The sequence below is a fragment of the Dipodomys ordii genome, unplaced genomic scaffold (genome assembly GCF_000151885.1).
Source record: "Dipodomys ordii isolate 6190 unplaced genomic scaffold, Dord_2.0 Scaffold20, whole genome shotgun sequence".
NCBI lineage: Eukaryota > Metazoa > Chordata > Mammalia > Rodentia > Heteromyidae > Dipodomys > Dipodomys ordii.
In genome coordinates, this window is record NW_012267236.1 from 20,701,724 (window position 1) to 20,773,125 (window position 71,402).

Consider the following 71,402-nt stretch of genomic DNA (forward strand, 5'->3'; position numbering starts at 1 on the left):
TGGAGATGGAGTCTTGAGGACTTTTCTGTCCAAATTTGGCTTTGAACCTTGATCCTCAGATCTCAGCCTCCTGAGTAGCTAGGATTACAGATGTGAGTCACTAGTGCCTGGCTTGCTTTTTGTTCTTTTTAGTAGAAAAGGAGGCAAGGTGAAATGTTTTTCTGAGTAAATTCTGTTTTGCAAATAAAACGTGTATGTAGAGAGCTCAGCAGGATCTTGCAGCCCCTTCCTATGGGAGAGGTTCACACTATAGAATATGGAGAAATGTGATTTGGAAGTCATTATCTTGGAGCAGTTTCATTTGCCCCCCCCCCCCCCCGCGGTGGGCATGCTCACTGAGCATGCTCAGGGCTTCTTGTTCTGAGGCTGCATAGCATTGAGGCTGCAGTTCCAAAGCACGTGATGACCAATCCGGCTCCTTCGGTGGTAATGGCAGAGAGTGTCCTCACTGTAGAGCTTGCTGCCTAATGCTTCTGCAGATGGGAAAACCCATTACTGAAAGAAGACGGGAGCTCAGGCTTTCCTGGATGGCCCATCTCTGAGGCTCTTCCTCATCTGCGCAGCTCATGAAAAAGCCCAAAGGAACAGACAACGCAAACGGGGACAAAGCAGAGAGAGACTCGCCTGGACTGTGGGAATTCTAATGATCAGCTAAGGCCAGGAGACGGTTTACAAGAGATAAAATAAATCCGGCAACATAGCAGTGTAATGCTAGTATCTACCCAGCCCTTCTGGGGCCCCGTGGCGCAGTGAGGTTCACGCTGAAGGCGCTGGAACCTGTAAGTTCCCACAGGACAATGGAAAAGAAAAACCCAAAAATGAAAAGACAGAAACTTGTTAGCTTTGCCAACAGAATGCTTCCATTCTCTGTACATTGCTATTGGCACCTTCCCCCACCCCTCTCTGTGTTGGTCCTGGAGCTTGAACCCAGGGCCTGGACACTGTCTCTGAGCCTCTTTTTTTTTGTACTGGTTTGGGACTTAAACTCAGGGCCTGGGTGCTGTCCTTGAGATTCTTTTGCTCAAGGCTAGCGTTCTACCACTTGAGCCACAGATCTACTTCCAGCTTAATTGGAGATAAGAGTCTCATAGACTTTCCCGTCTAGGCTGGCTTCCAATCACAATCCTCAAATCTCAGCCTCCAGCGTAGCTGGGATTGCAGGCGTAAGCCACCTGTGCTCAGTGATATTCAATTGATCATAGTCCTCATCTTGCTGAGCAGGAGTAGAGTAATTATAGCACTTCAACACAAAAAGTGGCTGAAGATTTACAATAAAGGCTGTTTTTACGTGCTTATTCCTGGCTGTAAGACGATGGTGGTGATGATGATGACAGTTTCAGTTTGTCAGACTTGCTTTGAACATTTGTTGGGGGGACGAGGCTGAGCATGGGGTGGATGGGGGTTGTCAGCTCTGAGGCCTACAATGCCAGCATCCTCAGGGCTGGCCGAGGTGATGAGAACTTCCACTCCCTCCCTGCTCTGGGCCTGTGCTCTTCGCTCTTCTTGGTGCTGTTCTTCCTTGTAGTTGCTGTTTTCTAGGGTCAGGCCAACACCAAGCTCACCATTCTGGAAATCCAGAGAGTGAGGGTTTATGTCCGGGGTGAGATGGACATCCATGTTCTCCAATGCATCTGCTTCTCTTCACAGAGCTGGGGTCTTCTGGGAGCTGCCTGACCCCCGAACCTCAGAGCCCTGCCTATGGGCCCAGATTTTCTCTCCCCAGTATTTTTTTAAAAAAATTTTTATTGTAAAGATACTATACAGAGGGTTACAGTTATATGAGCAACGTAATGAGTACACTTCCTATTGAGCATTGTTACCCCCTCCATTGTTTTCCCCCTACCATCCCTTCCCTCCCTACCTTCCCCGAGGTTCTTTTTTTTTTAATTGTGATTAAGTGATTACATAATTTCCCGAATTTCACAGTATTGTGGAATAATGATGCTCATTTAAAGTCACAAGTTCATTCTAACTTTCCTGGAGAAAATTGTCTATCACAGTCTATAACATGTAATTGTACACATATACACCATACATGTGATCAGCAGCATGGGGATATTTAGTAGTGGTTTGACCAGATTCTCCCCAGTATTGTGTCTGTCTGTGCTCTGCCCTGGGGACCACAGCTTTGCCGACATGACCTTTTAGAACAGCCTTGAAGCCCCTTTTCAATGCAGGCTCCCGAGTTGGCTGTCTTGTTGGAAGCAACCAGTTGGTCTATGTGTGTTGTGTGGGGAGAAGGGGTGAGGCAGAGAGACTGGGCAGGGGTGGGGGGAGTTGGAGTTACCTTTCTACCTTGCATCTGCCTTCTGGCTCCTCAATCGTGAAGTTCCACTCCTGCCTGACCCTCAGCTCCTGCTGGGGGCCTTGGAAGGGGAGCGGTGGGCTGACCTCTGCCTGTGAACTGCAGGCGGATGGAGAGGTGGTGTATTTGAGGCCAGGGGGCCGGCACTGGGCATGGGTAGGGTAGCAGCCTCTGGCCAGGAAGTCGGTGGGTGTCTCAGAAGCTCCCAGCTGCTCCCCTCTTTCCCCTGTCCTGCTCCGCCCTTCCCCTACCTGCAGGCCTCATGTAGCGCGCTGGGCCGTGGCAGGGGCTGGTGGGGAGGAGGTGGAGGTTTGCCATGGGAGTTCTGATAAAGCTGCGTGCAAAGGGAGACTCCATCCTTGCCCCTCTGCCTCCCTTGTGCCTGTGGGTCACGGAAGCCTCGCGTGGGGCGGTGAGGCGATGGGAAAGGAGCAGGGGACAGAGCGCGTGGCGTCCCGTGCCAGCCCTGGTACCGATCTGGGGTTTGAAATGGGCCTGAGCGCTGTCCTTGAACTTTATGGTTCTAGGTGAGTGCTCTACCACTTGAGCCACAGTGCCTCTTCCGACTCTTTGGAAGTTCATTGGAGATAAGAGTCTCACGGACTTTCCTGCCAGAGCTGGCTTTGAACCGCGATCCTCGGATCTCAGCACCCTGAGTAGCTAGGATTACAGATGTGAGCCGTTGGTGCCCAACATACCATCAGAGTTGTATGAGAGGAAAAGTGAACAGCATTTAGCCTGGAACCCTGTCGTTTGCCTTCTTCTGGGAGTGGGGGTCTGGAGCCCCCAGAGCTCCGTTTCTCCTGGGCTCTAGAACCACAGGGGCATCAGTGGGGAGGCAGGGGTTGTGGTTGTGACAAGAGAGCCGGGCCTGGTGTCCCTAGCGGGTGTCAGACAGGGGCTGTGGGTCGAGGGCCAAGGCTGCTGGCGCTGGTCCTCATGTGGTGGATGCCTGTCTTTCTAAACGGCGGGGTTCAGGCGGCTGGCCCCTCCCCTGCCTCCACCCCAGCCCCCAGCCTCTGCTTCCAGCCTCCACCCAGGCCCTGATGATCCTGTGGGTAATGTAATGATCCCTGCCTCCTGTGGAAGTCAACTGAGTCAGAGATTTCAATTACCATCGTCAAAACTTCCCGATGTACGTTTTTGAAGGAGGTGTGACAAGCGGTGTCATAGAAATAGAAAATGAACGTATGTCAAAGCTCGTATTTCACTCATCAAACAATGAAGGATACAGAAAAATGTTGTAACAGTTCAAAGGGAAATTCAGAGCCAAACCTATAGGTAGCTAGGGGGCCCTAGAAGGGGCTTCCAGTGGACCCCTCTGGCCTTCTCCTGGAAGGTGGAGAGGAGGATGGAGGATGGAGGACGGAGAGGAGCTTCCAGTGGACCCTTTTCCCCACTGGCATGAGGCTGGAGTCCATCATCTTTCTACACGGTAGAAGCCATGTGCATTCTGCTGAGGCAGCTGCCTGCCTGGCTGTGTTTTTATGGTTTACAGAGCTGTGGGTGGCTGGCTGGAGGGGAGGGCAGAGGCCAGGCAGGGAGGAATCGGGGTTAGTGAGGCCTGATTCACTAGAAGACCCCCACGGACCGTCTCTCAGTGTTTCATGCATTTGGTGTAGAGGACCAAATTGTGAAGAAATACCCTGTTGTTCTGCTCCTCCCTCCTAATAAACACTGACGTCTGAATTATGTCTTGTCATGTTGTTACTCCTCTGAATGTCATCAGTCCATCGCCAGAACATCTAGACAATTAAATTTTAGTAGTTTCAGTAAAATAAAAAACCACATACACATATATAAATGCTTCTATTTACTTTTGTCAGTAAGAAAGTATATTCATAAGGCACATGTTCATTTAGCAGTGTGTCAGATTAATTCATTCAATTAATTCTTCCTGAGATTTCTCTCACCCCTCTCCCTCCTTCCTTCCCTCCCTTCCTTCCTTTGTCCTCCATTCCTCTCTAGTTTTCCTCTCCTCCCTTCTTTCCTTTCCGTTTTCCTTTTTCTCCTCCTCCTTGCTTCCTTCTTTTCTCTCTCATCTTCCCTCCCTCCTTTCCCTTCTATCTCTTACCTTTCCTTGCGTTATTCTCTCCCCCCTCTTTCCTTCCCTCCTTCTCCCTCCCTCTCCCTCCCTCCTTCTCTCCATTCTCTTCTTTCCAACTTTTTTTCTACTCCCTTCTATTCCCTTCCTTTCCTTTCCAACTTTTTCCTCTATTACTTTGTTTTAGAAGATTTTGGGGGGGCTGGGAAGGTGGCTCAGTGGTAGAGTGCTTGCCTTGCATGCATGAGGCCCTGGGTTCGATTCCTCAGCACCACATAAGCAAACAGAAAGAGCTGGAAGTGGCGCTGTGGCTCAAGTGGTAGAGCACTAGCCTTGAGCTGAAGAGCTGAAGGACAGCGCCCAGGCCCAGAGTTCAGGCCCCACGACCAACAAAAAATAAAAAAAAAGAAGATTTTTGGTTGGCAGACAATAGCCGCACAAAGGGTTTCGTGGTGGTGTTTCCACACATGCGCACCCCGTACCCTGTGGGCTCTGCCCTCCATGCCTTTCTCTCATCTCCTCTTCCCTAACCAGACTTAACTGCTTCACATATCCGCAGGAAGCACTTCCGTCACGCCCACCCCAGCCCCACCCCACTCCCGGCGTGCTTTTAAAAATGTGCACTGATTGTGCTCACTGTTTTCATGTGCGGTTTCACACAATCAGGTTATATTTCAATCAGAAGACCTCTTCTATGGCCTCTCTCCTCCCCCCCCCCCCCCCCCCCCCGTTTTTCAACAGCTTTCAGTGAAATTCCTCAAGCCATTGTCAGGCACGGGCCGAGAGAGTTCTGACAGTGCTCACCCTCCTCCTCTCTCCCCTGCCTTTCTCTTCTGCACCGTACCAGGGTCACAATCGTGTGTGTGTGTGTGTGTGTGTGTGTGTGTGTGTGTGTGTTGTAGTTGTGTGTATATGTAGACGTATAAATCGATATAAAATTTGTGTATATGTACATCTTTTGAAGTCCAGATTTTGCATGGGAGTGAAATGTGGTATTTCTTGATATCCATCTTGAAATGGCATAATTTTATTTTTCTTTATGACTAATATTCCACAGTTGTATGTGACCATCTCTATCTACCTATCCATCCATCATCTATCATCTGTCTACCTATCATCCATCTATCATCTATCTATCCACCATCTATCCTTCATCTATCTATGTATCTATCTATGTATCTATCTATGTATGTATCTATGTATCTATCTATCTGTCATCTATCTCACAGCCTGCCCTCCAGCGGCCTCTGTGCGGTCCGTGGGTCCCTGGTGCCCAGGCCTCGCTCTCCTCACGTCTCTCCCAGTCTTTCCCGGTCCCTCAGCCCAGGTTCCACAAAGCACTGGGCCTGGGCTGGTTGTGACACATGAGCCACAGCGCTACTTCCGGCTCTTTTTGCTTATGTGGTGCTGAGGAATCGAACCCAGGGCTTCGTGCATGCGAGGCAAGCGCTCTACCACTGAGCCACCTGCCCAGCCCCTAGTTTCACAATTTAAAAAAAATTTTTTTTAACTAGGTAACCCTCCTAGGTCATTCGTTCTGGCAGTCTCCTAGCTGGTGATCTTGAAGGTGTTGGTTTCTTTGTTGCCATATGGGGATTTGAACTCAGGCCTTGTCTCCAAGTGTCCAGTGTGTGGCCCTCAGGTTCTGTGCCCTACCGCCTCACCGCGCTGCCAGGACCCTGGGACTTGGGAAGATGGGAACGGCGCAGGTCGTGGGAAGGTCAGGCTTGGGGACAAGAGGCTCGAAGCAGCAGAGCTGTAGCGGGAGTGACCTCTGTGCTGGACAGGCGGGAAGTGGGGAGTCCTGAGGCCATCCCAGGTAAGAAGTGCCCCAGCCCCATTTTCCTCCTTCCCTTCTCTCCCCTCTTCCCACGCAGTTCAGCGTGGGGCCGACAGGTGGCGCTGCGAAGCAGGCATCCGTGCCAGTGCAGGGGTCCCTGCTCAGGCAGGGAGTGTCACTGCCCACAGCGGGAGGCCGTGTCCCTGTGCAGCCTGGCCCGGGCGCTCAGAGCCCAGGTGGGGTGGGAGGCCATAACCCCAGCAGGTGGCCAGGCCCAAGCTGATGGAGCCAGAGGGGGATGGGGGGATGGGAGGCCCAGCCCAAGGCGGGTGAGCCAGGCATTTCCACAGAGGGAGGGGGAGGGCAGAAGCGGCCCTGCAGGGTGGGCTGGAAGGCAGCCAAGGCCAGGAGAGTGACCTGTGACCTGTGATCTCCGGCGAGCCGGGAGATCTCTAGCAGATCATTCTGGCAGGGTGGCGTGGGGGCACAGGGAAGGAAGGAAGGGCACCTGGAGGCAGAGCCAGGACAAGAGACCAACACACAGGGGACACTGGCCAATAAGAAGTGTGTGAGACAATGGGAGCCACATCTTCCCTGCTGAAGTGAGCTGTCATTACAGAAAGAGGAGGAGCGGGAGCCCTGTAGATCAAACGGCAGGGAAAGAAATAACTGCTACTTAGCTTGAGGCAGTCATTCCATAAAGAGTGTGTGTGTGTTTGTGTGTGTGTGTGTGTGTGTGTAAGACACACACATACTGAGTGCTGGTGGCTCACACCTGTAATCCTAGCTACTCAGGAAGCTGGGATCTGAGGATCACCGGTCAAAGCCAGCCTGGGCAGGAAAGACCATTGAGATTCCTGTCTCCAATGAACGAGCAAAAAGCTGGAAGCAGAGCTATGGCTTCAGCGGTAGAGTGCTAGCTCTCAGGGACAGGACCCAGGCCCCAGGAGCAGCACGCGCGTGTATGTGCACACACACGCACACACGCACACACACGCACACAGAGCACTTACTACCCAGGCCTGTGTGGGAGGGGCAAACCTTCAATAGGCTCTAGAATCCAGCTGTGACCCACAGGCTGGGCAGCGCTCTGGGGATGTGGGCTGGAGGCGGATTTCCTAGCGCTCCCCCCCACCCCGCCCTCTCTCGGTTGTTGGTTTTAAGTACCGGTCCACTGTGCAGACCGCAACATGGCTGGTATGTGGCTGGTGTGTTTTACTCCTTTGGAATGACTGGTCTGCCGGCTGCTCGGGCCATCTCATTCTCGCTGGGGCTGGGCTTCTGTGGAGTTAGCTCTGTTGGCTTTGATGCGTTCCCTGCCTTGGGCCCCAGGCGAGGTAGGGCTCTGCTTCGAGCTTCCTGGGCCACACTGGAGCTCAGCTGACCCCCAAGCAGCGCTGGCTTATCCGTATGCGACTCGGTATGTATGAGAACATGGCGGGGCGGGGCTTAGGACTTCTGGATTCTTCTTGGCTCTCGAGTTTGCTTAGTGGCTCAAGTGGACAAAATGTTGACCTACACAGGTCTGTTCAGCTTGAGCCACCTTCCTAGCCCCTGTTTGTTTGTTTGTTTGTTTTTTAAATCAAGTCCTACAGGCTTTTTGGCCCTTTCTGGCTTCTAAACATCAACTCTAATTTTCCAGATTGCAGCCCTCGGAGTGGCTGAGACACCGGCAGCTGGCTAGTCACATTTTCTTTTTTACTTTCCAGACCGTTTTCTAGCTTTGCTTTGTTTTTGCCCCTTTCTCCTACAGGTTTTAGATGCTGTATGACATGGGAAGCTCAGGTTTCTGTTTGAGACAGGATTTGCTGGAGCCCAGCACTGGTGCTCACGCCGGCCATCCTAGCCACTCAGGAAGCTGAGATCTGAGAACTGCAGTTCAAAGCCAGCCTGAGCAGGAAAGTCTATAAGACTCTTATGTTTAATTAACCACCAAAAGGCCAGAGTGGAGCTGTGGTAGCCACCCAAAGTGACTCAAGTGGTAGAATGTCAGCACTGAGCAAAAAAGCTCAGAGATAGCACCTAGGGTCCTGAGTTCAAGTCTTAGAACCAGCACATACACACACAAGGGCTTGGGGTGAGAGCATGTGTCTGGCCTGCAGTGCCCCTTCCTTGGGTCACGGTCAGACCATTCTCAGGGCACCCCAGGCTCTGACTGCACAGAATGGCTTTTTGTCCTGGGAGACCCCAAAATTTCTTTTCTTCCTTTTTAAAAAAATTTTCAAATGCTGGTACTAGGGTTTGAACTGAGGACCTTGACCTCTCTCTTAGCTTTATTGCTCAAGTGCTCTACCACTTGAGCCATACCTCCACTTCTGGCTTTTGGCTGGTTAGTTGGAGGTAAGAGTCTCATGGCTTCACACGGAGATCTTCAGATCTCAGCCTCTGGAACAGCTAGGATTAGAGGCATGAGCCACCAGCGCCCAGCTACCCCCAGAGAAATTTAGAATAAAAGCTGATAATCATCATCATCATCATTATCATCATCATCATCATCATCATCATCATCATCATCATCATCATCATGATTCTTTTCTTCACCCACAGAAAGTAGGATGTCCATGCTACCAGGATCTGTAGAAATCAGAGACCCAAGGGGAATAAAAACAGAAATTGGAAGGAAGAAGGGGGGGGCCACGAGGGCCCCAAAGCCTTAGTCTTCAGGTGCAGGAGAGAGCCAGGAAGGAGATGGGGAGACTCCAAGCCTTTCCCCAGAGGAGGAGGGCAGCCCTCCTGAGGCGGATTTTAGTTCTAAAGTTGGCTTTGAACAGACGGCCGTGCGCATGGACCAGTTTCCTCGGGAAACGGAGAAGGAGGCTGATAAATTTATATGTGTAGAACTAATGGCAAAAAAACCCAACCTCCCCGCAAACCACCATGTGGGGACCTTTCTAGGGGTGAGCACTCGTTTGGGATTCTATTTTTGTTTTTCAAAGAGGAGAAAATGTCTGTGTTTGCTCTTGAAGCGTCAAAAGCTTCTGTGTGCTTCTGCACGGGATGGAATTAATGGAACGCAGCCCTCTCCTGGGCGATGAGCTATTACCTGGGCACAAGCCAGCATCTCGGGCGGGCGCTGTGGCCGCCTCTGCCAGGCGCCGTGCACGGCCCGGGATCTAAGCGCTCTCTTCTTAAAGGCAGCAGCACACAGCCGCTCGGGATCGTCCTGAGTCCTGACACCGTGAGGGTTGGGGGGAAGCAGCAAAGCGGGAACCTTCTTAGCCCCCACGTCCCCAGCTCCAGGTCGGCAGAGCTCAGAGCCAGAATTCTTCCATGACTCCCTAGCTACCCCATGAACTTGATCTGGCCACGGCAGTGTCTGCCCCGTCCAACTCTGTCCCACCCTTGGGGGCAGCCACCAATCATGTCGCATCTTCTCTGTGACGTGAAAGCAAATGTGAAAGGGGCAGCTGCTGGTAGCCCCTAATCCCAGCCACTCAGGAGACTGGGGTCTGAGGACCACAGCTAGAAGCTACCACAGGCAGGAAAGCCCCTGAGCTTCTTATCTGGAATCACCAGCAAAAAGCTGGAAATGGAGCTATGGCTCAAGTGGTAGAGCACCAGCCCCGAGACAAAAAGCTAAGCAAGAGTATGGGGCCCTGAGTTCAAGCTCCAGTGTCAGCACCAGTGTACACATGCACACACACACACACACATGCACACACACACATGCACACACACACGCATGTACACACACATGCGCACGCACACACATACACACATACACACGCACACACACGCATACACACATGCACACACACATGCACACACACACGCGCATGCACACACATGCGCATGCACACGCATACACACATGCACACACACATGCGCACACACGCGCATGCACACACATGCGCATGCACACGCATACACACATGCACACACACATACACACGCACACACATGCACACACACGCACGCACACACACGCACGCACACACACACACGCAGTACACAAAGCTTAGTGTGTGGTGAGCACATACTTCATTGAGCTCCATGCCCCTCTATGGCCTGCTGAAATGCAATCTGTACTTTCCTGAGCAACAACCCTGCCACCCGCCTTGCCCGGAGCTCGGGAGCAGGCAGCAAAGACGGCCAGCCACATCTTATTGGCATAGCTGCACAGAAAGAAAAAGTGCTCTTTAGACTTACCAGCTTCCTGGCCGGGTGCGGCACTCACTCCTGTAATCCCAGCTATTTGGAAGGTAGAAATAGGGAGGACTGAGTTCCAGGCCAGCTCTTAAGCAAGCTGGGTGTGGTGCCTCAGGCCTGTGACCCCAGTCATGTGGGAGGCCAGTTCCAGGAAGAGGAATCATGTCAGAGCCGGGCCCTGGTAAAGACAGGAGAGCTGAAGCTCAAAACAAAGCAAGGAAGAAAGGGAGGAGGGAAGGAAGGAAGGAAGCAAGGAAGGAAAGAAGGGAGGGAGGGAGGGAGGGAGGAAGGAAGGAAGGAAGGAAGGAAGGAAGGAAGGAAGGAAGGAAGGAAGGAAGGAAGGAAATAACAAGATCCCAATGAGCTTTGTCTTCAGACATGTCAAGGTGAAATATCAGTATTACCAGGATGCAGTTTTCAAGCAGAAAACTCTGAGCCAGGCATGGTGGTTCACAGCTGTAATCCCAGCACTGGGGAGGGGGTTGAGCAGGGCTCAGTTATATAAGGAGCCCTTGTCTGAAGAAGCAAGATACAGAACAGGCAAAAGAATCCAAACCGAGCAACCCCCACACAAAGGAAAGCTGGTCAAACCCAGTCTACTGGAAGCTCCTTGGCTTCCGGTGAGTCGCTGCCTCACCCCACTGTGTATGTGAACCGGCTTCTCCACGGGGGCTGGGGAACCCCAGCTCCCTGGCTGCCTCCAGAGCCCCCCCCCATAGTACAATGCACAGCACCAACCCTTCTGGGGGTGGAGCTCACACCGCGGGGACACCAGGGCCTCCGGAGGGGTGTTAGACAGCCTGTCTCCCTAAACACACCCAGACCATGCGCCCCCACCTCCCCCGGGGCCCGCAGGTCCCAGCTCAGATTCAGGGTTCCCTGTGGAATAATGGCTCCACGATGACCAGGCCTCTAGGTCCAGGGCTCCCCGTTTCTCCTCCTCTCGCCTCCTGGCCTGGGCCCCCAGGGCCTTACCCCCTTCCCCCTTGGGCTTGGGGTGCACGCCCCCTTCGTGGGGAAGTGGAGAGGCCAGCACAGGCCTGGCTGGGCAGGACGGTGGATCTGGGGTCCTGCAGTGTGGTTGGGGAGCAGGAGCTCCGGCGTCCAGGGCAGATGGGAGCAGGTTGCGTCTAAGGAGTAAGTTGCCCCTGAGACTGGTTGGCACAGGAAGGGTTACACAGGACCCCCACTCAGGCGGACAACTGGGGGGACTTCAAAGGGGAATGGGACCCCTGGCCAGAGAACAGTGCCAGGGGTTATTTTTGCACACGTGCCCATATTGGGGCCTGAACTCAGGGCCTCGGCACCTGTCCCCGAGCGGCTTTCCTCAGGGCCGACCCTCTACCGCTCGAGCCACAGCTCCATTTCTGGCTTTTGGTGATTCATTAGAAATAAGTCTCACAGACTTTCCTGCCCGGGCTGGCTTTGAGCTGCGGTCCTCAGGCCTCATTCTCGGGTAGCTGGGATTACAGGCGTGAGCCGCTGGCACTGGCATTTTAGACATGCATAGGAACAGAGTGGTCTATCTGAATACGGAGGTGAGTGGAGATGGGGGCCCCCTCATCTTGTGAGCACCCCAGGAAGAATGGGACATGGCCCCCTCACCCCTTTACCACCCAGTGGGCAACTGGGCCTGTGTGTGCAGGGGTACGCACGTGTGCAGGCAGTACACACGTGTGCAGGCGGTATGCACATGTGCAGGCAGTACGCACGTGTGCAGGGGTACGCACGTGTGCAGGCGGTATGCATGTGTGCAGGGGTACGCACGTGTGCAGGCGGTATGCACGTGTGCAGGGGTACGCACGTGTGCAGGGGTATGCACGTGTGCAGGGGTATGCACGTGTGCAGAGGTACGCACATGTGCAGGGGTATGCAGGTGTGCAGGGGTACACATGTGTGCAGGGGTATGCACGTGTGCAGGGGTACACACGTGTGCAGGGGTACACACACGTGCAGGGGTATGCACGTGTGCAGGCGGTATGCACATGTGCAGGGGTACGCATGTGTGCACGGGTACGCACCTGTGCAGGGACAAGCACGTGTGCAGGCGGTACGCACGTGTGCAGGGGTACGCACGTGTGCAGGGATACGCACGTGTGCAGGCGGTACGCACGTGTGCAGGGGTATGCACTTGTGCAGGGGTACGCACGTGTGCAGGCTGTACGCACGTGTGCAGGGGTACGCACGTGTGCAGGGGAACGCATGTGTGCAGGGGTATACACGTATGCAGGGGTACGCACGTGTGCAGGGGTACACATGTGTGCAAGTGGTATGCACGTGTGCAGGCGGTATGCATGTGTGCAGGGGTACGCACGTGTGCAAGCGCTATGCACGTGTGCAGGGGTACACACGTGTGCAGGGGTACGCACGTGTGCAGGGGTATGCACGTGTGCAGGGGTATGCACGTGTGCAGGGGTATGCACGTGTGCAGGCGGTACGCACGTGTGCAGGGGTATACACGTGTGCAGGGGTACGCACGTGTGCAGGGGTGCGCATGTGTGCAGGGGTACGCACGTGTGCAGGGGTGCGCACGTGTGCAGGGGTACACACGTGTGCAGGCGCTATGCATGTGTGCACGGGTACACACGTGTGCAGGGTTACGCACGTGTGCAGGGGTACACACGTGTGCAGGGGTATGCACGTGTGCAGGGGTACACACGTGTGCAGGGGTACACACGTGTGCAGGGGTACGCACGTGTGCAGGGGTATGCACCAGCATCTCAACCGGGTGGTGCCTTCAAGTGAGAGCTGAAAATTTCATTTTTATTTGAAGCCTGACTTCTCTAAACTACCGGGGAACAAAGCAATGCCATCGCCGCCGGCACGGGGTCTTGGAGAGCCGTGTTTAGCAGAGGTGTGCAGCTCTGCGGCTCAGCGCGGTTACAAAGCTCTGCCAGCCCACTGCGTCGCTCCAAATACACGAACGCCAAGTCTGCCCCAGGGTATGAAGGGCAAACAGCACGGAAGTCTTTCCTGTTCTCGTTTTCATTTCTGTTATGTGACAGGCTTGTAGGAGTGTTTATTGGCGGTGAAGCCCCGGGAGGGAATGAAATGCGCGTTTTGAATAAGACTTTTCCACCAAATGAAATGAAATGGAATTTCCATCTGGGCTGCGGAGCGCCGCGGGCATGCTTATTGTTCTGGTGTTGTTCCCTGCCTCGCTGACGATCGTGCTTTTGGCATTTAAATTCCTCCTGTCTAGTGACTGAAATGGTACTGTGCCCTGGAGAGCGACAGGTGGGTCCTTATTCAAAGTCGATCTCTCCTTCCTTCTGGCCCATTCCTGTCTAGATATTCACTCTACCTCCATTTGGCTCAGGGAAGGTGACGTCTGGCCACTGAGGGCTCATTCTCTGTCTCTGATTGGTTAAGGTTTGGCATGAGCCTTATCTCTGGCCGGGGAGCAGTTGTTAAGGTAAGCCTGCCTTATGAAGTGTGATGTGACGGGTGGATATCAACAGTCATGTTGCAGCCATGAGGAGAGGTGGTTAAAAGATAAGTCTACCTGCCAAGCATGTCAGGGGGGGAAGGCAGAATGGACCAGGGCGTCTGAAGATGTGGTTGAGTTGCAGGTTCACTCATCAAGGGTCCGCCACATACAGAAGGTTTTCTTAGCCTGGAGAGCACATTCGTTTTCCTGTGCCTGATCCCTTCCTCTCCAATAGGGAGGTGTGGCGGTCCCCATACCGCCCACGGCCCTCTTTGTCCGGGGTGTCCAGGCACACAGCAGTGTCATGAGGTTTGAAGTGAGAAGGGACGGCCCGGCTGTCACACTCTGAGCTTGACTTACACTCTATATGCACACGGACACTTCATACCAGGCAGGCCCTCCTCCTCCTCCCTCCCCCTCCCCCTCCCGTCCCCCCCACCGGTGGCTCCTGCGGCCTCCGCTGTGGGCTGCTGCTAGGGTCTGAGCTCAGGCTTCCCGGTCGCTAGCCAGACACACTGTTCCTCGGGCCACGCCTCCAGCCTGTGGGTGCTGTTTAAGTGTGTGCACAGTGTGTCTGAGCGCAGGAGGTTGGGTAGTGTTCACATGCCGGGCAAAGCACTGAGGGCAGACCTGCCCCTCCCACGACTTAGTATCCAGCACCTGCACCTATGTTTTGGTTGTCTTTTCTGGTGCTGGTACTGAACTCAGGGCCCTGGTCCCTGAGCTTTTCCACTTAAGCTACTGCTCTACCACTGAGCCAAAGCTCTACTTCTGACTCTTTTTTTCTGTCAGTCCTGGGGCTTGAACTTAGGGCCTGGGTGCTGTCCCTGAGCTTCTTTTGCTCAAGCCTAGCGCGCTACCACTTGAGCCACAGCTCCACTTCCAGCTTTTTCTGTGTATGTGGTATTGAGGAATGGAACCCAGGGCTTCATGCATGCTAGGCAAGCACTCTACCACTGAGCCACCTGCCCAGCCCTATTTCTGACTTCTTGCTGGTTGACTGAAGAGTTTCATAGACTTTCCTGCCCAGGCTGGCTTTGAACTTCAGTCCTCAGCTTTCAGCCTCCTGAGTAGCTCAGATGACAGGCGTGAGCCACCGGTGTCTGGCTGGCATGTGTACTTTACTAGTTAAATACATGCCAGTGTCATTGGTCATGTGAACTGAGTGTGTTCACAGCCAAGTCTTGGCACTGGAAATGAGGAGTTTGGTGGCTACTGATGACTTCCTAATTTTATCTCCATTCCTTTCCTTCTGTCCACTAGCCACGCTGGTGGCTTCTTGTGTGGTGGCTACAACTTCCTGCTTCAGGACCTTGGCACAGGCTGCGACTTCTTCCTGGCCTCTCTTCTCCAGCCGGTTCACAAACCCATCTTTCAGGACTCAGATCCAATGCTTTTCTTTTCAATAATAACGGAGCAGTTGCAGAGTCTGGGTTCCGGGGCTGTGAATCTCCCTCTTACCCGCGGCTTACTTTAGATCTCTGGTGTTTTCCTTCGCTGAGTTCATTACAGTCCAAAATATCATATACGTATGATTGCTAAGTGATGCCCATAGGCCAGGCTGGACCATCGGATCCTTGGGGGCCATGCCGATTGCTGGGCGGCACGGATATCACACACTGCGCAGAAGCCGACAAGCAGGATCTGAGTGTGTTATTGGAGAGATTTGGTGGCAACCTCGTCCAGCACCGTGGGCATGACTTTCAGCAGGCATCTTTGCATGCAAGGCAAGCGCCACTGAGCCACCTTCCCAGCCCTCAGCAGGGATCTTTGTAGGTGAAGAAAACCCTCTAGGAACCGGACACTAGCAGTGCACACTGGTAATCCTAGCTACTCAGGAGGCTGAGATCCGTGGATCATGGTTAAAAGCCAAGCCAGGCAGGAAAGTCTGTGAGAGTCTCATCTCCATTTAACTACCCCAAATCTAGGAGGGGATGTGTGATTCAAGCGACAGAGTGCTTACCTTGACCAAAACAACAACAATACTAACAAAACTTCAGCGATAGCAGCCGGGCCCTGGGTTCAAGCCTCAGCATTGGCACAAAAAAGCCCCAAACCCTACCCAGGCACACGTGCACCACTGAAAGTCCTGAACGCACCTTTGTGATGCTTGGCCTAAAATCTCAGGGATTTGCATATTTTCAGTTTAAATTTCTTCCAGCTTTACTTGGTATTTTGACCTTAAAAAAAAAAAAAGCATCTGCACAATGGCAGCTTCGTTTGTGGGGTGGTGTGGGTGTTGGAGCTGCGGGAGGGCCTGTGTACCCTGCACCGGGAGGAGCCTGCTAGTTGGCTTTGTTGTGGGGTGGATTGTTCTAGAACCCGAGTTGGAGATGAACAGGTATTCCACAGAAAGCGTCACTGGCTTCTCCCTGCGCCGCTCCCTTTGTTGGGCTGGGCCGTGTGGGAAGAGACGCTCATGTTGTTTGCTTGAGTGAAGGCAGGCGGAGTTTCCAGGGAGCAGAAGCTGATTCTGAGGAATTGGGAGGTCAGGTATGGGAGGGGGAGAAATAAAACTTGTAACAGACAATTGCAGCTGACGTGGAGCTGCTTGTGGACTTCCCGGTGCAAAGCGCAGCCTTGCTTCACAGACGGAGCAGCTCAGGAAGCTGGCATCTCATCCTCCCCTCAGGGGCCTGTCCCACCCCCCGGGGCACCTGTCACCAGACCGAGAGCATCCTGGGACTTATGTAAGGGCCACGCCTCCTACAGGGACAGCTGGGCCCACGCCGCAACCCACACAGCGCCCAGTGCCCTGTTCCCTTCGGAAGCAGAAGTTACCCTGAGACAGAGCGGGACGGAGAGACGGACCCAACCCACAACCCACCGCGGCTGGAGCAGCTCCGTGAATACGTTTGGAATGAGGTGCCGCATCCGCTGGCTGACATGTCACTACTCCACACACGTCTGCATCACTATTCACGGACTACCTTCGCTGGGGATTTTCTTCTGTTTGTTCTCTGTCAGGCTGAGGCGTCAATATGACATTTGATACTTCATACAAAGTGTTAGGCTGTTTCTCCATCTTATCCTGCCTCGTGCTCTGGGAGAAAAAAATAATAATCCGTAGATGTCTCCCACCAGAAATCACACTGAGCCAGTGATGGTGGCTCACGCCTGCAGTCCCAGCTCCTCAGGAGGCTGAGATCTGAGGATCACAGTTGGAAGCCAGCCTGGGCAGAGAAGCCCAGGAGCCTCTTATCTCCAATTAACCAGAAAAAAGCCAAAAGTGGCGCTGTGGCTCAAGTCATGGAGCACCAGCCTTGAGCAAAAAAGCTCAGGGACAGTGTCCAAGCCCCAAGACCAGCAAAAAAAATAAAATAAGTAAATAAAAACAACAATAACAACCACCACACCCAGGAAGAAACGAAGAGTTGACTGAACTCTGAAACAAAACAGAAGAAGAAGACAAAGCTATCTCAGAGATGAAGAATAAGAATAAGCACCGGCTCTGGAGGGAGCATCTCAGAGGGGCGGGGAGGGAGGGTGCTGGAGGAGATGGAGACAGCTGCCATCAGACTTTCCAGAATCACATGCAGAGAAGGCCACCATAAAGTAGCACCCAACAACACATTTAAAATGGTGTAGGGCCAAGTGTGGTGGCTCACGCTTGTAATCCCAGCTACTCAGGAAGTAGAGGTAGGAAGATCCCAGTCTAAAGCCAACCAGGCAAAAACTCATGACCCTATCTAAATATTACCTCAAATATCAAGGGCCGGAGGTGTAGGTCAAGGGGTAGAGGGCCTGCCTGGCAGGTACAAGCACCTGAGTTCAATCTCCAATACATAGATGATGATGATGATGAAGGTGCAGAGTAAACCAGCTACAGAGACAACTTTCAACATACAAGGGCTAATACTATACCCACCATCCCTTCTAGAGAATTCTAGGTGAGACTGGCCAAGAGAAGGCTGAGAAAATACCAGCCGAGAGTCTTGGGCAGGAGGGTGAGCTTGTGTGTATGCAACTGCAGTTGGCACACGCTGTGAGCATGGGTCTGAGCCGGCAGAGCCGTGACCTTCCTCTCACGAGGTGTGTGACCTGAGCCCTTCCCACCTCTGCACGTGGTGCCCACACGAGGGGTGGCCCGAGTGGGCCTGGAGTCTCGGGGCTCCATGGAGGGGAAGAGGGAGGGTGGGAACGCAGTCCCCGGGGTCTCTGTTGCCACCTCCTGCCCGTGCCCGGCAGTGTGCCACCTGGCACACAGGCCGGGCCTTGCCCACGGGGGGCCCCACGCATCTCTGCAGGCCTGTCCCCAGGGCTGTCGGGACCTCAGCAGCCCGCCACTGGCCTGTGTGTCCTGGAGGCTAAGGAACACCGGGAAGCAGGCAATGAGAACCTGTGTGCGCATGCGTGTGCGTGGGTGCATGTGTGTGTGCATGAGTGTGTGTACTGGGGCAACCCCACTCTACACACCCCTGAGCCAGTGACAGGAAGCTCAGGCTCAATGCCCCCGTCCTAGAATTTAGCAGGAGGACCCAGGTGAATGGACATAAAGGCAAATGAGTGTCACAGCCCCGCGAGGCCCGGGAGCTCCAACAACCATCAAGACGGGATTGGGAAATACTGAACCCCGCAGATTCCCCTCCAGCTGGGGAGAGGAGCTAGCTTCTGCGCGGTGCGGGTGTGCTCGAGAGGCACACTCGAGGGGCAGGGGATTTGGAGGGAGAAGTCATCAGCCTGTGGTGGCTGGGCTGGGACGGTTATTTTGGTGGAGGTGGTGGTAGAGCTGATGGAGGAGGAGGAGGAGGAGCAGGAGGAGCAGGAGGAGGAGCAGGAGGAGCAGGAGGAGCAGGAGGAGGAGGAGGAGGTGGTGCTTAGGGACCCCAGACAGTTTAGCTGGAAAGGAAGAACGTCCCGTGTTGAAATAAGGGCAGAAGCAAAGTTCAGAGCCAGAACAGGATAGACAGCTTGTGTCTTGAGGAACTTTTTAGTGCTGTTTGGATCCAGGACTGGAGTCCTGAGCAGTTTGTCTAGGGTGGGTTTGGGTTTCAGGGAGGGGAGAGATCAACAATATGCGTGGTCCCTTTCTGTTCTAACATAGCACATAAGCTCTGTGTGTGTGTGTGTGTGTGTGTGTGTAACAGGGCTTGAACTCAGGTCCTGGGTACTAACCCTGAGTTTTTCTGCTGAAGGCTAGTGCTTTACCATTTGAACCACACCTCCACCTCTGACTTTTTGGTGGTTAATTGGAGATAAGAGTATGATGTGCTTTTTTGCCCCAGCTAGCTTTGAACCATGCTCTTCAGATCTCAGCCTCCTAGGTAGCTAGGATTCCTATGAACCACTGATGCCCAGCCATTAGTTGCTTTTGTACCAACTGCCACAAGACAATTGTAGCATTGCTTTGGGTCCACTGCAAACCCTCAGACAGGAAGCAAGGGATGAGCCTCTAGCTTTTGCCGGAGGCCCCCAACTGCAGGTTTTCTCCCCAATAAACCAGTGCTGGTGCTGATCCATCTCTTTGTCTATTCCTTTTCATCTTTTTTTGGACCTAACAATACCCTATTGGGACATGTGGGTAGCAGGAAAGGTAGAACTTTCCAGAACATGTTAGGTTTAGAAATAAGATGGTGAGCTGGGCACCAGTGGCCTGTAATCCTAGATACTTAGAAGTCTGGGATCTGAGGATCGTGGTTCAAAGCCTGCCCGGACAGGAAAGGCCATGAAACTCTAATTAATCACCAGAAAATGGAAAGTGGTGCTGTGGCTCAAGTGATAGAGTACTAGCCTGGAGCTGAAGAGCTGAGAGACAACGCCCAGGCCCAGAGTTCAAGCCCCATGACTGACTAACAATAACAACAAAAGAAGAAACGAGATGGTGAGCATCCCTCGATGGTAGGTTGATTATGGAAGGGAAGATTACAAACTCAAGCCCCGACTATTGAACGAATGTCCTTGTAGACATTATGGCAGAGGACCGGAACTACGGGCCGTCTCCAAAGGCCCAGGCCCTGGCAGAGGGCGGGACAAAGCCTTGTTAGGGGAACTGAGAGACTGCAATAACTGGTTTACTTTTTTGACATTTCTCATTCCATCCACATGTTCTGGACCTTTATTCTATAGATCTGGTAGGAATCTGGGAGAGAATGTAGTTCTTTGGCATTGCTCAGGCTTGGGCTGCAGAGCATGGCTGGAAGGCTGTGTCCATTCTGTTGAACTAGGGTGATCGGGTCTGTCTGGTGCCATCTTGGCCACACAGTAGATGGTAGGGTCTGGCATCTTGTCTTCACGGTGGGGGAAGATGAAGCCCTCTCCTCCCCCGAAGCAGGGCTGATCACCTGCCAGTCCAGTGTCTGGGACTGGGAGTTTCCTGTGACCCTGTCCCCTGACCTGACCTATGTAGGCCCGGACCAGCCCAGGCACCCTTACATGGTGTCATCTATCTTCATGTCTGTGTCCTGTCTCCTATTTCCTGGCTCTTCTCTGGTCACCATGGTGTCCCGCTTCGGCTCTCCATTGGGGTTGAATTGGTTTGTTGGTATGGTTTTTGTTCTTTCTTTCCTCTCTGGTCTTCATGGTTCTGTTTCTTAACAGTGTGAAGTGTATCTGCTGGTTGCTGGTCTCCGAGACAGGAGTGTGCCATGCACTCACCAGCCTTTTGATGAAGACTCCAAGATTCAACTTCTCAAAATGTGGCTTCTAGTCGGGTGTCGGTGGCTCACACCTGTAATCCTAGCTACTCTGGAGGCTGAGACTCTGGAGGCTGAGATCTGAGGATCACAGTTCAAAGCTAGCCCGGGCAGGAAAAGCCATGAAACTCTTATCTCCAATGAACCACCAGAAAACTGGAAGTGGTGCTGTGGCTCAAGTGGGAGAGCGCTAGCCTTGAGCTGAAGAGCTGAGGGACAGCGCCCAGGCCCAGAGTTCAAGCCCCACTACCAACAACAACAACCAAAAAGGTGGCTTATTTTCTCACCTTCCAACACTGTGTCAGTAGGGCAGGTTGTACTGCGCTGGTGGGCTAGAAATAAGAAAATAATTCATTTTTATCAGAGTACTGGGGCTTGAACTCAAGGCTTTGTGCTTTGAATTGGCTTTTTCATTCAAGCCTGGCACTCTACCCCTCGAGCCATACCTCCACTTCCCAATCAATTTTCTCATGACTAAAAGCATGTCTCACTTAACTTTCAAATGAGAGAGAGAGGAAAAGAGGGAGGATTTTTGTCCAATATTTTGACAGTCCCATTTTTCAAATCCAAGCATCCTATTAGCGTTAGTTCTTATCTGTTCAGTCATTAAAAGATGTTTTTCAGAGAGCCATCCACACCTCCCCGGCCTCTGGGCCGTGCCACGCCCTCTGCGTGGCTCTGGGAAGCAGATGGGGTCCGGCCCCCCCGGGGCTGGCACTCCTGGGGGGAGGGATACAAGCCAAGCAGGGAGATCCCACAATTCTACCCTGGAAGCGCTTCCTGGGGGAAACTCTGGACATGACAGCATGATTGAGTTCAGGTTCAAAATGTTGGGCTGAGAACTCATGTCCCCAAATCTCCACAGGAACCATACTCCCTGCTTTCTGCCACGTGTATCTCCAACCTGCACCGGGGGCTGGCCGTTAGGAATCAACTTCTCTCTTCTGCCTGAAAACCATGTGGTAGTTTTCTCTTTTTCGGTAACCTAATTAAAACCTAACATTTGGTAGCTAATTGGAGATTCGAGTCTCACAGACTTTTTTGCCTGGGCTAGTTTTTTTTTTTTTTTTTTTTTTGGCAGTCGTGGGGCCTGAACTCTGGGCCTGGGCACTGTCCCTCAGCTCTTCAGCTCAAGGCTAGCACTCTACCACTTGAGCCACAGAGCCACTTCTGGCTTTTTTTTTTCTTTTTTGCTGAGGAATCGAACCCAGAGCCTCATGCATGCAAGGCAAGCGCTCTACCATTGAGCCACCTTCCCAGCCCCAGCCTGGGCTGGTTTTGAACTGTGATCCTCAGATCTCAGCTTCCTGAGTAGCTGACAGGTGTGAGCACCGGTGCCCAGCATCAAGCTCCCACTTGAAATGATGGAGCACCAGTGCTGAATCTACATGTGTCCTTCAAATTTTTTGTACACATTACTTATAATGTCAAATACAGTGTAAATACCACAGACATAGTGAGGCAAGATCATCTAGGGGAAATGAGGCATGGGAAATGGCTGCTGGGAATTAAAAAACTCAAGCTTAAAGCTTGAGTCTATCAACTTCCCTTAGGATGAAGGGAACAAAGTCATTTTAGGGGCAATGAAGCTGGATAAATTAGGGACAATGAGGTACGGTCACCTAACAGCAAATACGGGAGATATTCCTTCATATACTTCCCGTAAGATGAAGGGACCAAAGTCATTTAGGGGAAAATGAAACAGGATAACCTGAGAAATGAGCTATTTAGAAACATAGAAGTGCCAGATTTACTTCAAAGAGAATCAACAGGATGCATCCCTCCCTGAGGGATGAATTCCTCCCCCAAGAATTAACTCTTGTCTGACAGGACATATGCCTTCCTGAGAAAAATGCTTCCCCAGACTTAAGCCACCTCCTGCCTCAAAGTCAGATAGTCGGGTGCTTCCTTAGCTCAAGGATAAGGATCTGTTTTTGTGGCAGGATGCATTCTTACCTGGAAACTCAGAAAGTAATACCAGATGTAATTAGAGCAAAGACAAAGCACCTATCTTTATGTAACTTTGAAGCCAGACCCCCTGCCTTTACCCTACAGATACCCCAACAGCCCAAGGAGGTATGTATCTCTCTTTCTCTCTTCATGAGAGCACCACACTCTTATTAGAGTGTACCTGCCTTTCTGTGTTTGCCTGCTTTTTTTGTTTGTCTGCTTGGTTGATTGTTAATAAAGCTTTGGCAATTTTCTTACCATCATGACGTGCCCAGAAATTCTTATTCTGCCTGTCGAAGTCAAGGACCTTAAGTGAAGGATTCCTACATTCCTAAAAGGAAGCTTCACTAAGCCTCACTTCTGTCTGGTGACAATAGATGTTATTCTTTATTCTGCAGAGAAAGGTAACAAAGATCAGGACTGTTAGGAAAATGGAGGAGAAAGGAAAGAAACGGGCTGACTCGATCTTCCACAGGCAAGGGCTGTTCCTTGAGATAGAGCAGCGAGGGACACAGCCTTCCCATGGGCTTGGAGACTGTGTGTCAGAGCTGTTGTAAAACAGCAGCTGGGTTTTGTGAAGCCTGAGCAAGGAGGCAGAAGTCAATGAAAAAGCGACCAGGTAAAGGGAGGTGGGGGTTTTTCAGATGGGCCCATGATAGAATGTTTAGATAGGCATGCTTATTAATTATCTTCTCTTGATCTCCTAGCTCTGGTTAATTTTGAAAGGCCTTGTGCACAGTGACTCTATTCAGGATCTGACACCATGCTCTCTTACCTGAGTAGTTCTTCCCACCCAGCTGCCTCTGTATGGTCTCGATTGTCAGGACTGTTCGGGTGGGTCTGGGAAGTCTCTTCTCCTTGCTGGCATGATATTTGGTGTTGCTGGGCTGACTTCTTCCATTTGGCTGAATCCCATGTCAGAGCCGGTAATAGAGCCTGTGCCCCTTTTGTTCCCAATTCAAACAACAAAGAGATCAATAGAAATAGTTTTGAAGCAGGGTTTACCAGAAACTTGTTCAGAATCAAAGTTAAATCTGACAAATTTATGAGTCACCTGTCTGTGAGTCTGGCTACATAGGATAAACCTATTATGACAAACACAGTAAGCATGAGAGTTTTACAACAGCAACTGATTAAACAATCTAGTTAGTTTTTAACTGAACATAGCACTAATTACTTGGGAAACAGACATTAAACAGGGGAAAATGGTACTTGAGTTAAAAGGTGTTCATTTGAAGGATCTTAACATAAACATTTAGGTGAACTTTGGTTTAGTTGTCATTTAGTTTTGTGTCACATCAGTGCATTAATCTTGACCGTATTTAAATAAAAGCCAACTTAATAACATACCAACTTTACTCATTTTACTTAAAAGCTCTATCTTTTTTTTTTTTTTTTTTTTTTGCGGTTGTGGGGCTTGAACTCTGGGCCTGGGCACTATGCCTCAGCTCTTCAGCTCAAGGCGAAAAGCTCTATCTTTTAAGACCTACTCATACCATCTGCTACATACTTGACCCTTCTGGGGTTTGTAATAAACATTTGAGACATTTTTTTCCAAATCCTTTCTTATCCAAAGGAATCCATTTTTCATTTCCTCAGTTTCCCTTTCTTTATTTTCTTCTTTGTTCACATTTCCTTATTTCCTTGCTGGTGTTCTTCATCCCAGCCAAGATGGTCTCCTTACTTTGATTACTACCTTTGATAAATGTTTCCTTTTAACAAGCACTCTTGATAATTAACTCCTTTGACATAAGATTTACAATTGCAGTCAAGGAACATAAATTTCAGTATCAAAAAATAGAAAAAGATTACCTTTTTAAACCATGATAACAGTTTTTTATGTATTACAATGAGATTATGTTGAACATGTTCACATACACATGTGTAGAAAAGTTTTAAGGTGTGCTTAGCTTAAAAAAATGAAAATCAGCTGTAGGTGTTTTGGAATTCCAGTGGCAAAATGGCAAAAGACTTTTTGCCCACTGCATGAGAGAACCACGTGGTCAATGCTAGAAAAATAGACAATATCAAACAAAATACAAGGCTAAGCTTAAGATTTAGACAATAACAAACAGAATCAAACAGAATCTCCATGCTTAAAAAACCTTGATAACAAAAACAGAAAACCTTTAAGTCAATTTTGGTAATGAGGCACATTAGTACATGAATTGATCTTTTAATACCTAGAAGAGTGAGGAGGAGGAAGATTGGTGGAAGAATACAGGAAGTGAAGAAAAACCAACCATGTGGCCTTTGTCTCTTCCAGGGGTTAGTCTCCAAGGCCTGTAGGGAGAATTGGAGGAGGGGGTGGCCAGCCAGGTTTCTAAGGAAAGGAGGCAGCACTGGTAACCAGTAGACATTTTTAAGGGAAGGATGCGGCACAATGAAACTGCTGAAAATGAATGCTTGAGCAACTGGATAGAGCTATCTGGTAAGGGAGAGATAATTGGGAAGGATTCCTCCTTCTACAGCCTTCTAGAGGAGTTTGCCTTAAGGGAGAAATTTGGTCTGTAGTTCATCAGAGAGGGGGGGGTGGGAGAGAGATTGAGAGAGAGAGAGGGAGAGGGAGAGGGGAAAGGGGAAGGGGGTGAGAGACATTGACTGCTACAAGATAAGGAGTTACTTTTCTAGAGGAGATGGTTGGGAGGCTTATGGCAGAGAAGAGCTTGGTGGGCAAGGCAGGAGAGCCGGAGGGGGTTTCAAGCAGAAATTAGATTAGGACTTGGTGGGCAGAATAGAACAAGTAGGAGCAGAGATAGAGGAAGGCTTGGGCAGAATAAGACAAGCAGGGGGAAGTCTCTGGAGTGGAGGTAGAGGAGGGCTTGGGTGTAGGGGACCTCGGACCACGTGCCGTTTCCTTAGAGAATTGTTTAAATCAGTAAGAGTAAAATTGAAGGTTTGGAATTCAGGCCAACAATGGCCATTGTTTACATGATAGTGAAGCCAGATTTTGGTGGACAAACAAACCAACTTTCAAACCAACCTGAGAGTCTTAAGATTAGACCACAGGCATGCCAATGGGTGTCTCTGGGAACAGACAATTTAGAGCCCACCTTGGAAAATTTGGTAGGGCTATGAGAGTGGTCGGTCCCTGGTGCTTTGGGAAGGCAAATGAACAAGTGCTCAATAATTAGGAGAGGGCATCTCCAAAGTCCTAATTAAAGGGTGTCAGGGAGTCAGCAAAGTATGAGAGACTCCGGAATCTCTGGGGACCCCACAGGGGTTCATGGGGGGACTTCCTGGAATCTCTGGGGACCCCCCAGGTCCATGGGGGACTTCCCAGAGTCCCCTAGTCTGTGGCGAGGTGCCTCTGCCACAGACTGGGCTGGTTACCTTGTCCTGAGGGTTTTTAGGTGTTGGGTAGAGTTGGTCAAATGGTGAAAAGCCTCCTGCCTGGAGATCAGAGTCCGGGGACCGAAGAGAGGGAAGAGGAAGAGGAAGATGGAGGAGGAAGAGCACAGGGGGCCCTGTGCTCCCGGAGGGGAGGAGCCTCAGAAAGAGAGTGAGGGTAAAAGGCTCGATGGAGGCCACCAGGAGCAGGTGGAAGGCACCCAGTTACTCCTGGCACTTCTCTTCTGGGTCTTGGGTACCATATGTTAGGAAAATGGAGGACAAAGGAAGGAAACAGGCCGGACTCAAGCTTCCACAGGTGAGGACTGTTTATTGAGATAGAGCAGCCTGGGACACAGCCTTCCTGCGTGGGCTTAGAGACTGTCAGAGCTGGGACAGGAGCTGGGTTTTATGAGGCCTGAGCAAGGAAAGAGGTGAATGAAAAAGCCACTAGGTGAAGGGAGGTGGGGGGGGCTTTTTGGCTGGGTACATGGTAGAATGTTTATAGCCAACCTTGGATAGATTGGCCTGCTGGAGTCGGGCAGTCTGCATTATCTTTGGTGGGTTGCCTGGTATCTATATGCACCTGGGAAAACAGAGTGGGAGTCAATCCTTCAAGATTCTGTTCACTATGTGTGTGTACACATGCTTTAATCCATAGTTGATTGGGTCTACAGATAGAGAGCCCTCAGACATGGTGGCTGGCTGCATTTCCCTTCTGTGAAAAGAAGTCCAGTTAGTCATAACACCTCTGGTTTCAGCAACATGGTTTTGATTACTAAGTAAATCTTCATTTCAAAAAAGATCTTAGTTGTGGGGATGGAGGGAAAAACTGAGAGAGCGAAGGGAGGGGTGACATTGTCCAAAAAGAAATCTTCTTCGTACCTGACTTATGTAACTGTCACCCCTCTGCTCATCACCTTTATCATCACAATATTTTTTTAAAAGATCAGAATTTTTCCTGCCCAGAAAGAAATTCTATTAATGTAATTGAGTCCATTAGCAGAGTAGAAGAACACAGTGATTTCAATAGATGCATTAAGAACATTTGATAAAGTTTAACATCTACTTATAATTTTTAAAAAGGAAGCTCAGCACATAGAATTACAAGAAAACTTTAAAAACGTAATAAAAACATCTGAAAAAGAAAACAGATATCAGCTTACTTGATGAGATATTTAAATAGATCCTATTAAAATGCAGGAAAAATTACAATGTAATTCAATGTAGTACAAAATGTTCTACCTAGAGAAATGCAAGTTTGGAAGATTGGAAAGAGGGAGAGTGAGAGATTGAAACAAACCAGGGGATTTGTTGATTTATTTGCTGTTGTTTTCAGATGAGAAAACCATTATCCAGAAAGCCCAAGAGACTAGGCCAGCTTTCAGAACTATAAGATATCAGATTCCTGAAGTAAAAACTGCATTTCTGTATACTGTATATCAAATGGATATAAAGTGTCATTTAAAATAAAATGCCATTAGCTACAGCACAAAGCAAACAAGCAAAAGTAAACTCAGCTCCATGGACTCTATGTATATATATATATGGATCTATCTTCTATCTAGTTGTCTGTCTATCTATCCTGTTTTTGTGGAGACAATGATGAAATTTATGAGTGATATTCAGGAAAATCCAGAGACCTGTCCTGTTCACGCCTAGAAAGTCTGAAAACCTTGAAAATGTAAATTCTATCAAAAGTGACTGTGTTTTCGTGTAATTCTTGTTTTCTTGCGGGGAGGTATTTCATATAATTCTTATTTTCTTTTTGTGCCACCGGGGCTTAAACCCAAGGTGCTGTCGCTTAGCTTTTTCACTCAGAGCTGTTACTCTATCCCTTCCTGGCTTTTTGGCAGTTAATGGAGATAAGAGCCTCATGAATTTGTCTGCCTGGGCTGGCTTTAAACTGTGATCTTCAGATCTCAGCTTCCTGAGTAGCTAGGATTATAGATGTGAGCCACTAGTGCTCAGATGACTGCTTAGTTTTTGAACCATGAAAATATGTGCTCTCTCTCTCTCTCCCACTCCTTTCCCCTCCCCCATCTTTCCCCTCCCTCCCTTCCTGGCACACATCCAAACATTCTGTGGATGGGAAAAAAATACAAAGCAGCCAGGCTCTTTGACACTCTGGCCTTTTGAAACTGAAGATGTGCGAGCCAGCCGAGCAGAGGAGGGACACACCCGCACAGCAGGCGTTTGCACCAAGGGCCGTTCAGATGGACAGGAGTCCCAAAGGAGGGGACAGCGTGTCCCGCCGTCCCGTGCTGACAGCTTATGGGAAAAGATGAGGTCAGAAACGTTTTCTGTTTTGTGGCCTGTGTTCTGGACACGTACCACCCCACCTGAGGCTGCTGCCTGAGCCTGGACTTGTGAGCATGTTTGTGGTCCCTGTGGTCTGTTCTAGAACCTTCTTCTCTGAAGCCAACTCATGGGGAAGAGGAGGAACAGAATCGTGGCACACCTGTTGGCAAAGCTTTGGGAAAAGGTTCTCTGTGGTTTATTGTGGTTGTTTGTTTTGATTCTCTCTCTCTGTCTCTCTGTCTGTCTGTCTGTCTGTCTGTCTGTCTGTCTGTCTGTCTGTCTCTCCTCTCTGCTGGTTTGAACTCAGGGCTTCACACTCTTGCTTGGCTTTGTTGCTCAAGGCTGGCGCTCTACCACTTGGGCCACAGTTCCACTTCTGGCTTGTTGGGGGTTCATTGGAGATAAGAGTCTCACAGCTTCAAATGGTGATCTTCAGCCCTCAGCCTCCGTGTGGCTAGGATTACAGGCACGAGTCACTGGTGCCCAGCAGGGAATGAGTGAGAGTTTGTGACTGAGGCTGAGGGCTGAGGCCGCTGGCCTCCTCCAGGCCCCCGGTGCTGCCCGTGAGTGGTACAGACGCCGCTGCTGTCCAAAGGGCAGCTGTCCTGTCACCCTGGGCGACGGTCTCCTGGATGGCAGGACAGCAGGAGGCTGGAGCCTAGAGCAGCTCTTCCCCTGGGGGCTTTCGCTCCGCCTTCCCCTTGAGCTTCATCAGCTGAAGGTTTTCAGAAGTTAAATTCAGTGTGGTTTTGAGTCACCTTTTTCCCCCCTTCTTTTTTCAATAGCGCCTCTTGAGTGAAAATTAGGCGGTTGTGTGGGTGGCTGTTAAGGGTGCCTCGCTTCCACATCGAGAGCTACCCACACAGCAGATTTTGGTGGCACTTGAAGTGGGGACCTGATTTTGCCTCTCAGCTGCTATATTAAAATAAAATGCCCTTCAGCTGATTATAAAGACATCAATTTACTGGTATAGATACCCTTTCCCTGAGGGAAGGGGTCTCTTCATCGATTCTGAGACCTCATGTCACCTCCTGTGCCCTGCAGGGCGCATGACACATTCAGCTTCTAGAATCTTCCAGCAGAGGACGGTCTAGGGCAGGTGTGGTGGTGCTGGATGGGGTCTTGGCTGTCCTGTACTGTCGACTTGCTGTGTGGCTTCAGGAAGTCACCTCTCTCGATGTCCCAGTCTCTGTCCATCCGCACTTGCTCGTTCCCCAGCTGAGGTGACTGAACTCTGTCCACACTGATCCCTGCCCCCTTCCTCGCCATGGCTGGGGGACAGCAGAGAAAACCACCGTGTGGAGACCCGTGCCCTGTGGGGTGAGATGGAGTGTGGAGTGTGCAGAGAAAGCCGCTGGCTGGTGCGCCCTGACTTCTAGCTGCTGTCCTGGGTTCCAGCCAAAAGCAGGAAAAACCCCACGCGGTGCCGACGCTGGTCCTTGCGCAGGGATGCTGGCCACAGCCGCGTCTGACCTTTGCCACGCCCTGCGTCCTCTCTGCCGCAGTGAATGAGCCCCTTGTTCTAGAGCTGAGCCCACTCCAAACTAACACATACTCCCCTACCAATTCATGCAGTGAGCTGGGGAGCTCCAGGACTCATTTGGGTCTGCCCCCCAGTTCCCCCTCTGTCTCTTGACCGTGATGTATCTAGAACAATCCTCCCAGGTGTCCAGGCTATCTGCAGGACAGGTCTGGCACCTGTACATTGGGATGTGACTCCAAGTTGTTATTTTGTTCCTGAGGAAGAATGGCGCACGGTCACCTCCCCCACGAAGCCTGTTGCAACAGCATCGGAAGTGACCTTGTTTCTCTTCTGAAAACATTATTTTATTGTTATTTGGGCTAGTCATGGTGCTTGAACTAGGGCTAGCCTAGAGCGTTTGTGCTCGAGGCTGGTGCTCTACCACTTGACCCACAGCTCCACTTACAGCTTTTTGGTAGTTTATTGGTGATAAGAGTCTTGTGCACTTTCCTGCCCAGGCTGCTTCTAAGCTGCGATCTTCAGATCTCAGCCTCCGGAGTAGCTAGGATGACAGGCACGAGCCACTGGCACCTGGCCTTTCTTGTTTCTCTTTATTCCTCTATCCAGGGAGTTGATGAGCACTGCCAGCACGCAGGTCTGGGGAGGTGGCCCCACGCCTAGAGTAAGATGAGCGTGGTCATCTTCAATCTGATGTCCCAGGCTCTCCTCGCACTTGCCCCCTGTCTGCATGCGTCCGCTCCCCTTCACTCCCTCTCCTCAAGGTAGCAGAGGTTCTCACACCTCAGGCTGGGTTGAGGGGCTTGGCCCCTCCAGCCCCTGGTATTCCTGAGGGAAGATCTAAATAACCCCCTCTGCTGTCACGTGCTCTGAGTTGATGTAAAGATCACTAGTTCTGCAGTTCGCACAGCTGGGTAACACACATTAGTTTCCCACCAGCTTTGCTGAAGAGGACACCTCTGCTAGGTGGGTTACCATAGCAGTTGCCTAGGTTTCTTTTGAGGAATCTAAGGGCTGCCATAGTAACAGTTGCTGAGGATACTCTTTGGGTGCCTGAAGGCTGCCATGGCAACAGTTGCCTAGGTTACTCTTTGAGACCCTGAAGGCTGCCATGGTAACGGTTGCCTAGGCTATTCTTTGGGAACCTGAAGCCTGCCTCTGCTGAAGATACTGCCTCTTTGCTTGGGCTACACATGTCCAGTGGGTGACTGTTCAGGATGAAAAGGCACAGATCTGCGTCTTCATAGTGCGCCTGTCTCTTTTGCTGCCTGAACCTTTGGCTTCCATTCTGCTCAGTTCTGCATGCAGACATGATTGCTGTAGGAGCTGGCATGTGTTTCCTTCTACCCCCACCCTAAAGCAGCCCAGACACCCAGAGCCTTTTCACCCCGCCGTCAGTCTCAGAACCAAGCCCAGGCCAGGTGTTCACACAGGGTGATGGTGCCAGCCGTTCAGTAACCTAGTGATTGCTGGGACAGGCGCACCAGCCAACCAGTCCATCCCTACGCAACAAGAAACTGTGCCCTGGCCAGTGGGAAATGGCCGACGTGTTGCTCACTCCAGCAAATCGACAAAAGCTTGCCTTTCTTTTTGAAAGCAGCCTGGTGTCTCTTGTATGGAAGGCACTGTCTCTCTTCTGCATTGTGCTCTGTGTTTGTAAAACTTGGCCCTGTCTTGTTTCTATAATTTCCCTGCCAAAAGACCCTGCCTTGGTGATGCCAGGCGCCGCGCTCCACTCACTGCCGGCCCTCTGCACAGCCTGGCCAACTCTGCTTTTCCACATGAGGCTGTGGGTAGGTGGGGTAGCTGGTGTGGCCCATTGTCTCCTGGCACTCAGGAGAGTCTGTGAGAAATGACTCCATTTCTGATCTGTCTCCTTCCGCCCAGTTCTTCTTCCGCCTAGCAGGCCAGCGCAGCAGGCCAGCTCCACAGGGACGGTCCGTGAGGGCCGGCGTCCTGGCTCCATTCCTTCCCCGAGACAGTGCTGTCTGGCTTGCTTAGTGCGGCTCCCCAGAAGCTGGCACCCCACCTCAGTGGGACAGTTCTCAGCGGCATCATGGAGCTTGTAGTTTGTCCTAAGGAAAGGCTTTGCTTCCGTCGGGTCTGGGCTTGTGCTCTGTGGATGAGTAGATGCCAGGGGCTTTGTGCAGGCAGCTCTGGGCTCTGCCTGTTTTCTGAGCGGGGCCACCTTCCCAGAGCCATGCTGTGCTGATCAAGAGTTTTCTTCTTGCTGCCTGGGGGAAACGTCCCTATTTCCAGTGCAGCGTTTTGATGTGTTCGACGGGCTTCCCTTTTCCCCTGGGATGGCAAAAGAGGCACAGTTTTCTGGTTTCTCCTGCCCGTGTGGGTGAGATAGAGTCATGGATGGAACACTGTAGCCCCAGGCTCTATGGGGGAACTGATGTTTGCGGCATGAACGAAAGAGGAGGAAAAGGACGGATGCTGGGGAGCAGAGGAAGCAGCAAGAAGCCAACCAGAGCGGAGGTGGCTTGGGGGTGGGGTGGGGTGGATTCCTTGCCACGCCCGCCTGCAATCTCCTCTGGATATTTCCCTCTGTCTGCGGGCTGTGGTGCGGACCCAGCCCAAGGCCCGACTGTGGATTCTCACCCATGTAGCTGCATCCTGCAGCCAGGGACCTCCTGCAAGTGGCTGCAGGAGGAGAGGCTGAGCTGGGTCTGTGTAAGGCGAGGGGTAGGTAGGGGAGGAGGGAGGAAGGAAGATTCCTGCACCATCTCCATGGAGACCAAAGCATACGCTGCCAATGGGGCCATTTGGACCCAGGTGGCACAGAGGGCATCAGGGGTGGGTTCTCCCAGGAAGGGACAAGCCTCGGTCTCCACGGTTCCCACCTCAGGGAGGTGAGCCCTGGAAGCAGGTGGAGGGGTCAGAGGTGGAGGAAGGGGAGGGACCAGAATGGGCCACGCCTCTTTTCTCTCCAGGTAGTGTGAGGACCACCCTGGGTGGGGAGCACAGGGAGGGAAGGGGGGAGGAGCCCGCTGCACAGGTCTGTGAGGAGCGCGGCGTGCGCTGGCAGCAGTGGCGCAGAGGGCACGCTGGCATCTGGATGAGTTCTGTCCGGAGTGGAGAGGAGAGCTGCGGGGCCCAGTGTAAGCTGGACACAGGTGGGAGTCCATCTTTCCCCTGGGCTTTTCTCATCACCTCATGCTGTTGTGATTTGCATGTTCGTGGAGGACTTGAGCCGCACAGCTTGCAGCAAACTGGAAAAGAAGTGAACCTAGACCATGATGCTCGCTGTCTCCATATTGCGCCTTTGAACGTGGAGACCCGAGCCTGCGCCACGCTCCATACCCCTCCCCAGAGGCTGTGTGCGCAGCCATCCTTCCCCGGCCCAGTTCTCACCCGGGTGAGTTCTGAGGGCTGGAAGGGCTCAACCTTCGCCAGGGCTGCACCGCAAGCAAAGGACAAAGCAGAGACTTCAAACCCAAAGTTCCATGCTCCAAAACCCAGCCCGCAGGGACCAGTGCGTACGAACATCTATGATGTGCCTGTTGTTTTCTTTTATCCAGTGAGATAAAAGAAATTCACATGCACTATTTGACCAGAAAGACATCAAGCTCCAAGCAGGCAAGTACTTCTCCTAAGAGCCCAGTGCTAGCATGCCCGAGGCCGAGGTGTATGCCTCTCCCCCAGTTACTCCCAGCTGCTCTGTACAGACTTGTGGGTTCCAGGAGCTATTCCCCGCTAGAAAGGCCCAGTCCCATTCTGTTGGAGAGGATCTCTGGGCATTGGGACTCAGCAGAAATACAGGCCTCTGACTGAGCTTGGGAGACTGCTCTCAGCCTTAGTTCTTGTCCCTGATCTGAATCCTTGGACAGAGAACCTGGGCCCAGTAGACAAAGCCTTTGGGCTTCCAGAAAGTGAACATGAAGCTGAGTGCAGTGGCACACATCTGTAATCCCAGCTCCTATGAAAAATCTTTTGAGACAGTGTTTGAAAGCAGCCTGGGATACAGTGAGATTGAACTCAAAAAAAGAAAGAAACAATAAATAAAAAGAAAAGGGAAATCTTAGGCCATGTGGGTGACGAGGTGTAGGGGTGGGTGGTTACCTCACACAACTCCTGGAGAGACGTGGGGAAGGCCTGAGCAAGGCTCACGGCAGCGTTGCATTCATTAAAGACAAATTCATCGCTGAAATCATACAATTATTATTAAATTATTAAACACTTATTATTAAAAATAAATGCTTCAGGGAGCTGGTGGCTCATGCCTATCATCCTAGGATCATGGTTCAAAGCCAGTCCGGGCAGGAAAGTCCATGAGATTCTTACCTCCAATGAACCAGCAAAAAGCTAGAAGTGGAGGTGTGACTTAAGTGGTAGTGCACTAACCTTGAGAAAAAAAATCAAGTGAGTGCATGAGACCCTGAGTTCAAGTCCCAATGTGTGCATGCGTGTGTGTGCGCGCACACACACACACACACACACACACACAGAGCTCAGGCTCTTGCTTTTTGAAGTCATGTCCAGTTCAAGGACATGGCAGCTGTGGCTGTGGGGCTGAGGCTGGTTTAGGCCTGGGCTGGGAATGGGGCTGGGGTGGGTTTAGGGCCCGGGTGTGCTGGCTGTGTGCCCTGGGCAGCTGATATGCAGACTCATGGACCCTGGTTCACTGGTTCTGGTTTTAATTACAAGACTTCTAGCAGAGAATTTGGCTTTTACAACGGGAGGCATGCCAGCTTCTCTCTGAAGTGCTACATTCCCAGCATGCAGCTGGGTCTCACCTCAGCGTCTGCTGATTCTTAAAGTCACCTCAGTCCTCCAAGTGGTAACTTTGTTTAAATCTACCCTTCAGTTCCCGGATATCACCTCTTCCCCTGCTTTGAATTTGTGTGTGTGCGTGCATGCATGCGCACCCACGTGTGAGCACATGTGTGAGTCTGGTTCTGGGGCTTGAACCCAGGGCCTAGGCACCGTCTCTGAGCTTTTTTGCTCAAGGTTTGTGTTCTACCACTTGAGCCACAGCTCCATTTCCAGTTGTTTTTTTGGGGGGGGGATGGCTAATTGTATTTAAGAATTGTACAGCTAGTTTTTCACCATGATCCTCAAATCTCAGCCTCCTGAGTAGCTGGGATCATGGGTGTGAGCCATTGGTGCCAGGACCTTATTTTACATTTTGAACAAAGCTGCAGCAAGTGATCCAAGCGGTCAGATCCATGTCCTAGTATCTGAGATGCTTTCACAATTTGGTTCAGATCTGTTCGGATCCCTTCTCTTCCCTTTCATCCAGAATATTCTGAGAAGTTCCAAAGAAGGGATGGAAGTTCAGGGCATGGGGAAGGGTGGCTGGAGGCTTCTTTCTTAACCACTGATTTCTGTCTTCTCTCTTCCCTCCTGGTACTTGGCTGAGTAAGGGTAGTGATGAAGAAAACCATTGATCTAGGAACCAAAACTTTTCAATTTACTAAGACCAGTGTGTGGGTGGGCACAGTGAGGTGGGGGGGGCTTCTCTTTCACAGCCTTGGGAGACACGAGCTTGGATATCGAAGACTTGTCGTTTGAACCTTTTATGGGTGTTTTGGCTTCTTTTCTTTCTGCAAAGATCATCATATTTCCTTCCAGATTTAAAGACATATGTTCAGATATTGAATGCATCCAGAATCTCTGTGTGGGGAGCCATCTTAATTTTTCCTAATGGATAGCTCCTCCTGACAATACCATTTGTTCATTCAGCTGTCTTCCCCAGAGATGTGAAATATCATCTCTATGGGATGCTAAATATATAATCTATAAGTCTGCTCCTGGAGTCTGTCTTCTGTCTCATTGGTTTCTCTATTGCTATGCCCTTATCCAATGTTTCCATTCTGATTGGAAACCTGGAGTTTCTGAGCCAGAATATTCATGAACACTACTAACTCACTTTTCTCTTTTACAAGAATAAATGGGTGGTTGCAGAATTCTTTGTTCCCACGAGCCATCTGCTAACCCCAACCCTTGGAAAAATAATGGGAAACAGTCAATTAGACTTCTATTTACTTATTTGAATAAATTATCATTGAGCACCTTTCTTAATAAGACAATCTCTTCAGTGTTTGAACTGAGGAGAGAGAAGGAGAATTCCAAATGTTTAATTTATGAGATGTTGATTCCAGGGAGACCGGTTTATTTTCAGAGCTGGGGAAACAAACCACAGTTGAGCAAATTTTTTGTTTGTCATTAAATCTGGCATTGGTAAGTGGCTTATGGGTGCCCCATGCCCTGCTGTTCGAAATTGCAGGAGGTGTCACATGGTAGATGGTGCTCTGTTCTTCCTTCCTGGACTTGAAAGCGCGCTCTCTGTCTCTCTGTCTCTGTCTCTCTGTCTCTCTTTCTGTCTGTCTGTCTGTCTCTCTGTCTCTCTCTCTCTCGTGCTGGACCTAAGCCTTGACCTCAGGGCCTGGGCACTGTTCCTGATCTTTTTCTCTCAAGGTTGGTGCTCTACCACTTGAGCCACAGCTCCATTTCTGGGTTTTTTTTGGTGTTTAATTGGAGATAAGAATCTCACGGACTTAGCTGCTGGGGCTGGATTGGAACTGTAGTCCTCAGACCTCAGCTTCTGGAGTAACTGGGATTGTAAGCATGAGCCACTGATGCCTAGTTTCTGCTTAGCTGTTTTGCTAATGGCTGGCACTCTACCACTTGAGCCATGCCTCTACTTCCAGTTTTTTGTGGATTTTGAACTTTGCTGCTCAGATCTCAGCCTCCTGAGTAGCTAGGATTACAAGCGTAATCACCAGCACCCAGCTTGAAGCCTCTCTCTGTCTGGAGAAGTGGTAGCTGGCAGCCACTGCCCAAGTCAAGGTTTACTGGAGGTGGGGAGGGGAGCTGTCCCAAACATCAGCTGTCCCCTGCAAATGTCTGAACGGCATATCTGCCAGCTAAGAACGATTCTGAAGTGTATTTAACTTCATGAGTTAAAGACTCCTTGTATTGAAGAGCGGGCCATGTCAGGGAGCAGGGAGGCATCTCCTTGGGGTACTTTCTTTGTGATTTGATTCTCAGGACCACAGAGCAGGTGGTGTTGGTGGCGGGGGGGGGGCAGGCGGCGGGAAGCTGAGGAGCAGAGTTTCTATCTCTTTCACAATCAGTGCAATCCCAAGGGGAAGGACCATGGGCTCATTGTTGCTATGTCACCATTGTCACCCATCACTGGTTCCCAGTTCTAACACTGCTTGGCTCGGGTCCCAAGTGCCCCACCGCAGACTGCGATCATAATGTGTCAGAGCCTCAGCCAACTTGAAGGCCAGCCCCGTGGTGGTTTCTGATCTTTTTTTTCTGCACTTGTTTTAAGGCGGTGGAAGGACTGTGGTGCGCATCCCGGGCCAGGAGGAGCTGCAGGAGCCGTGGGGCCAATGAGCTGCAAGACAGAGGAGCTCCTGAGGCAGCCGGCCTCTGTGTGTGCGCATGGGCTCAGAAGGGCAGCCGTGAGCACCAGGGAAACACTTCTTCCCAAGGCTTTGCAGCAACCGTGGTGGCACCCTCTCACAACCCATGGTGGATGGCGGCAGGAGACTAGCATGGGGTGCTTCACTTCTGGGGTGTCTGTGGCCTCTAGGTGGGGGTGGATGGGACAGAATAGACTCAGCATTAAGTGGAGCCATCCAAAGAGCATCCTCCATGGTTGCTCTTCATGGCCACGAAGCTGGTGGTTCCGGGACCTGCCCTGGAGTCGCATGGGTCTGAGTCTCATTTCTCTTGGACTTGAATTCCCCAGAATCTTCCTCCAGGATCCTTCTATCTTTGAACCCAGTAATATAGGTCCGCTGTTACCTCCATTGTGCAAGACTAGAGAGACAGAACACACACACACACACACACACACCCCATCACTGTCACTATTACCAAGTAACACAAAGAGAGTCAGCAAATGACACTGAAGCTCAGCAATCGAAGAGCAGCTACTCTAAGGCCCAGGACAGCTTTCTGTGGTGGACAGAGTCTCCTCTGCCCACCGAGAAACACAAAGCCTGCCTGAGCTTTGTCCATGGAGGTTTTACAGCCTGGGCTCGGGACATGCTAAGACACTGTGCTGCAGGACCTCCTGTTTCTTCTAGGGAGACTGACCAGTCCAGGCTGATCTCGCCTGTCATCCTTAGCCTCAGATGTTTCATTCCCAGCACATCTTACAGCCACTCGTGAGAACTGCAGGGGGAACAGGGAAGACCTGATCCATCCCAGGCCACCACCCAGAGAACCATCCCATAACCCCAGAGAAAGTGCATCACACTGCTCGTGGCTCATACCTGCAATGCTAGCTACTCCAGAGAGCGAGATCTGAGGATTCGGATTCAAAGCCAGCCCAGGAATACAATTCTGAGAGACTCTTAGCTCCAACTACATACAAAAAAATTAAAAGGGGCCAGAAGTGGAGCTGTGGCTCAAGTGATTGAGTGCTAGCCTTGAGCGATAATGCTAAGGAACAGTGTCCACACACACACACACACACACACACACACACACACACACACACACACACACACACACACAGTGGCCTTCTTGGGGGCAGATTGCATCTGGTCTTAGTATCCAGCCAGAGCATCAGAGCTGTGGCAGAGGAGGAGCTTCCCATCCCCCACCCCTGGGGCTCCAACATGCCTGTGGCCACCCACGAGCCCCGTTCTCCCGGTCAGCCACAGCCTCCTGCACTCGCTGTCAGCTGGGCTCCTTCGACTGCAATCTGGCCCTCGTTCATTGTTTCCCTTTGTGCCCTGGATGGACGCAGGGTGCATGTGCGTGTTCTAATGTGCAAGCTTGTGTTCTCACACACAGGCATGTGTTCTAGTGTGTGCTGCGTGTTCCAACATGCACGTGTGTGTTCAGACCTGCATGCGTGTGTTCTAACATGGGTGCCCACAATGGGCCCCTGCCACTTCCAGCCCTGCCCTTTGACCCCGCTACCATTCCCCCATCCTGGATTCCATCATGTGAAGCACACGCGTGTGAGGCTCTGCACCCCACTCTGTTGTACCTTCTTCCCTTTCCTGGAGTCAACCCCCATCCCCCAGATCTTGGGCCCCCTCCTCTGCTCTCTCTGGATGCCACTTCCTCCAGGAAGCCGGGCCTCCTCATAGCATGCTCAGACCACCCTAGCCTTCAGCAGGGGGCATTCTGGCCTTCTGATGCCACTGGGTGACACGGTCTCACTAGTCCCGTGGTGTAGGTAGCTGTCTGTCCGCTGTACGTCTGTGCTGCACAGTTCCTCTGTGTCCCACATTACGCCGTGGGTGTGGGCGGACGAGTGGAGGCATGCACCTGTAAAGCTGTCGCGGGACCCTCGGCAGGAAGCTGCAGGCGTGTGCCTCGTGGCCTCCTTCCGCCAGTGCCGTGCTGTGCACACCCGGCTTCCTAGTCACCTGTCTCTTGGAAGCACTGTTCAAAGCCAATGTGTGTCAGATCCTTCCAGAAGGCTTCCTGGCTGAAGGGGCTCAGGGACAGATCCGTGCCTCCCTCCAGCTTCTGGAATGAGAAACCTTCTTTCTTTCTCTCTTTCTCTCTTTCCTTCCTTCCTTCCTTCCTTCCTTCCTTCCTTCCTTCCTTCCTTCCTTCCTTCTTCCCTTCCTTCTTTTCTTCCTTCCTTCCTTTGTCATCTCTGCTATCAAATAAGACAAATGCAGAGCCTAAAAAGGAAGTGAGCCAGCTGAGCTTCAGCCTGGAAATGGTGTGAGTGGATCTGTGGGGGTGTGAAGAATGGGCAGAATTAGAACCCGCCACCTGCGTCTGCGCACCTGGCCACAGCTTCAGACTCCTCTGGACAAACCTGGGGAAGAAAAGATGGAACCCTCACAGGCTTTGAGGCCATTGTTTCCTGGCCGGGAGGAAGGAAGGATGGCTCATCAAGATGTTCCCAACCTCCTGGGAGGGGAGGAGTCGTGGGCAGAAGAATGCGTGTACAATAGGCCATTGTGCCCCCCACGGCTTCGTGGGACAGTCAGTGCTCAGAGAATATAAATATCTCCTTAGATACACAGTGACTAATTCAAAACATTAATTTTTACCAAATCTTAAAATTAAGCAGCAATAGGAAGTGTGCGTGCATACATACATGCTTAAATAGTACTTTTTTTTTTCTTTTCTGTCAGTTGTGGGGCTTGAACTCTGGGCCTGGGCGCTGTCCCTCAGCTCTTCAGCTCAAGACAAGCGCTCTACCACTTGAGCCACAGAGCCACTTCTGGTTTTCTGGGGGTTCATTGGAGATAAGAGTCTCATGGACTTTCCTGTCTGGGCTGGCTTTGAACGATGATCCTTAGATCTCAGCCTCCTGAGTAGCTAGGATAACAGGCATGAACCATCAGTGCCCCACGTTAATGTGACTTTAATTTTTGTGCATATTAATTCCTTAACCCTGGGCGTCTCCAGTAACCTGGGCATCTTGTTCATGCCAGAAGTCATGTTGTGCCTGGAGTTGTCTCATTGTAAGAACATCTGGCACCAGGCGCCGGTGGCTCACGCATGTCATCCTAGCTGCTCAGGAGGCTGAGATCTGAGGATCATGGTTCAAAGCCAGCCTGAGCGGGAAATCTGTGAGACTCTTATCTCCAATTAATCATCAGAAAACCAGAAGTGGCACTGTGACTTAAAGTGGTATAGTGCTAGCCTTGAGCAAAAGCAGTTCAGGGACAGCACCCAGGTCCTGAGTTCAAGCCCTGACTGGCACCCACATAAAAAGAGTTCATGTGAAAACTACCACAGTCCCCCACCCCACAAGTCTCTAGAGACATCTCTGGGGTTCATCTGGATACATTTTAGAGTATCTGGTCTTTGAAAATGTCTCCCTGTTAGGGCCAGACATGGTTTATTGTGTTGATTCTATTTCGAAGAAGCTAGCCTCTCTCTGACACTGAGATAAATACTGGCTATGTTTAGGAAGTTCCCTCTGATTTCACCGACTTCAAGTTATTTACCTCCTCCAAGCATCTGGAATCTATTTTGGGGGCTGGGTGTTAGATGTCGGTCTAAATTAATTTCCACCTTGCTCTGCAATTAACCTAACTTCATTGAATAAACAGCCTCTTCTCCTCTCCGTGTTTGCTGCCGTTGATGTTAGTGCCTATTAGTTTGTGTGTGTGTGTGTGTGTGTGTGTGTGTGTGTGTGTGCCCATGCACGTGCAAAGGAATCTATTACTGGAGCGGATGTAGTAAGTCATCCAACACTGCCATATAAGGACTTTGCTACAGGTCCAAGAGCGTCATCCTGTAATCTCAGACGTGAGTGACGGCAGCTTTGGTTAACTAATTCTCAGAGCACATCCTTGGCTGTCAAGGCAGGGCTGTGGATGTGTTTCTTTTGTCTTGGAGAATTTAGATGACTGGAGAAATCAAAGGCAGCGCCGACTCACACGCTGCATTGTAACCCGCGTCTTCTGCTGCGGCCGCAGCCCTACTTCTATCTATTCTTTGTGGCTGCAAGTTTTATGAGCTGCAGTTTTGGTGACAGACTCTGCTTATAAATTTTGCCTGAGAGTCTGTGAACCTTCTCTGCTCAGCCTTGGTTTGCTGGGTTTTCTCGCCAAGTTGGTCACTTTTGTTTCCTGAGGGTGACTCTTGATTGTCTTACGGAGTAACCACAGCTAGGCAGCCAGTGGCTCACAGCTGTAATCCTAGCTACTCAGCAGGCCAAGAGCTAAGCTAGCCTGAGCAGGAAGGTCCATGAGACTCTTAACTCCAATGAATCGTCAAAAAGCTGAAAGTGGAGCTAAGGCTCACGTGGCACACACAGTGGCATCTCTCATCCCTTGGAGAAGAATTGTCAGCAGGCCTCGCCCTCACCATCAAGCCGGTTGGCAGTGTAGGCACCTTGCTGAGTGGGTATTTTGGTGGCTGCCTGTCTACTCTGCTGATCCTGTGGGCTTTTGTTCCTGTACCTCAATCACATGTGTACTCTGGGTCCTCTGTTGTTTCCGTAGCAAGGTACACGTTCAGGGATTCTGCTTGGATGCATTACAAAGTACAGGTGTTGTCTCAAGGTTTTAAGAGGCTGATTCAGCCTGTAGTGGAGGTATCGGCAGGGCGCTCCCTCTGAAGGCTCTGGGACAGGTCCTCCCAGGCTCTCCCAGCTTCCGGTGACACTGACACTCCTCAGCACTCCTTGGCTTGTCGGTGCATCACTCCCATCTCCGCCTCTGTCTTCACACGCTCTCCTCATGACGTTGGCTTCTCTGTCCCTTGTCTTCTCAGTCTTCTTGGGTTGGGGGCCACCTTACTCCAGCATGACCTTTCACTAATCATGAGGGAGGGGCAAAAGGAGAAAGATTAGGTTGATAGGGAGAGATGGAGACCCGGAAGAGATGTCTTCTCCGATTCCCGTGACTCTGGGAGGCCAGTGTAGACAATGCCCCTTCCCTTCCCTGGAGATGCAGAGAAGCTCTGATGGAAGCAAAGCCCCTGACGACCCCCTGAACAGACCCACCCGGGGACAGGGGCCACTCCCTTCCGGGTGAGGTGGGCAGTGACACAACCAGATGCCAGAACATCTGCCAGTACTTAAGAGGCTTTCCTCAGTTTCCCTGGTATCTTACTCTCACTTTCAAGTGAACTTTACATCCTTGACCACTTCTCCTGCTTCATAATTCTTTATTGTGTGGAGAGAGAGGACCCCAGACCCCTAGACAGTACCAAGGAGATCATAGTCTCAGGTCTGCGGAGTTTAAGGTTCACATGGATCCTAGAGAGGGTAACTCCACCAGGGCCCCACCTCAGGGCCACCCCTAGCTTGAGGAAGCCAAGCGTCTGAGAGAGGAAGTCTGTGTGGCTGCAGGCTCCCACCCCTCCTCCTTTTAGAATCTTTTCCATCTTTTGGTATCTCTGGAACTCGAATGCCGGCCCTGGTGGTGTCATGAAGGCACAGCGCCCTTCCCCACCCCAGCAAGTCCCGGCTCTGTTCCACAGTGGCTGTCCACTTCCACCGGCTGGCCACGACCTTCCACTGACAGGCATGGAGCCGGAAGTGCTCTGTGCAGGTCAAAGGGCGATGCTCGGGTCACTGTTCCATCCCATAACCTGCTGGCCTTCACTCCAAGACTACCTCATTGTTCATGGTCGCTTTTGTTTTTGTGGTTTTTTTTTTTAATTTCTCTTTATGATTATTTTTAAACGCGGTTTGTTCTCTGATTCTCATGTGGCACCATATTAGCAGCTCCAAACTACCAGAAATTGATAGCCATGGCCATTGGACAGACACAGCTACTGCAGTGTGGAGAGCCCGAGGAAGGGCAGCTGTGAGTGCTACCAGACATTTTCCCAAGGAGACCAGAGACTGCGAGGCACTGAGTTTGCTAGGCTAGTTCTTTACTACTTGAGCCCAAACTCTACCTTTTTGTTGGTTATTTTGGAGACAGAGTCTCATGAACTTTTCTGCCCAGGCTGGCCTCTAATTGAGATCCTTCAGATCTCCGCCTCCAGAGTAGGTAGCTAGGATTACACATGTGAGCTACCAGCCTGGCCACTGTGACTTCTTCAGTGCTCAACAGATCATGTGTCTCTGTGTTTCTCCCCCTCACTGGGCCTGCAGTCCCTGGGAGGTGCAGCCTCTGCCCTCTCCCATTCCTCCCTCACTGATCTTGCTCCCCCAGTGTCTCTTCCTGTTGGTCATGAACCCACCCAGGCCCCCGTGGCCCATTTTCCAGTGATGAGTTCCACCAAGGAGGAGCTGACAAGGGACCAGCTCTGACTGCTTGAGTCAGAAGAAAGCTCTGGCTCTTCCTGATCATGTTTAGTCATGAAATTAATGAGCAAACCGACTGGGAACTGACTATTCCAAAAATAAGGTAGCATCAGCTTCTTTACTTTTTTTTTTAAAGCCTTTGAAGTCCTACACAAAGTCTCCGGATGAGAATAAAACAAGATCATTGCAATTTTAACTCTGTGTATGTGTGTGTGTGTGTGTGTGAGTGTGAAAGAGAGAGAGCGAGAGAGAGAGAGAGAGAGAGAGAGTTCTAGGGCTTGAACACAGGACCTCATGCTTTTGTTTAGCTTTTATGCTCTTGTTCAGCTTTTTTGCTAAAGGCTGAGGCTCCTCCACTTGAGACACAACTCTACTTCCAGCTTTTTGCTAGTTAATTAGATGCAAGAGTCTTGACAGTTTTTCTGTCTGGGCTGGTTTAGATCTCAGCCTCCTGAGTTGCTAGGACTTCAGGCATGAGACACCAGCACTCAACTTTGCTGCTGCTGCTTCCCCCTCCGGACCTCCCCCTTCTTCCTTCCTCTCCTCCTTCTCCTTCTCCTCCTCTCCTTCTTCCTCTTCTTCTTTTTGGTGCCAGTCCTAGGGCTTGAACTCAGGGCCTGGATGTCTCTGAGATTTTAAAATCAAGGCTAGTACCCTACCACTTGAGCTACATTTGCACTTCTGGGTTTTTTGTTTGTTTGTTTTTTGGTGCTTAATTGGAAGTAAGAGTCTTACAGATCTTCCTGCCCCGAGCTGGCTTTGAACCATGATCCTCAGATCTCAGCTTCCAGAATAGCTAGGGTGACACCAGCTTTGCAGTTTTAACTTCTGTGTCATTTTTATGACAAACACCAAAGGAAAGAAAACTACCAACAGGATCAAGGGAAATAAGGGAGCTGGCAGAGAGGGGGGAAGGAAAGATGCTATTTTGCTCATTTGTTAGCAGAGTGTCTGGAAAGATATGCTCAGCTCAGGAGACGCAGCCTAGGAGAGCAGAGCTGAGATGCTGGGCCATGAACAGGAAGGGCACACGCCCACTCAGTGCCAGGCAGAAAGGTCTAGAAGCTACTAATCTGCCAACTGGAGAGCCATGAGTCCCAGCTTGTCTGAATGGCTGTGGAAGAAATAACTAACTCTCAGGGTCTCCTCTCCTGGGCTGGGTTTTAATTTCAATCCTCAAATCCTGAAGCTCATAGAATTTTGAGCCAGATTTCTAGTTCACCCTCCAGATACCCACTTGGTTCTCCGATCCCGGTTTCTTCTTCTTCCTGTCAGGGGACGCAGGACAGTGTGGAGAGACAGGAGGGGTCGGAGAGAAGTGGGAGTGGCTGGGATGGAGGCCGCCTCTGGAGAAGCCAGGTGCCAGCTACAGGCTCAGCCTCCAGGTCGTGGCCTCCAGGAGGATGGGGCGGTGGGGCGTGCTCTGATGGAGCACATCAATCAGGTCCTGATGAAAGACAATCCAGTCATAAGGACAGATCAATCCTCTGACAGGGAACAAGGGCTCTCCCCTCCCCGTCCTCTCCTCCTCTCCTTTCTTCCTTCTTTCCTCCATCTCTTCATTTCTCTCCTTCCTCCCTTACTCCCGTTCCCTTTCCTTCTTCCCTTCATTCTTGTCTTCTCTCCCTCCTTTCTTCATTTCCTTCCTCGATCCCGCCTTCTTCCTTCATTCCTCTTCATTTTCCTTCCTTCCTTCCTTCCTTCCTTCCTTCCTTCCTTCCTTCCTTCCTTCCTTCCTTCCTTCCTTCCTTCCTTCTTTCTTTCCTTCCTCCTTCCCTCCCTCCCTCCTTCCTCCTTCCCTTTCCTCCTTCCCTCCCTCTCTTCCTTCCCTCTTTTCTTCTTCCTCCTTTCCTTCCTTTAATTCACCATCTACCACCTCCAAAAAGAGCAATTTTACAAATATGCAAATAATATCCTAAGATGGAGATGCAGAATCACAGAATAGAAATGCATGGGGACAAATGCAGGAACACGAGATGCAGCCAGGAGTTACGTCAGCCAGGATCTGGCCTGGGAGCCTCTGCCCCCGCTGTGGGTTCGGCATGGGTTGGGGCGTGGGGATGGGGGTACAACACCAGGCCCCAAGCCTTCTGGAGGCCAAGGGGGCCGTGAGCGCAATGATCACATGATCACACGATCACACGATCGGTGCTCTGCCTCTCAGTGTCGGTGTCGCAAAGGTAAAAATAAACCGTTGCCAAGGAAAAGGATGGCTCTGCTGGCTTTAGAGACAGGGCAGAGCTTTCCTGGGCGTCTCTGGAAGGCGAGGTTGGAGGTGCGGGGGTGGGGGGGCACTGGTGGGCTTCTGAGTCCTGGCTATTCTGTTGAGGAGAGGGGGCTCACAGGAAAGTGGGGTCACAGCCCCCATGAGGATCTTTGCTGTCATGGAGCTCCTCCCTAGAGGAGGGGGCAGACCTGAGACGCATCCCCAGAAGAATGAGGATACATGGGAGGACGATGGCTGCGGAGCTGTGCTCTACACGGAAGAGCCACTGAGGTTTCAGGCAGGGTGAGCGGCCGCCAGGACCCAAAGGAAAGAGGGAGCCACTGAGCAGCCATTAGACGAGAGCAGAACATTCTAGAGAAGGGGGCTGTGACCTTAATCACACTAGGTAGTAAACAGATATTAAGGAAAGCCCTCGAATGGTTAATCCCACACCAGGCAGTGGTAGCTCATGCCTGTAATCCTAGTAACTTTGGGAGGCTGAGATCTGAAGATTATGGTTCACAACCAGCCCACGAAGGACAGTCTGTAAGATTCTTATCTCGAATTCTCCATTAAACACACACACACACACACACACACACACACACACACACACCTTATCTGGACTGAGATGGCACCAAACAACCTACATCTTAGGAACCTGAGAGATGCACAATGTCCAGTCTGGTGATCCGATCGAGACCCCGATAATCGTGAGAGCCAAGGGCACACCCCACCCTGTCCTGTCACCACCCCTGCCTCGAGCTGTCACCCACTGCCACATTTATTAGCAAGAGGGGCTTTGCTAGGACCCCAGTGCCCCAGCGCTGCCCAGGGCACCAGCAGCAGCGAGTTCCACCTCCTGCCGCTCACTGCCACCCTGGAGGGCGTCAAGGGAGAGGTGACTTGTCCCCCATGCAGCTCCGGTCTTTCTACTGCATCTGACCCTGAGCAGCCCCCAGGCCTAGCCGGCCCCCTGAGGCCAGGGGGGACATTTTCCAGGTGACACCTCATGCTCCCTGAGAGATGCACGGGCCCCATCGTACTGTGCCTCACCACGCTCCAGGCTCCAGGCTCCAGGTGTTGTCTGAGCCGACCTTTGACTCAGCTTTGAAAGATGTTATTTTTCTCTGCCTGGGAAAGAGGCCGAGCAGGCGGCGGCGCTGGTGGGAAGGCGTCTCCAGGAGAGCCAGAGGGATCGGGGCTGGAAATAGAAAAGGGAATGAATGTGTGAAGTTGGTGAATGTGGAGGATTCAGCCAAAACAAAGGGGAGAGGGAGAGGCACAGCATCTCTACTCACATGACCCCGTGAAGGAGAGGTGGTCTTGGCACTGTCCCGGGCCTCGCCCAGGGCCTCTCCCCTGGGCCTCTCCCTGGCTTCATACTCGGGCCATGAGTGGAAGTGAAGCCTGGACCACGTAAGCAAGGTGTATGGCAATTAGAGTTGGGGCCATGCATGGCCTCGTGCCCTCCACTGCCAGCAAATCAGAATTGCCTGGGGAAGGGTTTGCACCCCCAAAGAAGGAGAGGGTCGGGGGGAGCACGGGGACTCGGGTGCCTGCTGGTGTAAGATTCTAGTCTGACAGGCCTGTAGCCCCTGCCCACCCTCCCGACAGACCACACGACGCGGTGGGAGACACTCCCTGGGGCTTTCCTTTCATGTGCCACCACTCGCAGGGGCCACCACCATCCCCAGAGTGCGTGGGCTGCGGGGATGGGAGTTGCTAGTTTGTGGTTCTCTTAGGGGTTGAACCTACCTGTCCAGGCTGGGGAGAGGAGCAGGAGGGAACAGGCTGCTCAGAAAACAAGGTGGGATAAGATAGATTATCAAGATATAAGAAAACAGGAAAATGGAGCTGGGCCTTGGAGGCTCAGGCCTGTCATCCTGAGCTGAGATCTGAGAATCATCATGTTAGAAGCCAACCCGGGCAGGCAAATCCTGGACACTCTAATCTCTAATGAACCAACAAAAGGACCAGAAGTGAACATATGGCTCGAGTAGAGCACCAGCCTTGAGCAAAAAGCCAAACTGGGGCCAGAAGGGAGAGGGCCTCAGGACAATACTGGAATATAAAGCATCTTTCCTCTTACTTTTTTTGTCGCTTGTGGGGCTTGAACTCAATGACTCTCACTCTTGTTCAGCCTTTTCTGCTCATGGCTGGTGCTCTACTACTTGAGCCATGATAGCAGCCCAGCTTTTTGCTCCTTATTTTCTGCCCAACATGTCTTCCCACTGTGAACCTCCAAACCTCAGCCTCTTGAGTAGCTAGGATTGCAAGCATGAGCCACTGTGCCTAGCTCTTTCTTACCAGCTTTTTTCTTCCTCTCATTTGTGAAATAAAGTATGCTACTCCAAGCTGACTGGCCCAAAAGAGGCCTCCAGAACTTTCCAGAAAGGACTTGGCTTGTAGAGCTCAGAAAACATTGAGAGGCCAGGAGAGGCAGAGCAGGGAGGGTCTGGAAGGTGGTGGATTGAGAGGTCGCAGAGCTGCCCACAGTAAGGGCTACTCAGCCCTGAGGGGGCTGCTGGTCCCCTCGTAAGTGTTGCAGCTGACCTCTGCACAGTGGGTCATTCATCCACCATGGAGCGAGTAAGCTCCTTCCAGAACTTTCTAGAGCTTTCTAGTATGAACGTGTCTATCAAGGAGGCAGCTTTCTGGTCTTTATTTTTCTTGTTTGCTTTCAGATAGCAGCACAAGTCAGCAGATGTACCAGGAAGACGAGGCCTCCCAGCTTTTTGCAAAATACTAGTGGCCCCAGATGTCTGCTGGACACATTCCAGTTGGTCAGCGGAGACTCGGCGCCTGGCTCTCCTGGGGCAGGAACTGGGGGTGCCGTCTCTTCTCTCTCCACCAGGTGACACTGAGGACAGCCAGCAGCCGCCTGCTCACCCCTGGCCTGATCACTCACCACGTCGATGGGACGATGGTGGGGTTGGAGTGGGGCTGGGTGCACACCAGCAAGGGGGGGCGGCTGCGGGGCCCCTGTACAAGAGCACCTCCCATGTGTTCTCCGGGCCTCACTCTCCAAGATCAAAGACACAGCCTCGTGTGAACACTGGGGGCCCACTCCAGAATGCATCCTCAGGGTCTTCGCCGCGCCAGCTCGGATCGGGGAGTGGTGCACGCCAGGTCTTCCCAGGCTCACTGTGCTCTTGCAGGTCCAGACAGCACAGGACCTTGGGGGCAGAGTGGGGTCCGTGCAGCTGCTCAGACCCCACAGGGATTCGTGGCATTCTGCTCCCTAGGACCCGATCTGGAGATGCAGGGATGCAGGTCAAACCCCAGCGCTCCCAAATCTGGGATCTTCTTCCCAGCCAGTAAGTCCACGCAGATAGGCAGGCTGGACTTAATGCCTGCCCCACCTCTGCACACCCACGCGGCTGGAGGGTCCCTCTCAGGGGAATGGGAGCTTCCTGCGGCCAGGGGTCTCACAGTGAGGGGCTTGGGGTGGGCAGAGGGGACAGCGCTGAAGGCCCCCAGCAGCAGAGCTGCTCTCCAGATGTGGAGGATGGGGCTAAGATGAAGGAACTGGCAGATGAGCCGAGAGAGAGTCATTGGGTGAGTAGAACGCGGCGGACTTGGGGTCCATGATGAGGGACTGTCTGGTCTTTGACCACACTGCTCCTGGCCACAGAGGCCGCTGGCCGCTGGCTGGATGATCTTGAAATCCTTGCTTCCCAGGAGCCCACAGGCTGCTACCCAAAATCTTGGCTGTGGGTGACAAAGAGCTAGGCGGTGTGTGTGGGGGGGGGGGGACAGAGGCCTGCCTGACCTCCGAAGGTCCCCAGAGGTGTCCTCTGGGCCAGCCTGCCATGGGGAGGGTCTGCCTCACCGAGGGACAAGCCCCCCAGGCGGTGCCCAGCACGCTGGTGCTCAGTGCTCTCAGTGGCTGCTTGCTTTCCTGTCAGCTATTCTGAGATGCTGGCTTTGGAGAAGTGGATCAGGCCCCCAGGACTGGCTTGTGCTGCTCTCCCTAGGTGGCTTCTCTATTTCAGGGGCAAGCCCCCTGTGGCCTTTTGACCTAGGAGTGCCCCTGAGCAGGGGAATGTGGGGAGGGGGGCGTCTTGCAGCCAGAGCTCCTGTGTTTCCGAGGCTGCTTTGGGTGGAGAGAGGGATGGGCCAGCCAGATGGCTTGGCTGGCAGCAGCTCTGGGATAAAGGCGGCTCTGGCTTCCGCCAGGCCTGGTCTTTCAGCGATGGAGATGATGTCCTGGCAGACCGTCCCTCCCGTCCCTGCCCTGCGTGAAGAAAACATCTCAGCCACCAGCTGGTGCTGCACAAACGTCACCCTGAGTGGGATGGGGATGTGGAGGAGCTGCAGCGGGGAGGAGCCAGCCCGGACCCTGGGCTGGCCTCGGGCCCACGGCACCCGTGTCCACACTGTGGAAAGAATAGATGGTCAGATTTGGAATCGGATCTGCGATGAGCCTTGTGGGGAGTCAGGTGTGGACAGCGGACTGGGCTCCTGAGAAGAGGAGGCGGGAGGGGGTCCCCACATCTGTCACATCTGGACATGATCGAACACCCTGATGGGTAAAGGGTACTCACCCAGGACAGTCTAGGTCAGTCTGGGTGCTGGGACTGAGTCCCTGCCTAGGAATCATGGGATTTCATTTATAAGCCAAGAAAAGGAGCCTGGGGTCTAGCAGGAGTTAGTATCTTCTCTACTTATTTGCCTAAGAGAAGACTATTTAAGAAAACCGTGACTGCTCATCACCATTTTAGGCTTGAGAAGGACACGAAGCAGCGATGACATTTTACAAAGCTGCTTCTTAAACCAGTGTACTTATTAATTTAATTTCTTTTTGGCACTCAGGAGCCATTCATCGCTGTGTTGAAAGCCAGGGTGACATTAACACCCCTCTGTCTGGAAGGGGAGCTAGCAGGAAGACAAGGGCGGGGGGCTGCTTTTCTGAGCCTGAGTTTAGTCTGTCAGCTTTGACCTTTCTGCTCCTACTCAATGCTAGTCAACAACAACAACAAAAAACCTTGACATTAAAAAAAAAGACAGCTCACCAGCCCACATCTTTATTTTATGGGCCCTGACCACTTTTCAGAGCCTTCTTTCTTCAGAGTAGCAGCCAGAAAAAAAAAAAAAAGTCGTTTGCTGTTTCTGCTGCTTCGGGTTGCTAGCTTTTAGAAGAGGGAAGGGAGTCAGGAGCTGGAAGAGGAAAGCGAGCAGCATGCTCTCCGCCGTCCACGGTCCTGGATTGGCTGGTAGGTGGGTGTGTCTGCACACAGCTCTTATTTTACTTTGAAAAGGGTAGGACTGCAGGTGTCAGGGAAGGAGCAGAGACAGGTGGAAACCCACTTCGGTGGCCTATTTTTAGCTCAGATTCTATTTCCGTGGAAGTGATAACTTCAAGGTAACTGGCAGGAGAAGTGAGTCTGTTTGCACAGTAATTGTTTTGCCCATAAAAGGAAGGAACAGCCTTAAGGTAATCCAAGGGCTGAGTGAAAAGAAAAAAATCAGATCCAGTGACTCAAAGAGGAACCTTTGCAGGGGGCCCTGAAGACACGACTGGAACTGGAAGATATACAGGTATGGATCCAGGACCTTGGAGGCCGGTGAAGGTCACGGTGGCATCTGTGCCAGTTTTTGGCGTTGGTAGAATGGTGTGATCTTCACTGAAAGGTAATTGTTCCCTTCCTGACTTCTGGCTTTATTTACTATGACTGATGTCCAGTTGAGCTGAGGTATGGTAGGATATTTGATTAGGAATAATTAATCAATCTATCTATGTATTGTATCTGTAGTGAGCCTTGAACTCAGGGCCTGGACACAGAGACGCCATCTGGATTCTGACAACTTCCCATTTCTTTCACAGGTCCGCCTGGTGAGCACATGGGGGAAAAGATCCCACTGTAATCAAGAGGGTCCGACCCCACCCACCCATCTCCAAGGCCGCAGAGGATTGGAGGTGAGAAGGGGGGGTAGAAGGGGTGACCTAGAGGAAAAGGACAAGGAGTTGGGGGTCTCCTCTGGTTCTGCAAATTGCACTCAACTCTCATTTCCATTTTTTTTCCCCTCAATAAAGCAAATGGTTGAGCTGGGTGGCAGGGCTTCATGCCTTTCATCCTAGCTACTCAGGAGGCTGAGATCCAAGGATCACGGAGACTCTTATCTCCAACTAATCACAGAAAAAGCTGCAAGTGGCACTGTGGTAGAGCACTAGCCTTGAGCAAAAGGAGCTCAGGGACAGGCGCCCAGGCCCAGAGTTTAAGCCCCAGGACTGGCAAAAACAAAGACAAAAACAAATGGTAGTATTGGGCCACCATGGAGGTTCTATTTTGCTCTGACACATCATGATTCAATTCCAATCAAGCTGAGGCATGGTAGGAAATTTTGCTAGGAATTGTTTATTTATTGACCTCAGGACCTGGACTCTGTGTCTTAGCTTTTTAACTCAAGGCTAGTGCTCTACCACTTGAATCATACTTCCAGTGGTTGTTTTTTGTTGTTGTTGTTGGTCGTGGGGCCTCAACTCTGGGCCTGGGCGCTGTCCTTCAGCTCTTCAGCACAAGGCAAGAGCTCCTACTGCTTGAACCATAGCGCCACTTCTGGCTTTTTTCTGCTTATGTGGTGCTGAAGAATCGAACCCAGGGCCTCATGCATGCAAGGCAAGCACTCTGCCACTGAGCCACCTTCCCAGCCCAACTTCTAGTTGTTTTGTTGGTTAGTTGGAGGTAAGAGTCTCACAGACTTCCCTTCCCAGGCTGGCTTTGAACCATGATCCTCAGATCTCAGCCTGCTGAGAAGGCATGAGCCACAGGCTCCTGGATTGCTAGGAATTTAAATATGCTGGCTCACTGACCTCTACCAGAAAGGAACCTTTCCAGGGTCCAAGGTGAAGGTCAATGAAAAGAGCATTTCTGTGACCGTCAGCCCTGTGCCCTGTGTTGTGGGAGGAGGTAGAAGGTCCATATTGGAGGAGCTCTTGAGTCGTGTCAAGCAAGATGCACCTGCTTGGGAGTTTCCTTCTGGTGGAAACAGATGTTCTCTCCACCCCTCATTTGCAAAAGAAGCCTTATAATAATAACACTGGAGATGCTAAGCCTGTCACAGACTTGTTGCAAGGATTAAGTGAGGTGATACACAAATAGTGTTGGAACAAGCCGGCCAGCCAGCTCAGCCCTGGGCGGACGGGGCCGCTCCCCCCCCCCCCCCCCCCCCCCCCCCCCCCCCCCCCCCCCTCCCCCCCCTGGCGCCCCCCCCCCCCCCCCCCCCCGCATCCTCCTCCCTGCCAGCTCACATTTCCATTTCCTACAGTCCTGATAATCATCACCCAGGGAGGGTCAGTTCCTACATTGGCTGCTACAAAGCTGCTTCCATTATTTTTGCTTTCAATTTCATTTAAAAATGATCTACTTCTTTTTCTTCCTCTATCTCTTCCTTTGGAGGAGGGGGGAAAAAGCCCTATTTTCTTTGAAAAAAATATTAAGCAAGTTAATGTGGGCTTGGAAGGCAGGCTTCATGTCAAGCAAACTGAAAGGAAGAAATAGTATTTGAAAATTATGGGAAATTGGCAGGTAAAAATGAGATTCAGCTCTGATTCATATTCAAAACAGATTTCCTATCTGGCAGCTTCAGGCTTGGATTGGGGGAGGGCAGGCTACGTCTTCAAAAGAATTCTGAGCAATGGTGTTTTTCCTCTTCATTCCCAGATGAACTCCTTCCTCTGAGAACAAATAGCAATTTGTGAGCATCAATGGCTCACACCTGTAATCCTAGCTCCTTAAGAGGCTGAGATCTGAGGTTCACAGTTCAAAGCCAGCCTGAACAGAAAAGCTCATGAGACTCTGATCTGCAATTAACTAGCAAAAAAGCCAGAAATAGAGCTGTGGCTCCAGTGAGTGGAAAAGCTAAGCAAGAACTTGAAACCCTGAGTTCAAATCTTTTTACCAGCATACACAGAAAAGTAGTCTGCATTCTTCTCTGTTGAAATAACTTGGGAATGAAATAGAGTCTGTTTCCAAATGAGCTGCCTTTTGCCGGGCACTGGTGGCTTATGCCTGTAATCCTAGCTACTCGGAGACTGAGATCTGAGGATCATGGTTCAAAGCCAGCCCAGGCAGAAAAGTCCATGAGACTCTTATCTCTAATTAACCACTAGAAAACTGGAAGTGGCACTGTGGCTCGAGGCAGAGTGCTCGCCTTTAGCTGAAGAGTGCAGGGACAGTGCCCAGGCCTAGAGTTCAAGCTGCACGACCGACAAAAAAAATAAATAAATAAAGATGTCAAAATGATTTGCCTTTAACACTGCCTTTAACACTCTCACCACCCCCCAAGTAAAGTTCCCCAGTTCTTCTCAAAAGACAAACTTCACTAATTCTTCACGAAAACATGGGCTATTTGCAGCAATGGCACGATCATTTGGGAATCACCTGTCATTTGTGGACAGACTCATGGTCACTTAAACAAAGCTGTTTAAATGAAAGGAATACATTGGTTCACATTTGATCATATGTACATACATCCAGTGGAATTTCACTCAACCATCTGAAAGAATAGTATCATGGCATTTGCAGAGAAATGCATGGACCTGGGTTAAATGAAGTAACTTAGGCTAAAGATAAAGGGCGCATTTTTCTCATGTGTGGAAGTTAGATCTAAATTATATATGAAAACATACATATACAGGGTCGTAGCACATAGACACAAACAAATTGACTAAAGTATGGCATACACAGAGAGGATTCCAATGGTGAAACTCCTTTAAGCGACTCAGAGTTTAACACAATGGACACTAGGTTGTGTTGTGGTCTGAGTGTGCGACCCCCCTCAATTTCTCATGCTGAAGTCTGTCACCAGTATGACAGCATTAAGAGGTGGGCTTTGGAGATGTGCCATCTTCATGAGTGGGAAGCCGTGGGAGGGACACCCTCATCCCTTCTGCCCTCCTGCCTCCCACCATGCCAGCACACAACTACCAACTTGGAGCCATGTGTCAGTAGCTCATGCCTGTAATCCTGTCTGCACAGGAAACTGAGATCTGAAGCTGAGATCTACCCAAGCCAGCTTAGGGCAGGAAGACCGTAAGACCCCTATCTCCAACGAACACCAACAATCCAGACACAGAGCTGTGGCTCAAGTGGTAGTGCCTGCCTGGAGGGAAACAGCTAAGAGACAGCCAGGCCTGGATTTCAAGCCCCAAAACTGGCACTAAAACAAACACATTTTTTTAAAAAGTGGGGGAGGGGAGGGGTAGGAGGGGGATCAACTTGGAATCAGAGAGCAGCCCACACGGACCCTGCCAGACCCTCTGTCTCAGACTTCCCGGCCTCCAGAGCTGTGAGAAGTGAGCATTTACTGCTTTGAAGTGAGCTAGTCCAAGGCAGTTGGTTACAAGACAATGCTTGTGCTCCGAGTGCCCCGATAAGCTGGCCGTGCATGTGGGCTACTTCGAGTCAGGACCCATCCACCGTCACCAAGAGGCTTCCGCAGAACTCTCACCTTGAAGGAAGATGCTTCCAGAAGTGGGAGAAATTTCTAGAATCTAGGTGGAACAGGGACAGCTAGTCAGCGGGAAGTAGACATGGGTGGACAAAACCCCAGGTCCGGCTGTCAGGGATGGAGGCAGCAGAGGGCGCGTCACGGTATCACAGAGACCAGGGTATCCATGGCTGCCTGCGAGGTTTGAAGAGGGTGAGCCGGCCGCAGAAACCAGCAGGGCTCCGGCCTTGCAGGTGCATTTCCAGGGGCTGCAAAGGAGAAGAACATTCTAGGCCATCTTCCAGCTATGCCTGGCATCTTCAGATCAACTCCCCCAAGGACAGACCGCTGCCACCGTGACTGCTCTGTCTGCCTGGTGGGGTGGCTTTGTCCCCATTCCCTTGGATATCGGGTCCCACTACAGACCTTACAGCAATGCTTGCTTTGCACTGAGAAGTTCACGTATAAAATTGAAGATGAACAAAACCACCAGAAAAAGAAATAATGAGAGGAACAGTGCCAGGGCTTGACAAAGCCTAGTTATTCTCAGAGCAGTAGCGAATCTTGGAGAAGATAGGTTTTATTCCCTTGTGAAATACCCAGTGATTGGTGGGGTGGTGAAGTCATAGGCCATCTTCTCCGAGAGACTTTCCTAAACACTTCATTGTGCTCAGAGATGTGCTGTCTAGCACTGCCCAGGGACAGGTGCTGTGGGGAGAAACTAGTCCATAAGAATTGGGTTTGAAGCCTGGCTCCTGGATTAAGGCACATGGCCTTGGTGGAGTCCCTTGAGGTCTGTGGACCTCAGTCTCCTCATCTGTTGAATGAGATGTCACATTGTATTACTTCGGCAATAGCTAGGTTTGGATCTGGAGTGTCCCTGGTCTATGTCATAAAGGTGTGGCCACCAGCCTGCAGCACTATGGAAGGAGGTGTGGCCAAAGGGATAGGAAGTTATGTCATTGGTGGAATGTCTTGAAGGGAACTTTGGGATCTCTGCCTCTTCCTCTGCTCTTTGCTTCCGGGCCACCATGAGGTGAGCAGCTCTGCTCCACCATGCCCAACCCTGCCCTGATTTTCAGCCTGGGGAGAAATGGGGCCGAGGCTGTACACTGCATAAAACCTGTGACACCGCAAGCCACAGTAAAACCTTGTTTTTTATTTGTCTGTCATGGAGCTTGAACTCAGGGCTGAGTGCTTTGTGCTCAAGGCTTACGCTCTACCACTTTACCCCACAGATCCACTTCTGGTTTTCTGGTGGTTAATTGGGGATAAGAGTCTCACGGACTTTCTTACCTGGGCTGGCTTTGAACTGCGATCCTCAGATCTCAGCCTCCAGAGTATCTAGGATCACAGACATAAGCCACAAGTGCCCAGCATCACGCTTTTTTCTTTTAGGTTGATTTCTTCAGACGTTCTGTCAGACAGCTGAGTACTCCCCAGTGCTGAGGACTGAATCTGATGATGTGTGCACACGGGTCCTTGGGCAAGAAAACGTGCTGTCTGCAATGTTCAGCCCTTCCTCTGCTCTCCTCTCACTTCTGCAGCCAGAGGAAGCAGGGACGTGTCAGACTCGTGCTTTTCAATGTTTTAACTCAGTTTAAGTGGACTTGCCAGATGGAAGTCTGTTCAGAGGGCTGGTCGCACGCAGCTGAGAAACAGGAAGCAGCCAGACGGGAATCTTAGCTGAGCTCAGGAAGACGGCCCTGTCCAAACCCAGAGCCTCAGCCTTCACGGCTTCCATGCCAGCACTCCAGCCAGTGCTTCATTCAGACTCCCTGCCAGTCCTATCCCCTCGCCAGGGCAGGCTCCCCAGAAATGACAGCAGCTGCCTACAGCTCAGGGCTCACATCTCAAACAAACACCCTTGCCCCAGCTCAGTGCACCTCGCTTAGCTCCAATGGGAGGAGGTAACGCACACAATGTCATTATCTTTATTATCCCTCCTTGTTTTCTTTTTCCTTCCTCCCTTCCTTCCTTCCTTCCTTTCTTCTTTCCTTCCTTCCTTCCTTCCTTCCTTCATTTCTTCTTTCCTTCCTTCCTTCCTTCCTTCCTTCCTTCCTTCCTTCCTTCCTTCCTTCCTTCCCTCCCTCCCTCCCTTTCCCTTTCTCATCCCTCCCTCCCCTTCCCTTCTTCCTTTCTTTGCTTCCTTCTTCCCTTCCTGTCTTCCTTCCCTCCCTCCTTTCTGTCTTCCTTCCCTCCTTCCTTCCCTCCCTCCCTTCTCACCGTCCCTTCTTCCTTGCCCTGGCGACAATGCACACTTTTATTTGAGCAAATAGACAGAAAGAATGTGTTTCTGCTGTCAAGCATCACGCGAGTTTGGGGAGCTGCAGGACCACAGGAGAATGGGGTGTGCTCTTCATCCTGAGCTGCACACCTCGTGCGGTCAGGCTGGAGGACCTCCCCATAATGCTGCCTCAAATAAATCCCATGTCTTGTGTTTTCCGAGAGCAGCATGTGGCCCAGGCCACGAGCTGTGTGTTTTCTTCTTTTTTTGGAAGTGCTAGCAATCTTTACAGTACAAGCTCTGTCCTGTCAGGCTTAGGAAGAAACGGAGCTGTGTCTTCATCCCATTCACTTCTGGGGCTCTACCGCCCGAGGCAGAGCCAGGCCCACAGCCCTTCCAATGGGTTCCATACTGACTTTGCAGCTGAGTGCAGTACACATTCTCTTTCCTTCCACACAGGGAAGGAGCCTCAGGGTTGTGAGACGGTCGTAGATACCCAGTGACCGGAAAGAAGGAAGTCCCCGGATAGAGGATGTTTACCTGCACCGAATACCTAAGGGAGAAGCCAGCTCTTTTGGAAAGTCCTGGAAGAAAGGAGAGGAAGTTGGTAAAAAGGTGAATGTTCACATCTTCTTAGGAAAAAAGCAAAGGAGAGTTGCTCACACCGGCCGAGGAAAGCGGGGAGCCGTGGTGAGGATTCATGGAGAGGAATAAGGAAGATGGAATCTCATGGAAACCAGGGATCAGAAAGAAAACTCAACAAAAAGAAAACAAATAACCTATTTAGTAAGGACAGTGAACCCAAAGAGCCCTTTCTCCCAAGAAGATAATATCCAAATGACCAATAATCACTTGAAAAGAAGCTCATCATCATTAGTCATTTGAGAGAAAAAAGCCAAACCACCGTGGCACCTTCTGGGTACTGGTAAGTGTTGGTGAAGAAGTAGAAAAAAATGGAACCCTTATAACTCTGCTGTGGGCATGTAAGGTGGTTCAGACATCTTGGAAAAAGTTTGGTAATTCTCAAAACATTAAACATAGACTTGTCATATGGCCTACCGACCCCACGCTCAGATATATATCCAAGAAAAAGCAAGCATCTGCCCACGTAAACCTGTGACCACGTTCACATCAGCATTATTGCTAACAGTCAAAAAGGAATAACCCAAATGGCCACGAACTCATGCATGGCTCGACCATATGTGGCTTATCTATCTATGTGGTGGAATAGATTCGTTATTTCAGCCATAAAAAGAAATGACTATTAACACATTTTACAACATGGATAAATCCCAAAAACATTATGCTAAGTAGAAGACACCAAACACAAAATGTTCCACATTGTATGTTTCCATTTATGTGAATGTCCAGAATAGGCAAAAGAGACAGAAAAATATATGAGCAGCTGCCTAGGGACTGGGAGAGGAGGGGCGTGGAGGGTGAGGGCTACTTAGAGGGGAGTTGATTTATGGGGTCATAAAAGGATTCTGGAGCCGGGCACCAGGGGCTCACGCCTGTCATCCTAGCTACTCAGGAGGCTGAGATCCAAGGATCACATTTCAAAGCCAGCCTGGGCAGGAAAATACGTGACACTCTTACCTCCAATGAATCACCAGAAAACTGGAAGTGGCGCTGTGGCTGAAGTGGTAGAGCACTAGCCTTGAGCTGAAGAGCTGAGGGACAGCGCCCAGGCCCAGAATTCAAGCTCCACGACTGACCAAAAAAAAAAATTCTAGAATCCACGATTATGATTGTATTCTAAAACCCACAGACAATGTCAGACACTGAGGGGCCCTTTCCTCTACCACGGGAGCCCTCCAAGCTCCCACCTGCCTCTCCAAGCCCTGCTGATGGTCACCACTCCCTCCATGCTGCCCACCTGGAACTGACCACACCACGAAAGCCACAGCAGATCACCTGGGCTGGGCTGTGACCTATAATCCCATATTTCACTCAGTTCTTCAAGAGTGGATACTTTGTCCCAGACACCAAATCTTCTGCCTTTCTGAAGGAGGTGTTTTCTACCACATATTTACTTTGGAGACAAGTTCTTGCTATGTAGCCCAGGCTGGTCTCAAACTTAAGAGTCTTCCTGCCTCTGCTTTCCAAGTGCTGATATTACAGCAGTGTGCTACCACACTCAGTGTGAACCTACCTTTAAGAGGCAGTGTTAAGGAGGATAATCAGCAGTAGCCACCATGGAACATTCTTTCCTTTACACGAAATTTCTTAAAATAAAAATGTTGTTGAAAATTAATAAATATTCATAGCTGAGAAAAATAGAAAATATTCGAACCAAAGCAATAGGAAATAGTTATTCCCTTGTGATTACTATTGTCAACACATATACAGTATTTCTCTGCATATAAATTTCTATAAAGATGAGCCACAGGCTGGTGACTCACACCTGTAATCTTAGCTACTCAGGAGGCTGAGATCTGAGGGTCACCCTTCAAAGCCAGCCCAGGCAGGAAAATCCATGAGACTCTTATCTCCAATTAACCCCCAAAAAACCAGGAGTGGTGCTGTGGCTCAAGGTGGTAGAACACTTGAACAAAAGAGCTCTCGTGCAGTGCTCAGGCCCTGAGTTCAAGCACCATGACTAACAACAGCAAAAAGATCCAGGGCCTATAATGGTGTTATTACTAGTTCATGACTTTTTTTTTCAATGAACAACACACAGTAGACTTCTTTGCATGTCACCCAATACTCCACTACTGTTATCTTAATGATCACATCACTTGCCCTGTAACTGGGACAATATACATGACCCAAACATGTAAAGATGGGATTTATTGTGGTTCAGTCCCTAGCCACTTGGCCCTGAGCACTCAGGCCAAACATCGTGGCAGCTTCCATGTGTGGCAGAGGCTGGGCACATCATGAAAGACAGGAAGCAGACACGGAGGAAGGAAGGGATTGGAGATCAGGGTTAACCTTCCAGGTAGGCTGGACCTCCTGAAGTTTCCGACCTCCCTAAATAGCACCACAAGCTGGGGACCAAGAGTATAACAATATGAACGGGGAGGAGGGGAGAGTGTATTTCAGATTGGAATAGTAACACATGGTATTCAAAATTATATCAAGTCAATCCTCAAAGTGTGTTTTTATACTTTTTTGCTTTTGTTCGCTTGCTTGCCTTTGAGATAGCTTCTTGCTATCTTGCCCAAGCTGGTGTTGAACTCCTGGGCTCAACTCATCTTTCTGCCTCAGTTTCCCAAGTAACTGGTGGGACTATAAGCATGCACTACCATAACCAACTCCAATTAAGGCCTTTGAATGTATTTTCAAAATTCCTCCAGGAAAGTTGCATCAATTTATGGCCCTAAAAGCAGCCAGTGAGATTGCCAATTTATTGTATCCTTGACAACCAATTATTGTCTTTTTAAATCCGTGCCAACTGAAGAATAAGGAAAATGGCATTTCAGTTAGGATTTACTTGGTTATTATGCAGTCAGACATCTATTTATATATTGATCAATTATTTCTGTGTGTATGTGGTATTTTCCATATCCTTTCTGTGGAGTCTCTCTCTCTCTTTTTCTCTCTCCCCCTTCTTCTCTCTCCCCCTTTGTGCCAGTCCTGAGGCTTGAACTCAGGGCCTGGACACTGAGATTTTTATTGTTGTTGTTCAAGACTAGCGCTCTAGCACTTGAGTCACAGCTCCACTTCTGGCTTATTTTTTTTGGTATTTAATTGGAGATAAGAGTCTCACAAACTTTATTGAATTAACTGGCTTCAAACCAAAATCCTTACAGGTGTGAACCACCAGTGCCTGGCTTTTGTTGTTTTCTTGACAGCTATTTGTATATCAAGGCTGTTGAACTTCTTACTAGCCATATATGTGATGACTATATTTTCCAAACGGTGTGAACTGTTTGTACTTATGGTGTGGTATTCTCTTTTTTTATTATTTATTTATTTTTTGTTGGTTGTGGGGCCTGAACTCTGGGCCTGGGCGCTGTCCCTCAGCTCTTCAGCTCAAGGCTAGCACTCTACCACTTGAGCCACAGCAGCACTTTCAGCTTTTTCTGCTTATGTGTTGCTGAGGAATTGTACCCAGGGCCTCAGGTGTGCAAGGCAAGCACTCAACCACTGAGCCAATCTTCCCAGCCCGGTATTCTTTTTTATGAGGAAAATCTGTCACCTTTATCCTTGATGGTTTCTGGGAGAAGGATAAAATTATTATAATCAAGAAGCATTGTATAAGTCAGACACCCGTGGCTCCTGCCTGTAATTCCAGCTACTCAGGAGGCTGAGGACCACTTGAAGCTTGAAGCCAGCACAGAGAGGAAAGTCCATGAGACTCCTATCTCCATTAACTAGCAAAAAGCTAAAAGTGGAAGTGTGGCTCAAGTGGTAGATTGCCAGCATTGAATGAAAAAGCAAGAGGACAGTGCCCAGGCCCTGAGTTCAAGCCCTGGTACTGGCACACACTAAAAAAAGCAGCATTGTATGCATAAATGGGCTTATTCAAATGAAGTCTCCTTGTGTAGCGAATTGATCCTTTCTTACCTCAAATATATATATATATTAAATTTTTTAGTACTTTGTTTATTTATTTTTGTTGGTCATGGGGCCTGAACTCTGGGCCTGGGCGCTGTCCCTCAGCTTTTCAGCTCAAGGCTAATTGCTCTACCACTTGAGCCACAGCACCACTTCCAGCTTTATCTGCTTATGTGGTGCTGAGGAATAGAACCTAGAGCCTCATGCATGCAAGGCAAGCGCTCTACCATGGAGCCACCTTCCCAGATCATTTATTTTTATACTCAGTATTTAGTCCATGTGGGATTTCTGTACCTTTATGATATGAGTTTCTTTATGAACTTCTTCCACTCTTTTGAAATGAAAATAGCACATTCTGGTGTACCCGCCCCCCCCCCACAATTAGAAACTTTTTGCTCTAATTGCTCATCAGGTTTTCCATTATTTAAAACTTGGCTTTCCTCCCTGCCCCAAAATAACTAAATAAATAAATAAATTTTAAAAAGACACTTGTGGAGCTGGGCCTCACCCGCGGTGATCACAGGCCTGCCGTGGATCTTAGAAGCTGAGAGGAGACCGCACCTCCAAACACCCAGGTGGGGTGTGAGAGGGTAAGAATCTCGTGAATTTGGGGGTGGGGAGGGGAAAACATTCAGACCATAATGGAAGGACTCCTGTTCTTCTGGCTCAAAATAGCCCCTCTGTGTCCCGGGGTGGCTCCTCAGCCCTGTCCTGCTTGGAGCCCATGTCCCGCTGAAGACGTGGCTTCTCCTGGGACCCAGCTTTTCCTGGAGGGAGAGGAAGTGGCGTGCAGGGTCAGGGAGGTGGAGTGCAGAGGGAAGAGGGCCGGGGTGGGCTGCGATGAGGACCTGGGAAAGGCTCTGGAGACTCGAGATTGTCCCAGAGCCGGAAGGCCCTGGCTGCTTTGCAATCTTCCTGGCATTGGAGCCCGGGACACGCTCCCAAAGTGAAGCGCTCCGTGTTCCCCAGGGCCCAACACCCATGGCTTCCATCACCTGTGGCTTTGCCGTTATGGAGTTGAAGAGCTCGGCCCCGAGGCGGAGGGAGAGGCGGCTCCACTCCACCTTCCAGTGGCGTGGGGACCGCGGGGCTCTATCAACAGGGAGACGCAGGGCCCAGACATTGCTGACAGATGTCATCGGACGCCTCCCGGAATGGTTACACAGGGTAAGGACAGCATCTTCAACCCCGCATGGCTGGCTTCCCATCCGAGCCGGCGTCCCTTCCTTCAAAAACATGGAGGCATGGTTCAAGTGGTAGAGTGCCAGCCCAGATGCCTAACACCAAAAAAAAAAGAAGGAACAAAAGAAGGAAAGGAGGGAAAGAGGGAGGAAGGGAGGGAGGGGAGGAGGGAGGGAAGGGGGAGGGGAAGAGTGGGGTAGAAAGAGGGAGGAGGTAAGGAGAAAGGAGAGGAGGGGTAGGGGAAGATACCCAGGAGCAAAGGAATGAAAACAGGCTTTAAGTCCTTGTGGTGATAGGGGTGTTTGTCCTGGCTCCCACCTGCTTCCAGCCAGGTCGTCTTAGGCAAACCACTCAGCAGGCAAGGACCAGGGCATACAGCAGCCCAGTGCTGGAACATAGCATGTTTTACGAGTATTTGGCAAATGTCCACAATCCTTCTCTAGCTTCTCGCCCTCCCCTATGCCACGGCTCCTGGTGTCAAGGTTTGGGCTGCGGCTTGGAGCTGTGCCATCAATAGCTGGAATCTAAGAACTCGTATCCTCCCTCCTGCAACTTCTCCTCTGGACCATACGTCCCCTACCACCACATCCCTTGGCCCCTCTCTGCCCAGTTTCTGGCCCCTGGGACTATTGAGTCCTGAGCACTGAGTGGCCAAGTGGATCCTGTCCAGAGTGGCTTCCTCAGTCTGCTGCAGGTGGTTACACCGTGGGGTGGGTTCCCAAGCCCGCAGCAGCTGCATGGCATCTGCAAAGGCATGGCTAGTGCAGCTGACCCACCCCAGCGCTGCGACTGGTGCCAGGTTTGAAAGCTGATGCCTTCACTCCAGCCATGAGACGCGGGCTAAGTCGATCCTGTGTCTGAGCCTGGGAAGCCCGTACACATCCAGTCCCTTCCTCCCCATCGCTGTGGCTACGGCTTCCGCTTTGGGAACAGAGACACCTTCCTCTTGGTGTGTAGGAGCCAGAGTGCGGCGTGGAGGATGGGGGTCCAGATGGCCCAGGGCACCTCCGACATCGTGAGTGATGTCACCAAGGCTGGGGACCGAAGGGAGAAAGTGCAGGGGCAGAGCCTGGCGCCACAATGTGCGATCAGCCTCGAGCTCTCTACAAATCAAGAGCTCCCGTACCAGGGCAAGGCAAGAGCAGGGGAGGTCCAGACACTCAGCCTGGGTCAGAACCAGGGACCCACCACATATCCACACTCCTATACACACACATTCACACTCTCACACACACAACTCCACCCACACAGCACATTTCTGAACAGGCAAAGAGAAGAAAAATGAAATCTGAGCCTCTCCTCACAAGAGAACAAATCACCTGAAGAAGCCAGGCTGGAGAGATGGAACACCAGTTATCAGCCAGTCCTCTCCTGGCCTGCAGCAGTGGGTTCCTGAGAGGCAGATTTTACCTGGCCAATTGGATGTAGCAGGTGGGTGGCCTGGCTCTTCACCGCTCCAGGGTAGCCTTTCTCCAGCTCTGGGCGGCAGGGAGCAGCATGCCTGGCCAACCTCCCACACCCAGCAGCCATTGGCTGGAGTTCCTGGCCAGAAGCAGAGGAAGACAAAGCAGCACAGGAAAAGACTCCACCCCATTCCTAAGGAGCTCACAGTGTAGAAGCAAAGAGACTTCAGACACATTAGAGGGTCTTCTTTGTATTATTGTTGTTGTTTTAAAGCTGCCATAGGTGGTCTTCCTTGTGAGAGTGATTTCAAAGAGACTTGGTCATGTGGGACAGGATAGTCAGGAAAGACTTCCTGGAAGAGGATTAGATGGCAGATTTAAATGATGGCAAGAAAAGAGGTCATCTTATTTTAAGTGATGGCAAGAAGAGAGGTCATCTTATGTGTCTGTCCGTCCATCCATTTACCCATTCATCCATTTACCCATCCATCAATCCATTTACCATCCATCCATCCATTTACCATCCATTCATCCATTTACCCATCCATCTATCCACCCATTTACCCATCCATTCATCCATTTACCATCCATCCATCCATTTACCCATCCATCCATCCATTTCCATTTACCCATCCATCCATCCATCCATCCATTTACCATCCATTAATCCATTTACCATCCATCCATCCATTTACCCATCCATCAATCCATTTCAATTTACCCATCCATCCATCCATTTACCCATTCATCAATCCATTTACCATCCATCCATCCATTTACCTATCTATCCATCCATTTACCCATCTATCAATCAATTTACCCATCTTTTCATCCATTTGTCTATCGTGTACTTATCAGTCCATCCATCCATCCGTCCCTTCACTCCCACACATCACTATTTATCCACCTCGCCAATGACATGGAGTGCTTAGGCGCCTGGCATGAATTAGGGGATGCCACGAACCATTCAAGGCTGAGGTTCCATTTTCGGGCGCCATCTCTAACTCTGCAGCCTAAAGTATCCATATAAAGAGAGTGTCGTTCCCTGTAGTTATCTTCTATCGATGCTTTTGGCTAGGTTTTGTGATTTAAAACTGTGTGTACTGGAGGCAGGAGGCAATCTGAGGACTTTAAGATTGCTTTTCCTGGTCTCAGCAAGCTGATCTCTGCTCTGTGGGGATCATGAGCCAAGGAAATGAAGAATGCATGGAACATGGCTCTCAACTGAAAAGTGACATGGCATGGTTGCTCTCTCTCTTTTTCTCTTTCTCTTCCCTTTAGTCTTTCCTTCCTTCCTTCCTTCCTTCCTTCCTTTGTGCTTGTCAAGGCTTGGGTGCTGTCTCTGAGTTTTGTTTTCTCAAGGCTAGTGCTCTGTCACTTGAGCCACAGCTCTAATTCCAGATTTTTGTTTTTAATTGGACATAAGAGTCTCATGGGGCTGGGAAGGTGGCTCAGTGGTAGAGTGCTTGCCTTGCATGCCTGAGGCCCTGGGTTTGATTCCTCAGCACCACATAAGCAAAAAGAAAAAGGCCAGAAGTGGCACTGTGGCTCAAGTGGTAGAGCGCTAGCCTTGAGCTGAAGAGCTGAGGGACAGTGTCCAGGCCCAGAGTTCAGGCCCCACAACCGGACCCCCCCCAAAAAAAAAGAGTCTCATAGACTTTTCTGCATAGGCTGGCTTTCAACCCTGATCCTTAGATCTTAGCCTCCTGAGTAGTTAGGATTACAGGTATGAGTGGTGTTTATGCATGAAACAAAGCAAATAGATCATTAAAACCCCTTTGTACAACTAAAGATAATAAAACATTTAAATAATTTTAAAAATAACAAAGGGAAAAAATAAAGCAAGTAGACAAATGTCTTTTCTTAGTGGCCACTTCTATTTCGAGCTCAGCCATCCCAGCCTGTACCATGAGGGACCCTTGGGTGTTTTGCTGGACCCTCTGTTCCCTCTCTGATAAGATGAGCATAGTTCTATATTCCTCAAGGAGATGTATCAAGGTCTAATAGATAGTCTGCCCTGGCCACCCTAGGCCCTGAGTACTCAGAAACAGTCACAGAGATTGGGTCATTCCATCAAGAGGCTGAGAGACCACCAGGCTGCTGAGAGCCAGCACTAGCAGCCCAAGCATAGAGCCTAGATGGAAGTTACCAGAAGTCCAAGAGGGAGTTGCTGTCAGGACCAGAAATAGCACAAGCTCTGCCTGCCAGTCCCTGTGTGTGTCATTCAGCTTCCCCTGAGAGAAAGTGTAGGGGAAATACAGTAGGTCAGGCTCTCTCACCGTAACTTCCAGAGGGCTTCTGGCCTACACTTCCCCAGGCCTGCGATTCAGCTGGCTCAGCACACTCCTGTAACCTGGAGTCATGTGCACATGCGCTACCTTAGGTGCCCTTGAGGCCATATTTGGTCAGGTGCTGGTGCAGGCTAAGCCAGAGTATAAACAGACACCACTGCAGGACAGCGTGCTGTTGCTTCTGAGCTCACAGATAACGCATGACGGCCATGCCTACTGTACACCTCAGCCTTTTCTTTGATCTGGAGCTGAGAACCTGCACCACAGAAGGCCCTGGGTCTCTTCCTCAGCCCTCTGGTCCCCCGGCCAGGATGGGTTACATTGTCCCTCCCCACCGGTGTTCAGGACTTCCCTTTTCATGTTGGAATTTAAGGTGCTCTCGCGCAGCCAGGGGCTCACATTTCTGCAGTGGTCTGGAGATTGCTCTCTTCTCAGAAAACCAGTGTGGACCCCATCACCTTCACCTGAACACAGCCTAGTGTTCACCCTGCCAACTCCATGACAGGTACCCCAGATCCTCAAACTGTGTGGGGTGCTGATGTTGCCGCCTCCTCCCCTCGACAGATCACCTTGTTTCTGATGCCACTGGAGGCCCCCTATCCCAGAAAGAAGTGGCTTGGCCTCCTGACTGGCTCATGGTCTATTCCTCCCCCTTCCTCCCCTTCTCCACAGTCATTGTCACCCTGGCTTCAGCATTTTCCCACTAAGTAAGAATTGGATCTTTTCATGCCCTGCTGGACAATCAGCAGGTCCCGGTAGCTTCCAGACAAAGCCCACACCCTGGCAGGCGATTCCAATTCTTTGTGGCATGATCTCACAGAGGTGGTCTCCTGCCCAGAAGTGCCCTGTGGCTCATCCCAGACACCCCACACATCAGTGAAGTCCCCTGGCTTTGGTGGGCTGCACAGAGTCAGCAAAGAGCAGCCATGCAGACCACATGATTAGCACCATTTACCAAACGAGGGAAACAGGCCCTCACAAGGATGACAGCTTGGTCACACCACGAGTGGGGCACAGAGCCTTGGGCCTCTGGCTTCAGGACTTCAAACAGCACTGAGAGTGTCAGAGCTGGGGTTCACAAGTGCAGAAGGAGCTGGAAGGCTGGCCACTCACAGTCCCGTGGCCTCTGCCTCTGGGGGCTGCTGACTTGGGCAAAGTAACTACTAATCACAGTTGCTTAACAGCCAGGCTACATGTTAGAGAAAATGATCTTTAAGGACTTATTCTGCCCGACTGGAGGTTTGGTGGCAGGAGCCGCTGTGGGAGGCTCTGGTTGTGTGACACAGGGGGACAGTGCAGAGAATCCCCGGCCTGCTAAGCCCTTGGTGTCTTCAAAGCGGTGCCCACTTCAGACAGCAACAGACAGTGACAGGGCACCTGCTCATCTCGGCTCAGCAGTTCCCCTGCCTCTGAGTTATGTGGAGATTTCTTTTTGTTTCTAAACCGTGTTCTGTGTTTCAATCTCAACTCTGACCTGTATCTCGGGCTCATCCCTTCGATTAACGGGGATTCAAGAATGTCAATTTAAACCTGAACGTGTGTGATAAGGACAAAGGAGGTACTGGGTGCTCAGTAGTCAGCTCAGTGCTGGGCACACAGTAACCCTTGGGGGTTTCGCCTAGCTCCCTTCCCATAGTAAGCAGCAGCTTGGCACAGACTCCTCTCAGTTCTCTTCTTGGCTTACAGGTTGAATATAATCTACTCCCCTTCATGTCACCTGCACGTACCCAGAAGAATCTGGAAGGATAACTGGTCCTCAAACCTGTGCTTCCTCTAATTCACACTGACCATAGCTAAGTAGGCCTGACCCCAAAGCCTTTGCTTTTTACTCCATTCTATTCTGTTTGATAGCTCGGAGACATTTGGTTCAAATGACTGAGTTCTCAGCACATGCCGTGACTTTGTTTGACAGCGAAGCTTTGTAGGGGTCACAGAGCAGAGAGCTGTCCATTTCTGGAACAGTCTATCTCCCTGTTCCATGGAGGTGTCTTGGAAATAGAGTCTTCGAGCCAACAAGTGGCACCCAGAGCCCTTCCTGTACCCTGAAATTACACACCCTTGTCACCAGCACGAGCTGTGATCACAAGTTCCTTCTGGACACACGGGGGTGGGCGTGAGGAGGTGGTGGCAGCAGACAGCGGGAAGACTGTGAGTCCTCCACAAGATAAAACCTGCAAAGAGCAAGGGGCGGTGCGGCTCACGCGGCAAAGTACCAGCCTTGAGCAAAACAGCCAGGAAAGCATGACAGGGAAGGCCCTGAGTTCAAGCCCCTGTACCAGCACACAGAAATGTCTGCAAGAGATGCCTTCATTCTCTAACTGGCACCAGCAACAGGCTAAGAAGTATATTAAGAAACAAAGCTCAGAGAGGTGAGGTGACCCATCGGAGAGACTGAGAAGAAGGAAAGTGATGGGAAAGGGCAAAAGGGAGGAGGACGAGGCCACATCTTAAGTCCTCTAGTTACAAAAACATGACAGTCCTCGCCCTCGCTCCTCCCGGGGGGAGGGGCAGTATTCTCCCTGTACGTCTGGGGAAGGCGTCCTGCGCCCCCCCCCCCCCCGTGCTCGGTTGCTATGGTTTTCTGTGTCCGGAGCTGCAGCGGCTGCAGCTCACAGCAACATCTGCCTGTTTCAGCGGCGTCCTGTGTGCATCACGTCTGACCCGCGCTTTGGAATGTTCCTGGAGAGTCCTGAACCTGCGGCGCAGCTCGGAGCCCTGCTCTGCCCCAGGGAGGCAATGGCTTCTGGCATTTTCTCCTGCCACTGCCGGGAGACCTTGACTTCTTCGGCTGGTGACTCATTCATGCGCTCCCATTCATTCCCGCCGCCAGCTCATCCGTTCATTCACTCCGCACTCACTCACCCATGTGGCACTGAAGCCCTCCCACTTCCGTTTCATTTGTTCACTCACTTATTCATCCCGCCACGTGCAAGGCCCCCCATGCACACTCATAAGCGCAGGCCTCCCGGGAACAGCGGGGACGGCCACTGAACAGCGACCTGTGTGCTGAGCGCTCACGTGGAGATAGGCAAAGCGGTGTTTCTGGTGTGGCAGGAGCAGGCACACGTGACCTGTACCGTGGGGCTGCGGGGGGGGGGGGGCAGTCCAGACGGAGCTCAGCAACGCCCCTCTCCACCTCAGGCTCTCTACAGAAAGGAAGATGAAGAAAGAAGGAAAGCAGGGGGAAGGGGGGAGGGGAGGAAGGGAAGGAGGGAGTATGTTCTCCGCCACCCTGCCGGCTGAGCCTTCATGAGGCCCGGGCTGGAAGTTTGCTGAGTCTTTTGGTCTTCCAGCCCAGCACAGACTAGAGGTATTGAGGAGAGACGGGTGGAATCTCATTCTTTGGCGAGAGAGCTATATTAAGATCAATCCCATTGTGCTACAAACATTTGAATCATTCCCAGAATCCCAACCGCTTGGATTTGAATATGCATGAGAATCTGCCAGAAATGACGAAAATACATCCATCCATCGCTTTCTATATATATGTACATAATCACAAAGCGAGACAGCTCCGCCGGTAAAGAATAACAAGGCAATTTACCACCCAGAAGGAAGGGTGCAGAGGGCAGTGTCATCTTTGCGCCACCATTTGTGACACAGCCACCATTAATATGCAAGAGTTTGGGGCCAGCAGGAGCCCAGCCCACATCTGGACCACAAGCCCATTTTACAGATGAGAAGCTGAAGTTAGACAAGTCAGGATCGTGCCTCATAACCCTGGGCTGACTAAGTGGAGCTGGGATCTCTCTTGGCCCAAAGTCCAAGTTTGTCCACCCAGGAGCCTGTCTCAGACACCGAAGCAACGTTGCTCTTACCTGTGCTGGCCCTAGCGGTGCAGGCTCCATAAAACCACCAGGCGCTGGTGGCTCATGCTTGTCATCCCAGCTACTCAGAAGGCTGAGATCTGAGCACCATGATTCTCAGCCAGCCTGGGCTGGAAAGTCCATGTGACTCTTATCCCCAATTAACTAGTAAAAAGCTGGATATGAAGCTGTGGCTCATAGGATAGAGCATCAGTCTTGACCAAAAAAGCTGAGAGAGGGGGGGGTGGCCTGTACCAGCACAAAAACAAACAAACATTCCCTGGAGTTCTCTTGGATGAGAGCATGAACCAATGTGGAGACAGGAATCTGAAAACAAAGATTTCTTAGAATCACATTTAAAACCCCTAATTAGATAAAGAATAAAATAAAGTTGAACACCAAATTGATAATGAAGCAATAAAGCCAACAAAACCTTCAAGCACAGAAAGGCTGTGTGTGTGAAGAAACACACACAAACCCAACATATACAAAACAAGACACACATAAAGTGGTATATATGTCCAATTGATCTAGTAAGAGAAGAAGGAGGAGGAATAATAACAACAACGATAATAATAATTCAGGAGATAAATAGCATGATAATAGAAGCGGAAGCTTATTCCTCTAGCTAAAGAAAGACTTGTGTCTTCCAATTGAAAATCACATCCAAAGGCTAAAGCTTACTTTCTAGACAAAAATTTATGCAAGAATTTCTGGATACCAAAGATACAGAGAATTCTAGATGCTTCCAGAGTGAAACACTAAATGGCCCTCAAAGAAACACATGGAACAAGTATGCCCCCCCCCCCGCTCTGGCTGTGAGGATGGCACGCACCCCTCCCCCACGTCCAGGGCAGGTGACAGGGACGCAGGTCCCAGGCTGCCCTTGGAGCCACAATCCAGAACCTCCATGGAGATGGTCAGTTCTGAGCAGCGTCGGCTCCCCCAGCACCAGCGCTGCCCTTCGCATGCAGGGATGGAGCCCAGGCAGGGGCCTGGCCTCCGGAGGGGGACAGGGCAAGCAACAGGGTCCAGAGGCCGAGGGGAGATCCTGGCTTGAGGACAGCGAGGGCGATGGGACAAAGGATGGTCCTTAGGCAGAAGGGCCCGGAAACAGGCCTGGCAGTGAGGCGGGGCTCATGGGGGACGGCAGGTGAGGGCGTGGGGGTGTGCCGCGGTGGAATGTGAGGGCCAAGCTCAGCCCTCAGCCGAGCCCGAGGAGACACGAAAGGGAAGGAGGGAGGGAGGGCTCCCTCAGGCACCTTCTCACCCACCAAGAAGCAGGGGG